The following is a 72089-nucleotide window of genomic DNA, read 5'->3' as shown; positions in this document are numbered from 1 at the left end:
ACAGGCATCACACCCCACAGGTACACCATACACTGACCGCATGTTTCCTCTGCTATATGTCCTAAATTCGGGCTTTTGGTTTTTATATATGATATGTTGAATTGTGTATATAGACAGTGAGGAAAATAAGTATTTGATACACTGACGATTTTGCAAGTTTTCCCACCTACAAAGAATGAAGAGGTCTAATTTTTATCGTAGGCGCACTTCAGCTGTGAGAGACAGAATCTAAAACTAAAAAACAGAAAACCACATTGTATGATTTTTATTTATTTGATTTTACTACATGAAATAAGTATTTCATCACCTACCAACCAGCAAGAATTTTAACTCTTATAGACCTGTTAGTTTTTCATTAAGAAGTCCTCCTACTCTGCACTCATTACCTGTATTAACCTCTTCTCGACATGCGCCGTACATGTGCTGCTCTGTGGGAGCTGCATTCCCACAAACAGTAATACTGTACATGTATGACGGCACAATCGCGCAGCCTCACACTGAGCGCCGCCGCAATCAGGTGTGGGTGTCCGCTCTGTGTGAGAGCTGACACCCGCAGCATCACCCACGCTGAGCGCCGCCGCAATCAGGTGTGGGTGTCCGCTCTGTGTGAGAGCTGACACCCGCAGCATCGCCCACGATTGGTGCTAGCACCAATTGAGGGCATTTAACCCATCTGAGTATTGCACAGGGAATAAGTACCCTGCGTGCTTCCATCAAGGCAACTCTCCTGTGCTGCAGTGGGGCTCCGGTGCTGCAGGGGTGTCTCCGTTGCTGTAAGGGTGTCTCTGGTGCTGCGGGGGTGTCTCCTAGGCTGCGGGGGGCTCGGCCAACATTTTGTGAAAGGCCAGTTTCGTGTATTTCTGAAAAGGAGGTCAATGCTGAACAGAGGCCGGACGGAGTCCAAAGTAATTCTGCTGCCTCATTATAGTGAATGGATACATCAGGGAAACCCCTGGATACATCGGGGGTTTCATCTGTTATGTCACTCAGAGATTTAGATGTAAACCCCGATGTAAGTGCTCAGCGTAGAGCGCCCGATAAATGTGATCATAAATGTTATGTAAAATGTTCCCAATAAAAGCTTCAACTCAATCCACAAACACGCAAGCCCTCACTCAGGTCTGTCATCTGTTAATGGAAATATAGGGTCTTCCACGTTACTGGTAGCACAAAGGCTCTGGAAAAGCGAAATGGCTCCTCGCCCCCCAAAAGAAATTCAGCAAATTCTGTGCTCACAAATCCAAATGCCCCTTCTCCCTTATGAGCCCCAGTGTGCCTAAACCACATTTAAAGCCCACATATTTGGCATTATAGTGTAGTGATGAGAGCCCACCTAGCTTACAGATGTGTGTCTCCAGAAGCATGAGCTGGGCATAATGTACTCGTCATTACAACGGCAGTTTGCAATTTACACTCAGTAACATCCCTGAGGCGAACGGAAAAATGGCGCCCCCCAACCCACAGTCCCTGCCTCACTGCCTGTGCACACACATCCCTCCACCGGACCCAGTAATCGCCGCTCGCAGTGGCATACCGGCAGAGGTGTATCTAGGGTTTCAGGCACCAGGGACAAGAATTCATTTTGGTGCCCCCCCTCCACCAAGGACATATGCGATTTGCACACTTAGTCATGTACCCACGAGCTCCTCTTCCTAATGCTCTCAATGTTCAGTGAAAAACTGAGAGAGGCAGAAGAGAAGCTCGTTGTCACAGGACCATAAGTATGAAAATCGCATATGAGTGAAGTGTCCATGTGACGACTACTGGAACCTGCAGAGCTGAATCCTGACATCGAAGCTTCTGAATTCTCACAACTAATGCACTGCACACTACTAGGATTCTCCCTTGCCGGTGGACGGTCATGTCAGCACAAGCATGTGATTTGTATACTTCTGACCACATTCCGCCTAGACATGCCCAGCCTCGCTTAGTTCATTTTCAATGACAGAGGCCACACATGTCTAGTCAGCACGTGACCGCGTGTATGTAAATCACCAGCACGAGAGAATCCTGACAGCGTGCAGTTCGCACTGTGAGAAGTCAGAACTCTGCAGTCACAAAGAATGACCGCAGACTCATTACAAACCTGGACAACCCCTTTAAAGCTCCTAACATAGATAAAAACATGAGAATTAGTTAGTATCACAAATAACATTTACATCCAGGTACCTTATAGATGGTGTTGACTCTGGAGCCGTTCTTCTTTTCTTCATCTTGTCCAGACCCCATGATGAGTTTTCTCAGCCACAGCCGTCTCTGCAGACTTCCATCTTTTCCGCTCTTTTGCAGAAAATCTCCACAAGACGCCCTTAAAGATACAAGTGTCATTATAATGCTCCGGAATAAAAAATTGCCCCTCACTATATTGTCTGCACAAAATATGACCCCCACACTGTCCCTCTTATGGTACATGCTCTTCACACTGACCTCTCCTTTCTATACCGGCCCCCTCTTCACACTGTCCCCTCACACTGTGTCCCACCTATAGGGCCTAGTATTTATACTCCATCCTCCCACCCTGCGTGCATGGCTCCCCCATCCTTCTCCCCTGCGTGCATGGCTCCCCCATCCTTCTCCCCTGCGTTCTTGGCTCCCCCATCTTTCTCCCCTGCGTTCATGGCTCCCCATCCTTCTCCCATGCGTTCATGGCTCCCCCATCCTTCTCCCCTGCGAAAAAAAACAAAAAAGAGGCAAAAAACAACACTTTATTATCATACCGCTGAACAAAAAGTGGAATAACACGCGATCAAAAAGACAGATATAAATAAACATGGTACCACTGAAAGCATCATCTTGTCCCGCAAAAAGGAGCCACCATACAGCATCATCAGCAAAAAAATAAAAAAAGTTATAGTCCTCAGAATAAAGTGATGCAAAAATAATTATTTTTTCTATAAAATAGTTTTTATCGTATAAAAGCGCCAAAACATAAAAAAAGATATAAATGAGGTATTGCTGTAATCATACTGACCCGAAGAATAAAACTGATTTATCAATTTTACCAAACGCGGAACAGTATAAACGCCTCCCCCAAAAGAAATTCATGAATAGCTGGTTTTTGGTCATTCTGCCTCACAAAAATCAGAATAAAAAGCGATCAAAAAATTTCATGTGCCCGAAAATGTTACCAATAAAAACGGCAACTCGTCCCGCAAAAAACAAGACCTCACATGACTCTGTGGACCAAAATATGGAAAAATTATAGCTCTCAAAATGTGGTAACGCAAAAAATATTTTTTGCAATAAAAAGCGTCTTTTAGTGTGATGGCTGCCAATCATAAAAATCCGCTAAAAACCCGCTATAAAAGTAAATCAAACCCCCCTTCATCACCCCCTTAGTTAGTGAAAAATTAAAAAATTTAAAAAATGTATTTATTTCCATTCTCCCATTAGGGTTAGGGTTAGGGTTAGGGCTAGGGTTAGGGTTAGGGCTAGGGTTAGGGCTAGGGTTAGGGCTAGGGTTAGGGCTAGGGTTAGGGCTAGGGTTAAGGCTACAGTTAGGGTTGGGGCTAAAGTTAGGGTTAGGGTGTGGATAATGGTTGGGAATAGGGTTGGGATTAGGGGTGTGTTTGGGTTAGAGGTGTGGTTAGGGTTACCGTAGGGATTAGGGTTAGGGGTGTGTTTGGATTAGGGTTTCAGTTATAATTGGGGGGTTTCCACTGTTTAGGCACATCAGGGGCTCTCCAAACGTGACATGGCGTCCGATCTCAATTCCAGCCAATTCTGCATTGAAAAAGTAAAACAGTGCTCCTTCCCTTCCGAGCTCTCCCGTGTGCCCAAACAGGGGTTTACCCCAACTTATGGGGTATCAGCGTACTCAGGACAAATTGGACAACAGCTTTTGGGGTCCAATTTCTCCTGTTACCCTTGGGAAAATACAAAACTGGAGGCTAAAAAATAATTTTTGTGGGAAAAAATTTTTGTTTTATTTTTACGGCTCTGCATTATAAACTTCTGTGAAGCCCTTGGTGGGTCAAAGTGCTCACCACACCTCTAGATAAGTTCCTTAGGGGGTCTACTTTCCAAAATGGTGTCACTTGTGGGGGGTTTCAATGTTTAGGCACATCAGTGGCTCTCCAAATGCAACATGGTGTCCTATCTCAATTCCTGTCAATTTTGCATTGAAAAGTCAAATGGCGCTCCTTCCCTTCCGAGCTCTCCCATGCGCCCAAACAGTGGTTTACTCCCACATATGGGGTATCAGCGTACTCAGGACAAATTGTACAACAACGTTTTGGGGTCCATTTTCTCCTGTTACCCTTGGTAAAATAAAACAAATTGGAGCTGAAGTAAATTTTTTGTGAAAAAAAGTTAAATGTTCATTTTTATTTAAACATTCCAAAAATTCCTGTGAAACACCTGAAGGGTTAATAAACTTCTTGAATGTGGTTTTGAGCACCTTGAGGGGTGCAGTTTTTAGAATGGTGTCACACTTTTCTATCATATAGACCCCTCAAAATGATTTCAAATGAGATGTGGTCCCTAAAAAAAATGGTGTTGTAAAAATGAGAAATTGCTGGTCAACTTTTAACCCTTATAACTCCCTAACAAAAAAAAATTTTGTTTCCAAAATTGTGCTGATGTAAAGTAGACATGTGGGAAATGTTACTTATTAAGTATTTTGTGTGACATATCTCTGTGATTTAATTGCATAAAAATTCAAAGTTGGAAAATTGCAAAATGTTCAAAATGTTCGCCAAATTTCCATTTTTTTCACAAATAAATGCAGGTAATATCAAAGAAATTTTACCACTATCATGAAGTACAATATGTCTCGAGAAAACATTGTCAGAATCACCGGGATCCGTTGAAGCGTTCCAGAGTTATAACCTCATAAAGGGATAGTGGTCAGAATTGTAAAAATTAGCCCGGTCCATAACGTGCAAACCACCCTTGGGGGTAAAGGGGTTAAGGGCATAAAAAATGAAAAATTTGAAAATTATCGAAGAAATTTTACTACTATCATGAAATACAGTATGTCACGAGAAAACATTCTCAGAATCAGTGGGATCCATTGAAGTGTTCCAGAGTTATGACCTCATAAAGTGACAGTGGTCAGGATTGTAAAAAGTGGCCTGGTCAGGAAGGTGAAAACAGGCTTCGGGTGATGGGGTTAATAGCATCTGATTGAACTCATTACCTGTATAAAAGACACCAGTCCACATACTCAATCTAACCTCTCTGCCATGGCCAAGTCCAAAGAGCTGTCTAAGGGCACAAGGGATAAAATTGCAGACCTGCGCACAGCTGGCATCGGCTAGAGAACAATAGGCAAGCAGTTTGGTGAGAATGCAACAAGTGATGGCACATTTATTAGAAAATGGAAGAAACACAATATGTCTTGCTCGGTCTAGGCTTCATGCAAAATCTCGCCTCATAGGGTAAGGAAGATTCTGAGAAAGGTCAAGAATCAGCCCAGAACTACATAGTCTCAAATATTACCGTTTGTAACTACACTGTCATGGATTAAATCCTGCAGTGTACAGGTCCCCCTGCTCATGCCAGCACTTGTCCATGCACGATTGAAGTTCATCTGGATTATCCAGAGGAGGCATGTGGTCAAATAGAGCAAAATAGAACTTTCGGGCATGAACTCCACTCACCGTGTTTGGAGGAAGAAGGATTAGTACAACCCCGAGAACACCATCCCAACTGTGAAGCATGGTGGGAGAAACATCATACTTTGGGGACGCTTTTGTGCAAAGTGGACAGGACAACCTCTGTAATTGCAAACAAAGGTTTCTGTACCAAATATCAAGAAATTATTTTCCATTGTATCAAATATTTATTTCATGCTGTAAAATACAAATTAATTATGTAAAAATCATACAATGTGATTTTCTGGATTTTTTTATTTTTAGATTCTGTCTCTTAGGGTATGTGCACACGATGCAGATTTTGCTGCGGATCCGCAGCGTTTCCGCAGCTGCGGATCCGCAGCAGTTTCCCATGAGTTTACAGTACAATGTAAACCTATGGGAAATGAAATCCGCAGTGCACATGCTGCAGAAAAAAACACGCAAAAACGCATTTTATTTTCCGCAGCATGTCAATTCTTTGCACGGAATACGCACTGTTTTTACACCTGCTCCAATAGAAAACTGCAGATGTAAAACCGCAGCAGAAACCGCAATAAATCCGCAGGAAAAAACGCAGCGGATTTGCACTGCGGATTTATCAAATCCGCTGCGGAAAAATCCGCAGAGGAGCTTTCTACGTGTGCACATACCCTAATAGTTGAAGCAAAAAAAAAAAATTACAGACCTCTCCATTCTTTATAGGTGGGAAAACTTGCAAAATCGGAAAATCGTCAGTGTGTCAAATACTTATTTTCTCCACTGCATGCATATATATATACAGTGGGTAAGAAAAGTATTCAGACCTCTTTACATTTTTCACTCTTTATTTCATTGCAGCCATTTGGTAAATTCAAAAAAGTTCATTTTTTTCTCATTAATGTACACTCTGCACCCCATCTTGACTGAAAAAAACAGAAATTTAGTAATTTTAGCAAATTTATTAACAAAGAAAAACTGAAATATCACATGGTCATAAGTATTCAGACCCTTTGCTCAGTATTGAATAGAATCACCCTTTTGAGCTAGTACAGCCATGAGTCTTCTTGGGAATAATGCAACACACCTGGTTTTTCACACCTGGATTTGGGGATCCTCTGCCATTCTTCCTTGCAGATCCTCTCCAGTTCCATCAGGTTGGATGGTGAATAGTGATGAGCGAGTGTACTCGTTGCTCGGGTGATCTCCGAGTATTTGTTAGTGTTCGGAGATTAAGTTTTCATCACCTCAGCTGAATGATTTACAGCTATTAGCCAGGCTGAGAACGTGTGGGGGTTGCCTGGTTGCTAGGGAATCCTCACATGTAATCAAGCTGTCTAGTAGCTGTAAATCATTCGGCTGCGGCGAAAAACTTAATCTCTGAACACTATCAAATACTCGGAGAACACCCGAGCTTGTGTAATAATTATATGGATACTATGGAATCTAATAGCATGGGATAAAGCCAGTCCGAGAACAAAGTTGCAGAAAAGAATATTTTTACTCAAAACAGAAATGTAAACAGTGTAAACACAGATATTTCTGCAATTGTAATGAGGTCATCAGCTCTATATAGTAAATAATAGCAAACAGAACATAATACAGATATTCGTGCTACAGTGACGAGGTCCTCAGCACAATATAGTAAATCACAGCAAACAGAGAGGCAAACAGATATTTAAATAAGGAAGTCCGATAAGGTTATTAGTGCGAATGCACACAGTACTTAAATGAGGAAGCCCAGCAAAACTTGATCACACATGTGCACAGTACTTGTTAGTAGCAGTCCAATATTTCGCAGATGAGGCGTTGTGTGAATGCAGTCCTGGGAAAGAGGATGAGGGAAACAGAGAGAGAGCGCTATCTAAGCGTAGCAAATGAGTAAATATTCCTGGATGAGACAAGCACAACTTGAATCTTGCTCACCTGGTGTGGTTGTGCAAAGAGGCACAACACTGGGAAAAGTTTTGCAAACAAGGAAGATACTTCCACAGGTACGCAGTCCGTTGCAGAAGTTCCAGAGGTAGCTGAATGCAGACCACCGAGTAGTGAACAGAAGAAGCAGGGAGTTCACCAGCAAACCAGCAGAAGCTCAGGAGCCAGCAGCACAAAATACTCAGGCACCTTAGCACACATGACCCGGACTTAAATAATCAGGACAGACAGGAAGTTCCATGACAGGGCGAGATCCAAGACTCCATCTTGGATCAGGTCGAACAGGCACCAGGAAAGTCCAGAAACCTTACAGCGTGCTCGGGATAACTTGAGCAACGAGAACACTCGCTCATCACTAATGGTGAATGTTGGTGGACAGCCATTTTCAGGTCTCTCCAGAGATGCTCAATTGGGTTTAAGTCAGGGCTCTGGCTAGGCCAGTCAAGAATGGTCACAGAGTTGTTCTGAAGCGACTCTTTTTTATTTTAGCTGTGCGCTTAGGGTCATTGTCTTGTTGGAAGATGAACCTTTGGCCAAGTCTGAGGTTCAGAGCACTCTGGAAGAGGTTCTCATCCAGGATATGTCTCTACTTGGCAGCATTCATGTTTCCTTCAATAACAACCAGTCGTCCTGTCCCTGCAGCTGAAAAACACCCCATTAGCATGATGCTGCCACCACGTTCCACTGTTGGGATTTTATTGGGCAGGTGATGAGCAGTGCCTGGTTTTCTCCACACATACCACTTAGAATTATCAACAAAAAGGTCTATCTTCATCTCATCAGACCAGAGAATCTTATTTCTCATAGTCTGGGAGTCCTTCATGTGTTTTTTAGCAAACTCTATGCGGGCTTTCATATGTCTTGCACTGAGGAAAGGTTTTCGTTGGGCCACTCTGCTATAAAGGCCCGACTGGTGGAGGGCTGTAGTGATAGTTGACTTTGTGGAACTTTCTCCCATCTCCCTACTGCATCTATGGAGCTCAGCCACAGTGATCTTGGGGTTCTTCTTTACTTCTCTCTCCAAGGCTCTTTTCCCACAATTGCTCAGTTTGGCTGGACGGCCAGGTCTAGGAAGACTGGTGGTCCCCAACTTCTTCCATTTAAAAATTATGGAGGCCACTGTGCTCTAAGGAACATTGAGTACTGCAGAAATTCTGTTGTTAACTTGGCCAGATCTGTGACTTGTCACAATTCTGTGTTTGAGCTCCTTGGCCAAGTTACTTTGACCTCATGATTCTCATTTGGTCTGACATGCTCTGTGAGCTGTGAGATCTTATATAGACAGGTGTGTGCCTTTCCAAATCAAGTCCTATCAGTTTGATTAAACATAGATGGACTCCAATGAAGGAGTAGAACCATCTCAAGGAGGTTCACAAGGAAATGGACAGCATGTGACTTAAATATGAGTGTCTGAGCAAAAGATCTGAATACTTACAGTATGACCATGTGATATTTCCATTTTTTTTATTAAATTTACAAAAATTTCTACATTTCTGTTTTTTTAGTCAAAATGGGGTGCTGAGTATACACTAATGTGAAAAAATGAACTTTTTTGAATTTACCAAATGGCTGCAATGAAACAAAGTGAAAATTTTAAAGTGGTCATAGGGTATAATGCACCCCCTCATAGGGTGTAATGCTGCCCCCTCATAAGGTATAATGCTTCCCCCCTCATAGGGTATTATGCTGCCCCTTTCATAGTATATAATGCTACCCCCTCATAGGGTATAATGCTGTCCCCACATAGGATATAATGCTGCCCCCTCTTGGGATATAATGCTGCCCAGTCATAGGGTATAATGCTGTCCCTCATAGGGTATAATGCACCCTCCTCATAGGATATAATGCTGCCCCCTCATAGGGTATAATACTGCCCCTCATAGGGTATAATGCTGACCCCTAATACAGTATAATGCACCCCCCTCATAGGGTATAATGCTGTCCCCTCACAGGGTATAATGCCAACCCCTCATAGGATATAATGCTGCCCCTCATATGGTATAATGCTGCCCCCTCATAGGATATAATGCTGCCCCCTCATAGGATATAATGCTGCCCCTCATATGGTATAATGCTGCCCCCTCATAGGATATAATGCTGCCCCCTCATAGGGTATAATGCTTCCCCTCATAGGGTATAATGCTGCCCCCTAATATGGTATAATGTACCCCTTGATAGGGTATAATGCTGCCCCCTATAGGGTATAACGCTGCCCCTTCATAGAGTATAATGCTGAACCCTCATAGGGTATAATGCCAACCCCACATAGGATATAATGCTGCCCCTCATAGGGAATAATGCACCCCCCTCATAGGATATAATGCTGCCCCCTCATAAGGTATAATGCTGCCCCTCATAGGGTATAATGCTGCCCCCTAATATGGTATAATGCACCCCCTTCATAGGGTATAATGCTGCCCCCTCATAGGGTATAATGCACCCCCTCATAGGGTATAATGCTGCCCCCTATAGGGTATAATACTGCCCCCTCATTAGGTATAATGCACCCCCTCATAGGGTATAATGCTGCCCCCCTCATAGGGTATAATGCCGCCCCCTCATACGATATAATGCAACCCCTTCATAGGTTGCAATGCTGCCCCCTCAAAGGGAAAATGCAACCCCGTCATAGGGTATAATGCACCCCCTCACAGGGTATAATGCTACCCCCTTATAGGGTATAATACTGCCCCCTGATAAGGTATAATGCACCCCCTCATAGGGTATAATGCTGCCCCCCTCATAGGGTATAATGCCGCCCCCTCATACGATATAATGCAACCCCTTCATAGGTTGCAATGCTGCCCCCTCAAAGGTAAAATGCAACCCCGCCACAATCTAGTATTCTAGAATACCCGATGCATTAGAATCGGGCCACAATCTAGTAGATTATAATGCTGCCCCCCTATAGGGTATAATACTGCCCCCTCATAAGGTATAATGCACCCCCCTCATAGGATATAATGCTGCCCCCTCATAGGGTATAATGCTGCCCCTCATAGGATATAATGCTGCCCCCTAATATGGTATAATGCATCCCCTTCATAGGGTATAATGCTGCCCCCTCATACGGTATAATGCACCCCCTCATAGGGTATAATGCAGCCCCCTGATAGGGTATAATGCTGCCCCCTCATCTATATATATAATTGTCTAAGGGTTTTTCTGTCTGTCTGTCCTGGAAATCCCGCATCTCTGATTGGTCAAGGCCGCCAGGCCTGGACCAATCAGCGACGGGCACAGCATGGTGACGATGATGTCATAAAGGTTGCCTCGACCAATCAGCGACGGGCACAGTCTGCCGCGAATTCGCCTCGACCAATCAGCGACAGGCACAGTATCGACGTAGATGTCATAATGGTCGCCATGGCAACGATGATGGAATAAAGGTTGCCTCGACCAATCAGCGACAGGCACAGTCTGCCGCGAATTCTGGAATCATCATTGTCCATATGCTATGGGGACATGCATCTATATATATAATTGTCTAAGGGTTTTTCCGTCTGTCTGTCTGTCTGTCTGTCTTGGAAATCCCGCGTCTCTGATTGGTCGAGGCCGCCAGGCCTCGACCAATCAGCGACGGGCACAGAATCGACGTAGAAATCCTGCGCCTCTGACGCCTGGCGGCCTCGACCAATCAGCAACGGGCACAGCATGGCGACGATGATGTCATAAAGGTTGCCTCGACTAATCAGCGACGGGCACAGTCTGCCGCGAATTCGCCTCGACCAATCAGCACGGGCACAGCGACGATGATGTCATAAAGGACATAGAAATCCCACGTTTCTGATTCAGCGACGGGCACAGTCTGGCGCGAATTCTGGAATCATCATTGTCCATATACTACGGGGACATGCATATTCTAGAATGCCGCCAGGCCTCGACCAATCAGCGATGGGCACAGCATCGACGTAGAAATCCTGCGTCTCTGATTGGTCGAGGCCGCCAGACCTCGACCAATCAGCAACGGGCACAGCGACGATGATGTCATAAAGGATGTAGAAATCCCACGTTTCTGATTCAGCGACGGGCACAGTATCGACGTAGAGGTCATAATGATTGCCATGGCGACGATGATGTCATAAAGGTTGCCTCGACCAATCAGCGACGGGCACAGTCTGCCGCGAATTCTGGAATCATCATTGTCCATATACTACGGGGACATGCATATTCTAGAATACCCGATGCGTTAGAATCAGGCCACAATCTAGTATTCTAGAATACCCGATGCATTAGAATCGGGCCACAATCTAGTAGATTATAATGCTGCCCCCCTATAGGGTATAATACTGCCCCCTCATAAGGTATAATGCACCCCCCTCATAGGGTATAATGCTGCCCCCCTCATACGGTATAATGCAACCCCTTCATCTATATATATAATTGTCTAAGGGTTTTTCCGTCTGTATGTCTGTCTGTCTGTCCTGGAAATCCCACGTCTCTGATTGGTCGATGCCGCCAGGCCTCGACCAATCAGCGACGGGCACAGAATCGACGTAGAAATCCTGCGCCTCTGACGCCTGGCGGCCTCGACCAATCAGCAACGGGCACAGCATGGCGACGATGATGTCATAAAGGTTGCCTCAACCAATCAGCGACGGGCACAGTCTGCCGCGAATTCGCCTCGACCAATCAGCACGGGCACAGTATCGACGTAGATGTCATAATGGTTGCCATGGCGACGATGATGTCATAAAGGTTGCCTCGACCAATCAGCGACGGGCACAGTCTGCCGCGAATTCGCCTCGACCAATCAGCGACAGGCACAGTATCGACGTAGATGTCATAATGGTTGCCATGGCGACGATGATGTCATAAAGGTTGCCTCGACCAATCAGCGACGGGCACAGTCTGCCGCGAATTCTGGAATCATCATTGTCCATATAAAACGGGGACATGCATATTCTAGAATACCCGATGCGTTAGAATCGGGCCACAATCTAGTAGGTTATAATGCTGCCCCCTCAAAGTGTATAATGCAACCCCCTCATAGGGTATAATGCTGCCCCCTCATACTGTGTAATGCACCCCCTGGCAGGGTATAATGCTGCCCCCTCGTAGGGTATAATACTGCCCCCTCATAGATTATAATGATGCCCCCTTTTGGGGTATAATACTGCTCCCTCATAGGGTATAATGCTGCCCCCTCATAGGGTATAATGCTGCCCCCTCACAAGGGTATAATGCTACCCCTCATAGGGTATAAAGCTGCCCCTCATAGGGTATAATGCTTCCCCCTCATAGGATATAATGCTGCCCCCTCATAGGGTATAATGCTGCCGCGCCATAGGTATAATGCTACCCCTTATAGGGTATAATGCTGCCACTCATAGGGTATAATGCACCCCCTCATCTATATATATAATTGCCTAAGGGTTTTTCCGTCTGTCTGTCTGTCTTTCTGTCTGTCTGTCCTGGAAATCCCGCGTCGCTGATTGGTCGAGGCCGCCTTATAGGGTATAATACTGCTCCCTCATAGGGTATAATGCTGCCCCCTCATAGGGTATAATGCTGCCCCCTCATAGGGTATAATGCTACCCCTTATAGGGTAAAATGCTGCCCCTCATAGGGTATAATGCTGCCCCCTCATAGATTATAATGCTACCCCCTTATAGAGTATAATGCTGCCCCCTCATAGGGTATAATGCTGCCCTTCATAGGGTATAATGCTGCCGCCTCATAGGGTATAATGCATCCCCCTCATAGGGTATAATGCTGCCCCCCTCATAGGGTTTAATGCTGCCCCTCTCATAGGGTATAATGCTGCCCCCTCATAGGGTATAATGCTGCCCCCCTCATAGGGTATAATGCTGCCCCCCTCATTGGGCATAATGCTGCCCCCCTCATAAGGTATAATGATGCCCCCTCATAGGGTATAATGCTGCCCCTCATAGGATATAATGCTGCCCCCTCATAGGGCATAATGCTGCCCCGTCATAGGGTATAATGCTTCCCATCATAGGGTATAATGCTGCCCCCTCATAGCGTATAATGCTGCCCTTCATAGAGTATAATGCAACCAAGACTCAGTGATATATATATAAAATAAACACAATTCTCACCTCTCCTCCTGCTCCAGTGTCAGGAGCTGCGCCTCAGTCTGCCCAGCACAGATCTATCATCTATCTGTATCCATCTATCTATCTATCTATCTATCTATCTATCTATCTATCTATCCCATATCAATCTATCTATCCTGTCTGTCTATACATCAATCAAGTCACTGGGCAGAACTCACAGTCTACATAGGTAAAGGTAATGCCAGACTTTCCAACTCTAACACCACCATCACCCCTTACCTCGTACTTTCTGCCCCTCCTGTCTATCTTGTCTGTCTATCTAATTCTATATGTTTGTCTATCTGTCCCATATCTATCTAGCTCTCTCATCTATCTCTCTTATCTATCTATCTATCTATCTATCTATCTATCTATCTATCGATCTATCTATCTTTATCTATCTTTATCTATATCTCTATTATCTATCTATCTATTTATCATCTATCTATCTCTCTATTATCTATCTCTCAATTATCTATCATCTATCTATCTCTTATCTATCTATCTATCTATCTATCCATCTATCTATCTGTCTATTGTCTATCTATTTATCTATCTAATATCTATCTAACTTTATCGATCTATCTTCATCTATTATCTATCTATCATCTATCTATTGCACCCCCCTCATAGGATATAATGCTGCCCCCTCATAGGGTATAATGCTGCCCCTCATAGGGTATAATGCTGCCCCCTAATACGGTATAATGCATCCCCTTCATAGGGTATAATGCTGCCCCCTCATAGGGTATAATGCACCTCCTCATAGGGTATAATGTAGCCCCCTCATAGGGTATAATGCTGTCCCCCTCATAGATTATAATGCTGCCCCCCTATAGGGTATAATACTGCCCCCTCATAGGGTATAATGCACCCCCCTCATAGGGTATAATGCTGCCCCCCTCATAGGGTATAATGCCGCCCCCTCATATGGTATAATGCAACCCCTTCATAGGTTATAATGCTGCCCCCTCAAAGTGTATAATGCAACCCCCTCATAGGGTATAATGCTGCCCCCTCATACGGTATAAAGCACCCCCTCGCAAGGTATAATGCTGCCCCCTCATAGGGTATAATACTGCCCCCTCATAGATTATAATGATGCCCCCTTATAGGGTATAATACTGCTCCCTCATAGGGTATAATGCTGCCCCCTCATAGGGTATAATGCTGCCCCCTCATAGGGTATAATGCTACCCCTTATAGGGTAAAATGCTGCCCCTCATAGGGTATGATGCTTCCCCCTCATAGAATATAATGCTGCCCCCTCATAGGGTATAATGCTGCCGCGCCATAGGGTATAATGCTACCCCTTATAGGGTATAATGCTGCCGCTCATAGGGTATAATGCACCCCCTCATAGGATATAATGCTGCACCCTCATAGGGTGTAATGCTGCCCCTCATAGGGTATAATGCAACCCTCTCATACAGTATAATGTACCCGCTTCATAGTTTATACTGCTTTCCCCTCAAAAGGAATAATGTACCCCTTCATAGGGTAGAATGCTGCCCCTCACATGGTATAATGCACCCCCCTCATAGGGTATAATGCACCCCCCATAGGGTATAATGCTGCCCCCTCATAGGGTATAATGCTGCCCTTCATAGGGTATAATGCTGCCGCCTCATAGGGTATAATGCATCCCCCTCATAGGGTATAATGCTGCCCCCCTCATAGGGTATAGTGCTGCCCCTCTCATAGGGTATAATGCTGCCCCCTCATAGGGTATAATGCTGCCCCCCTCATAGGATATAATGCTGCCCCCTCATTGGGCATAATGCTGCCCCCCTCATAAGGTATAATGATGCCCCCTCATAGGGTATAATGCTGCCCCCTCATAGGATATAATGCTGCCCCCTCATAGGGCATAATGCTGCCCCGTCATAGGGTATAATGCTTCCCCTCATAGGGTATAATGCTGCCCTTCATAGAGTATAATGCAACCAAGACTCACTGATATATATATAATATAACAAACACAATTCTCACCTCTCCTCCTGCTCCGGTGTCAGGAGCTGCGCCGCAGCCTGCCCAGCACAGATATATCATCTATCTGTCTCTATCTATCTATCTATCTATCTATCTATCCCATATCAATCTATCTATCCTGTCTGTCTATACATCTATCAAGTTACTGGGCAGAACTCACAGTATACATAGGTAAGGGTAATGCCAGACTTTCCAACTCTAACACCACCATCACCCCTTACCTCGTACTTTCTGCCCCTCCTGTCTACCTATCTATCTATCTATCTATCTATCTGTTTATCTATCCTGTCTGTCTATCTAATTCTATATGTTTGTCTATCTATCCCATATCTATCTCTCTCTCTCTCATCTATCTCTCTTATCTATCTGTCTATCTATCTATCTATCTTTATCTATCTTTATCTATATCTCTATTATCTATTTATCTATCTATCTATCTATCTATCTATCTATCTATCTATCTATCATCTATCTATCTCTCTATTATCTATCGCTCAATTATCTATCTATCTATCATCTATCTATCTATCTCTTATCTATCCATCTATCTATCTGTCTATCGTCTATCTATTTATCTATCTAATATCTATCTAACTTTATCGATCTATCTTCATCTATTATATCTATCTATCATCTATCTATTATCTATCTATAAATCATATATCTTTATCTATCTATTCTATCTAACTTTATCTGCCTATATATCTGTCTGTTTATCTATCCTGTCTGGCTATCTAATTCTATATGTTTGTCTGTCAATACATCTATCTAGTTACTGGGCAGAACTCACAGTCTACAGACTTTAAAACTCTACCACCACCACCACCCCTTACCTCGTACTTTCTGTCCCATCTATCTATCTATCTATCTATCTATCTATCTATCTATCTATCTATCTATCTATCTATCTATCTACCTATAATCTATCCTGTTTGTCTATTTAATTCTATATGTTTGTCTATCTATCCCATATCTATCTATCTCATCTATCTCTCTTATCTATCTATCTATCTATCTATCTATCTATCTATCTATCTATCTATCTATCTATCTATCTTTATCTATATCTCTATTATCTATCTATTTATCATCTATCTATGTCTCTATTATCTATCTCTCAATTATCTATCTATCTATCATCTGTCTCTTATCTATCTGTCTATTGTCTATCTATTTATCTATCTAACTTTATCTATTTAGCTTCATCTATCTATTATCTATCTATCTATCATCTATCTATTATCTATCTATATATCATCTATCTTTATCTATCTATTCTATCTAACTTTATCTGTCTATATATCTGTTTATCTATCCTGTCTGGCTATCTAATTCTATATGTTTGTCTGTCTATACATCTATCTAGTTACTGGGCAGAACTCACAGTCTACAGACTTTCCAACTCTAACACCATCACCACCCCTGACCTCATACTTTCTGTCCCTCCTATCTATCTATCTATCTATCTATCTATCTATCTATCTATCTATCTATCTATCTATCTATCTATCTATCTATCTATCCTGTCTGTCTATCTAATTCTATATGTTTGTCTATCTATATGTCTAACTAGTTACTGGGCAGAACTCACGGTCCACATAGGTAAGGGTAATGCCAGACTTTCCAACTCTAACACCACCACCACCCCTTACCTCGTAGTTTCTGCCCCTCCACCCTTTCTACTTATTGGAGAGCTTTAGCCCAGCTCTGACAGATGTAACACTCTGTGAATAATTTTCCAGCACACCCCCCTCCCCAGTGCCCTCTGCCCTCTCCCTCCCTATCTGTGCCCAGGCTTTTGCTATTGGAGAGTCCATAATGAGATAAGCGTGAGCTCACAGGCCCGCTATTTAACCCCTGCACCCAGGGCACAAGCAACAGATTAGGGGCAGGTAGGAGACCCGAGGGTAGATAGATTGGCACCCAGGGCAGAGCAGGCTTTGCCCAGGAATTGCATGGGGATCTGTGGAAAGGGAGAGGACAGGAGGAGCTGACCAGTGTTGCACACTCAGAGTAAGTTAGACTCCTGTGTTCTCCTGTCTTGTGCACCTTGTATGTGTGGACTTTGTCACTTTGTGTGATTCGCTTTCCGTCACACTTTGGTGTGGTACAGGTGTGTTCTGTCTGACTTGTGCTGTCCCTCAATGGCTGACTGTCACATAATAACCTAAACAATTAAAAATAGTCTTGTCTTCTTGTCTGAGATAATTGTGCTCGTAAAGTCGTTTCCCCTCATTCATTAGGGCCGCAGTAAATCTTGGTATAGTCTAGAATTGCAAGGCCACACAAAAAGCAATCAATCATCTACTCATCATCAGCGTGTGGATCTTACGGTTAGATATTGATTGCAGCTGATTGTCTAATGGATGACGGGGATTGTTAATTAGTTATCTGATTAGATGCACAGTACGTAAAGGCTATATATACTGTTTGAGATGGATGTTATCTATATACAATGTGATGAGGGATTTGAGATTAAATGGAAAAGCTCACTTGTATAAGTCACAGTCAATCAGACTTGTACTTTATAGTCTGGCAGTGTGCCCAGTATCGGTGATGGTCGACATACTGGGCAGTGCAGGTTAGAAGTAGAGTCAGGAGGACTGTCAATCATGCACAATTGCATATTCATTCTTTTGGTGGTTTTAAGGTTTGATCAGATTGAGGGAAAGTTGTTTTCTTGCTTAAGATTTATTAACTATTAGCTATGGTTAAGTTACTGATTTGTAATGAACTTCATTCTGATCATGTTGATTTGAGCTGGGGATGATGATACTTTCAGATCTATAAATGTACAAATGACACTTTTTACCAATATGTTGAATGTGATCCTTAGGATTCCCATGTCACTTCCTTATATGCCCATATCTGCCCACTCCCTTACTAATTTCTGTGTCCACCTCTTTCCTCCCCTGGGCTTTTTTTGTTCCTATTTTTTCTAGATTTGACCTCTCCTAGATTGTTCAGAGTCATCTAAGCCATGTTTTAAGACTATAGAGACTGTGAATCCATCTCATCTATCTTTCCCATAACCTCTTTCCCCTCTTGATCTATGTCTTTCTTCAAACTTTTCTTATCTCCCACCTTAATTATACACCTCTGCTACATTAAGGCCTCCACATACATTCGATTAAAGTCGTCAAAACCCACTGATATCAGCCGGATTGAATTATAGAGTAATTTGTATGGGGGCTTCCTGACTTTCCTCCTTACACACAGGCTCATAGTTTTTAAGGTTGATGGTAGGCATAAGTCCATCAAATTCAACTATAACCCAATATGTTGATCAAGAGAACAGCAAAAAAAAAAAAAAAACATTAGGCAGATGCCAATTGCCCCATTTTAGGGGGAAAATTCTACAATATATCATAACTAACATCAAAATATATTACCAGAAGTAAATTAATACAGCAGTGAAAAGTACTAAATGTAAAAAGTAATATTTTACTAATATACAGATATAAAAATGTCTAAAAAGTACAAAAAGAAAAAAGGTACTAGATACATTAAAAAGAGGGACTTAATACCACGGAAAATCACGTGACAAAAAGTAATTTATATGGCATATCCAAACATGATATGACACTAATTAGGCACTGAGTGATCAATATCAGTGGGGGTCCAACTTGGGAAATCCCCAAAAAGCAAGAGGGGTATGTAGACAAATGTCTTAGTACATCAATATGTAGTGATAAGTTAAGTGAAATATTGGATGAAACCAAGATATAAACAAAAAACCTCCAAACAAGAGTGACAAAATAAATCAAAAATAGTGCAAAGTGGATACACAAGTATGTTTAATGACTGCAAAAAATGTGCATGTACAACTAAAATAATGAGGTGACCACTAAGGCTGCTAAGAGCTCAATATGTCAGTTGCTTCTGTATTACACATGGCGCTGCTGTGACAGTAAGTGTGTCAATAATAAACATGTTGGAGCTTATAACAATGTGCACGTCGATGTCCCAGGTGTCCCTCTGTCCCGACGCACGTTTCGCTCTGCTTCAAGTAGATGAGGGTATCGCTAACATGTCCAGATATTGTGCACCATGTGCAATACAAGGCAGCCAACAGATAAGTCATAAATGTCTCTAGCTAAAAAAAACTTTAATAAATCCCATGTAATTTTCTGTTGATGCAGATGTGGCAGAGTAGATTTTCATATCTGACCCAAAAAGGTGATTCATTGCATCTCTCATGCAATTAGATAGCTGTGAACCAAACAATTTTGCTGACAGCTGTCTCTCCCCATTCACCAAACATATTGATGGCTAAGGCCCTTTCACACATCAGTTTTTGCCGTCAGTCACAATCCGTTGGCTCGACATATCCGTCGCAGATTGTGAAAAACTGATGTGACGGATTTGTTTTTTCGACGGATCTGACAAGCGGCTCTGGCTAATTGGATCCTAAATAAATCGGAGCATGCTCAGTTAAAAAAACCGAATTCGTCGCCGGATTCTGTCATTTGACGGATCCGGCGCCCATAGGCTTCTATTCGAGCAAACGACGGACGGCGACGGATCCGTCGCTGTCTGATTTTTCAACGTAAACATAAAACATTACTTTGTCCGTCGTCTCCGGCCACCAGACAAACAATTTTAAACAATTTTTACATATCTCCTAGCATAGATTACTGGAGCGAGACTGGAGTCCATAACCTCCAGTATGCGAATTGCCTCTTCAGAGAGGAAGAGGACTTGAACTGTAGTGCCACTGATTGGAAATAGCAATCCTTAAAGTCACAATTGACCCTTTAATGAGCCTTGCCACTTAACTTAGCATAAAAGCCAAACTAGAATCTTAATTTGCAGAAACATGTTGTGGGATATTGTCCCTCCACAGTGCAAAGCAGGAGATCTGACTTGTCTAATTATTGAGATTCTGGTTTGGCTTTTATCTTAAGTCATGTGGAAAGAAATGTTCAAGGGTCGATATTGACTTTTAGGATTGTTACTTCCAATATAAGGCTCTAGAGTTCAAGTCCTCTTCCTATCTGAAGAGGCAATTTGCATATTTAATTTTCCCAGTGGAAGAATGCATGGCCCATAAGTATCCTTACACTGGCATGTCAGGCATATCAATCTCCACAAGGAGAAATGTTAGCTCTTAACCTCGATTTTAACATTTTGGCCAAATGAAGCAAATATAGTTTAGATGAAAACAACAATGACCATTTATAAAAATATTTGCTATGTATATGAGCAAAATCAACAACATTAAAGAGATTGTCCACTAGTTTATCATTGATGACCTATCCTTAGGACTAGTCATCAATGTCTGAACGGTGGGGGTGCGACACTCCACACCCCCACCTATCATATGTTCTTTGTGGTGGTGGGGTCCAGAGGTATTCAGTTATGGTGCAGCTCTGTTTACTAATTGTTGCCAAATACTACACCTCTTCCGTCTATTGATTTTAATAGGGGCGGATGTGCAGTATCTTGCGGCGGCCACTATCAGTATTATGAGCAGCTCCATAACTGAGCGCTGCCGGCATCGGGAACAGCTCTTTGGTGGGGATTCTTGGTGTCCCACCCCCACTGATCAGGCATTGATGACCTATCTTAAGAATAGTTCATGTTAAAGTTAAACCTCGTTAAGGATATTGTGTATTGTACATGAAATATGATAAATGATCATGTGCTCATTTCTACATAAATATTTCAGGCTTGGAATTTCATTGCTTTGTTTAGTTAGTGAATTTCTGCCAATCAATTCTTGTAAATGGCTACTTATATACCGTAATCCTGAAGTTAGCGTTTTCTTTAATTGCTGCCAGAGCAGTATTCCTGACCACCAGATTTTTAATCCCCCAATATCAGGTGATTCTCTACAATCCCTGTAGATGTTAGCTGGTCAACATTATCCTACATGAGAAAAGTAAATGATTAGATCAATGCTAGGACAATCATCATTGTCCTTTCCGTCTCCTTACCTATAGACCTTTGTTTCCCCAACTCTAGCTCAGGGATGAGGAATATTCTGTGTCACATAAGATGAGCGTAAGAACTGTCAGACAGTATCACTCAAATCTGAACAGTAAATCCGGGATAAGACGCAGCTCAGAGATGGAATTATCCGCACGTTATGGGACAAGTGAGGTCTTGAGATATATATCCTACAGTGATCAGTGGATAACCTCAGGCTCTTGGGAGAATATAAAGGCTATAAACAGACATTGGTATACTGCAATTGTTCATGAATTGGGATGAATGTATCATATTATTGTGTGAAGAGCACACTTATTCTACAAACTTAAATGGAACGTTAAAACAGATTGACTAATGAATTCCTGCAGTCTTTATGAATTTTCTCAATATATACAGCTAAGACATTCAGATGATATTCTCCAGCTATATTAATGGTCATGGACATGGTACGTTGCAGTTATGATACTACAATTCATCTGAACTTGTTTCTTTTTTTAGTGGTTGTCCCAATTGGACAAGAGATGAGTTCCCCAAATAGGAACCCCACTCTGTGAGACACTCCAATGAGCTCCAGAAAAGAGTATCTTCTGCTATTGTGGACTTGGCATGACCATGTATTATACTGTATGGTTGACTATTTGTTTCATTACCGTAGATACCATGTAACCCAACAGTTGTGGTTGCTGCAGGGAACATATAAGCCCAAATGAAGTCTCCCCACAACTGATTGCTGGTGGTTTAAAGGAGTTGTCTGACCTTAGGCTACAAGTCTGCAATCACTCTATATGGCTGGAAACTTGTGAATCTTCACAGCGCATGGGCGCATGACCGCAAGTATGCAATTGGTATCCATGGGACAATGTGCTGACTAGACTCGGGTGGGTTGCATTGAGTGAGGCAGGACATTTCTAGTCAGAATGTGGCCTGAAGTATGCAAATTGCATACTTGTGGTCACATAATCGCCCACTATAGAATCCTCACTGTACAGATTCACAAGTCTGCAGTCAGATAGACTGACTCTTCAAGGATATCGTCTCCTCTAAGATGGCGCCGCCGGCACCTGCACAGTAACAGCTATCGGTGATCCGATAGATGCTACTGCACCGGGGCCGGCAGCACCATCTTGGAGAAGGCAATTTCTTTTCTCTAGCAAGATGGCGCCGCCGGCACCTGCACAGTAGCAGCTATTGGAGATCCGATAGATGACACTGCGCAGGTGCCGGCGGCACCATCTTGGAGGAGGCAATTCTTTTTCTCTAGCAAGATGCCACTGCCTGCGCAGTAACAGTAGCAGCTATCAGATTGTAGAAGACGGATTTCATCAACCAAGGTCTCATTTTAATCAGTATAACCGCACCGACCTGTCAGTATCTGTAGGTTACTGTGCACAATCCTGCTGACAGGTAGGGTCCCTTTAAGCAAATGATTCAGAGCCCCTTAGATTAAAAAAAAAGGTTTACTAACAACCACGCTATGATATAAGGAGAAGAGATTTTATATATTATATACTGTACATATATATACACATATGGAGAGGAGTCATTATAACATAAACAGCAATAAAATATTCAGCAATTTGTTCTAGAACTTCACAGCCCGTCTAGCCTTTCCTCCAGTCACATACACATACACACACATACATGTCAATGAGACTTGCGTGTCCATGACCCTGTCACTGGTTCATTGATCCTATTGCTAACTGCTCCACTCCAACCTCAAAGACAGCAGGCACAAATAGACTGCAAGCAAACCAACTGATTCTTTCTGCAGTTGTCTGTCAGAATGGTGGGCATGGATATAAAGGCTTACATTTCACAATGTAGGCTTTTCACTGGTCAATAACTTGCTGAACTTGCTGGGTTTTATGTGCTTGTGAAAATAATTGTCCATTGTGGTTGCAGGAAAAAATTACTAAAGTCATCCAATGATAATGTAACTATAAAAAATAATATCAGAAAATGCTATGTACCTGAAGATAGAGGTTAATCTGCAGATAAATACCATGACAGTGCTGCTGGGCTGCCTTCTGAAATTATTGATACGAAGAGAAAATAAAGTTATTTCCTCCTGGGAGCCACCAGCTTTAAGTCGTAAGGCCATGCACAGTCGCCGAACACAGCACCCCTCTCTATATTGTTAGCAGCGGTTTTAAGCAAATGTAGAAACCCCAGAGTCCAGTTGCCACAGTGACATTGCCTCCCTCTAAGGGGTGATGTCATGCCTGGAGGCAAGGGGGGGTCCCCATGCCAGGTAATCCAGTATGCATGTCAACTCCTGCTCCAGGCCAGGAATGGGAGTTTCCTTATAAATTCTGGCCAGCAGGTGGGGTTAGTGAGTCAGAAAGAATTCAGCTGAGATAGTAAAGAGGGGAGTTGTCATGGAAACGGGAGCCAGCTGGTGACAGGACAGTGAGGGAAGAGAGTTGGCAGTTGGTCTGTGGAGAGGGAAGGAACACGAGCACAGACAAGAGCTCAGGGGAATAAAAACTGCTTATAGCTGACCCCAGAGCGGAGAGCTGACAAAAAGGGACGCCAGAGTCCTTGGCTGGGCGGGGGCTGTACGCCCTGACAGCCGAATCTGGAGGGCAGGGGACTGCAAGTTCCCTGGCCACAACGAACACCTGAAGGCACTGTAGCAGACCAAGAGCCTGGGGCTGACAGTGAAAAGGACAGTGCCCGTGAAATAGGCTCACGCTGTCTGCCATACAGGTTAGAAATCATCACGCAGGAGAGGGCCGCAGCTTAGCTACAAGCAGCAGGGACCCTAAAAGAGAGCGCAGAAGGAAGGTCCCCCACCCCACCTGGCAGCGTGGATCCCCTGAAAGCCTCCAGGCAAGCCAGACTCAATCCATCATCTGTAATTGGCACCCCAGATTGCATCTACTTTCAAGTAAAACGTAAAGAAAACTGCACCTCTCTGTGTCCTTCACTTATTCTCTGCACCCCAACATTCACTACCATCTGAACAATCAAATATATTTGCCCTGGGGCCCCGCTCTACCTGTGGGGAGCTGAACAATCTTCGCTGCGTCACCATCAGCCCCAGTGGACCTAAACTGCAGCGTCGGCCACTCATTGCCGAACACCACGGGTGGCGTCACGACCAAACACCACATAATTATCCTCCATTTTATCACACAGCCAGGGCCACAGAAACGGATCACGGCCCCGTCACCTCCCCCATAGAACTGTCCGGTCAGATTCTGTGTACCCCACGGCCCTGGCGGGCATGTCACATGCTCTAGCACTTTGATTGATAGCTGGCTCTGCATCACACCAGGATATCATAGCGGTATAATTGCCTCTCACAGATTGAGAAACCTGCTCTAAAGCTCAGTACACATTAGAATTTCTGTGCGCAGCATATCGTCAGCATGCGCAAATGCATGCCAAAACCCATGCAAACGCATGCTTGCGCTGCGGTTTTACTCCACATCATCTTACGCATGACGGAAAATAAACCCCGCTGCATGTGCATGCATTTAAATGTGTTTTGGCATGCGTTTGTGTTGCTTATGCTCATGGTGGAGGTGGTGAAATAATTTCCTGGACATGCGCAGTCTGAAGTACGCTTGCGTATCAATGCATTCCCATAGACAGTAATGCGTTGTTTTGACGCACTCATCCACATGCGCATGCCTGCGCATAATTGACGCCTCAAAAAGTGCAATATGTTGCGTTCGCAGGACACCGTGAAACGACCGTGAAAAGATGCAAGCGTATGCATCTGCATGCGAACTGATGCAAGTGCATGTCCCTGCGTACACAATGTTAAATATATGTACGCAAGATGCATGCGGATTGGTGCGCAGGTATACGCTGCGCACACATACGCTAATGTGAACCTGGCCTAAGCTATGGAGGGGGGCATGTTCTTCCATCCCCTAAATGTTGCTGCCTGCTTATGATTGGTCAGCAACATTATCATACAGGGAGAAGAAGTGGATGCCCCCAGTGAAAACTCTGATAACACCCACTTTTAGTTTAGAAAAGTTAACTAATTAGGTGCCAAATACTTTGATTGCTAATACCTCCATAACGGAGATGTGAAATTAAAATAAAAACTTTTACTCCACTCTGCAGCCACTATTACATTCTGGATCCAGTTTAACATGAAAAATTTGGTGAAAGGTCCTCTTTAATGAATTTGGTGCATCTTTCAACTGCCATGTGCCAACATCAGAAATGTTACTAGTGTAGTAGGATTCTAGCGTAATATATGTCACTCTTAGTGTTGTAAATTATCATGAATTAGTAGGGCAAGCTTGGTTACACCCCTTCTGATCCAAACTCCGGCCATTCTTCTAAACAATGGCAGAACATGTGTAAAAATGTCAAAACTTTTTTGTACAAATCTGAATTGTGCAAAAATGTTGAGATATTTCAAGGTGTTTTACACCAAAGTTCTAGAGTTGATACCTTGATGAACTGGGCTCACAGTCTTTTCTCGGGTTTATATATTACTACACACAAACAAGTCCACACTGCCAACGTTGAACTCAACAGTACAAAATCATAAAAGTATAATTTTAGCGGTACTATACACATGGAAAGCTGTAACTCAACCACATAGAGACGAAGTGCAGCAGACAATGTGTCAAGCACACAGAGACAGACCAAACCTTACATGGTGGGTTATATAATTCAGCTGCACTGTTATACTCAGCACATATAACGTTATCCATAGACAATAGATGATGTAGGAGTGCTCCACCAGTTAAAAAAATAGTTTAGGTATTTTATCTCACATCTTGGTGGTGTAAGGCCAAGTTCACAGAATGTATTTGCAATGTAATTTTCCATTATTGACATGGCCTCTAAACCAGGATCCTCTGAATTGATTTGGTTATCTGTAATTAATCTCAGGCCGGCGTCACACTACCGTGTTTTACGGACGTAAGAGGGGTGCTGAAAATACGGATTGCATACGGTACAATGCTTCTCTATGTCCCTGCTCCTATCAGCCGTATTTTACTGATCCGTATTATACGGTCTTCTACGGCCGTAGAAAATCGCAGCATGCTGCGTTTGTCACCGTATTGCGCAAAAAATCTGCCAATGAAAGTCTATGGGGCGAGAAAAATACGGATTACACACGGACCAGCAGTGTGACTTGCGAGAAATACGCAGCGGTGTTAGAGAGAAAAGCCGGCAATTCAGTGTACAGTAAAATCACACTGACAGCTTACAATAGAATAGGTAGAATAAATGTGTACACATAGAATAGGTATATATATATATATATATATGTCATTGAGACACATATATGTATATATATTAACTAGCTATTGAACCCGTTCTACGCCCGGGTGGCGAGCATTTATATTGGCATATGGTCTCCATCCTGATATGTGCTGCTCCATCCTGCATCCCCATCCTGTCATGTGCTGCTCCATCCTGCGTTCCCATCCTGTCATGTGCTGCACCCATCCTGCGTCCCCATCCTGTCATGTGCTGCTCCCATCCTGCGCCCCCATTCTGACATGTGCTGCTCCCATCCTGCGCCCCCATTCTGACATGTGCTGCACCCATCCTGCGCCTCCATTCTGACATGTGCTGCACCCATCCTGCGCCTCCATTCTGACATGTGCTGCACCCATCCTGCGCCTCCATTCTGACCTGTGCTGCACCCATCCTGCGCCTCCATTCTGTCATTTGCTGCTCTCATCCTGCGCCCCCATCCTGTCATGTGCTGCTCCCATCCTGCGCCCCCGTTCTGTCATGTGCTGCTGCCATCCTGCGCCCCCGTTCTGTCATGTGCTGCTGCCATCCTGCGCCCCCGTTCTGTCATGTGCTGCTCCCATCCTGCGCCCCCGTTCTGTCATGTGCTGCTCCCATCCTGCGCCCCCGTTCTGTCATGTGCTGCTCCCATCCTGCGCCACCGTTCTGTCATGTGCTGCTCCCATCCTGCGCCCCCATCCTGTCATGTGCTGCTCCCATCCTTCGCCCCCATCCTGTCATGTGCTGCTCCCATCCTGCGCCCCCATCCTGTCATGTGCTGCTCCCATCCTTCGCCCCCATCCTGTCATGTGCTGCTCCCATCCTGCGCCCCCATCCTGTCATGTGCTGCTCCCATCCTGCGCCCCCGTTCTGTCATGTGCTGCTCCCATCCTGCGCCACCATTCTTTAATTTGCTGCTCCCATCCATATGCCCCATACGCTGCTCCATAAAGGTTTATGGCCCCCATAAGATGCTCCATAGTATATTCCCCGTACGCTGTTCCATAAAGGTTTATGGCCCCCATAAGATGCTCCATGGTATATGCCCCCGTTCACTGCTCCATTATGGTTTATGGCCCCATAAGATGCTCCATGGTATATGCCCCCCGTACACTGCTCCATAAAGGTTTATGGCCCCCATAAGATGCTCCATGGTATATGCCCCCGTACACTGCTCCATAAAGGTTTATGGGCCCCATAAGATGCTCCATGGTATATGCCCCCGTACACTGCTCCACTATGGTTTATGGCCCCATAAGATGCTCCATTGTATATGCCCCCGTACACTGCTCCATTATGGTTTCCAGGAAAGTTCCCACGCTCGAGTTCATATGAGGACAACCAGCAGAGGGTGCATCACCGCGAATGACTACAGGTCATTGACCTACATTACCTTCATTCCCCGGGGTTTTACAGGCACGAGCACAGCTGGATTATAGCAGAGCTCCTGCCTGTAAAATATTTTAACCCCTTCAGATGGATTTACATCGTGGGACGTTACAGATCATCGGAAGGTATGTATATTGTTGGTTTATTATTTTTCCTTTGTTACAGAGCGAGGGTCTTCAGGTGGATTGAGAGAACAATAAAATATTCAAACAAACTGTGTGTTCATTTCCTTAAAATAATTTTTAATAATGTGTGTGTGTTTTTTTTAACCATTTCATGCTATTGGATTAATAATGGATAGGTGTCAGAATTGACGCTTCTCCATTATTAATCTGGCTTAATGTCACCTTACAATAGCAAGGTGACATTAACCCTTCATTACCCCATATGCCACCGCTACACGGGAATGGGAAGAGAGTGGCCAAGTGCCAGAATAGGCGCATCTTCCAGATGTGCCTTTTCTGGGGTGGCTGGGGGCAGATGTTTTTAGCCAGGGGGGGGGGGGGGGCAAAAACTGTGGACCCTCTCCAGGCTATTAATATCTGCCCTCAGTCACTGGCTTTACTACTCTGGCGGAGAGAATTGCGCGGGAGCCCACGCCAATGTTTTCCGCCATTTAACCCTTAAATTTAATAGCTAGAGCGCCCAAATTTTGCACATACACACTACTAACATTAGTAGTGTGGAATATGCAAAAAAATGGGGATTTGAGATGGTTTACTGTATGTAAACCATGTCTCATATCATGTCGGGTTTGGGAAGGAGATAGCAAAAGCCAGCAATTGAATTACCGGCTTTCTGCTATATCGCGCTGAAGTAAATATTAATATATATATATATATGTGTCTCAATGACATTATATATATATATATATATATATATATATATATATATATATGTTTTTATGATTTTTTGAGAACATGGATCCATTGTATGTCCGTATGTCGGTTTTGCAAGCCTGCGAGAAAATCTGGCAGTACGGATGCCATACGGATTACATGCGGAGGATGCCATGCGCAACATACGCTGACACACCCTGCCTATGGAGGAGATACGGACCACTATTTTGTGGACTTTTCTGCGTATTACGGCTGTAAATTACGGACCGTATTTTTATACGCTGAGTGTGACGCCGGCCTCAAGATAATGAAGGTTATCAATTTATGAAATATCTGGAACAAAATGTAGGAACTGGTATGAAACATGGTATTAGTCGATGTAAGGTGAACCGTAATTTGGCCACTCAACACCAGAACCAATACTTAGCTCGAAGGGAAAACTTGAGTAACATCCAGCCATACAAACAAACTGTATTTTCATCTCAGGTGACAATGTCCAAGGCCCCATACACATTAGAATCCTTTTGCATTTGAGCAATCAGACAAAAAAAAGACAAATTTCTCCAGACAGTTCAAGGGATAGCTAATGAGGTTAAATTGGCCATATGCTATGAGACAACGCGCTACCCATGAACAAGTAAACATTTTAAAGTGGATATTCGGGACTTAGAAAAAAAATGTACCTACCTGCCTGTTGTGCCAGGCACTGTTTTCCTCTGGCACAGAGCGGTCACAGACACCCACTGATGTCATGTCAATAAAAAGGCTGTTTCTTTTCCTGTTGACAAGGCGGGACTACTGGGGTCATTCAGGGAATCAGCTGTCAATCAGCGTGACACCAGTTGTCCCAACCTGTCAACAAGAAGAGAAACCACTGCTCTGATGACAAGGAACAGCTGAATCTCCGGCAGGAACGATCAATGACCAGTGACGGGTACAACAGGCAGGTAGTTGCTTCTGTTAGCAACTGCATGCTTGTTAGTGTTTAGGCATGTAACAGGCATGATATCGCCTTTAACAAATTAACCTGCCCATTTGAACATACCTGTGTGGCATTTGTGACAAATTTGGTCCTCAAAGGCACTGATATACCCACATTTTGTTACTAGTTTGAAACATTTGATTTTGGATAATGTTTGCGCATATGGAACATCTACCGAAAAATTGCTGCTGCTTCCATCAAATGTTTCTTGTCTTATTTTTTTTTACAGATGGCGCTCTCAGATCTTCCCAGCACCCCATTGGCTCTTGAATACCTCAATGACTTTGATCTAATGAAGTTTGAGGTAAAGAGAGAGCCTCCTGAACCACGAACCAACCGTCTGGCCCCACCTCCATCTCTGGGCTCTACTCCATGCAGCAGTGTACCACCATCACCAACATTCAGTGACCCCCCTGAATCAGCTGGACCACCTCGTCCTAGTCTAGAAGAACTTTATTGGATGGCAGCACTACAGCAGCAGATGGGTGGGGAAGGATTACCACTAACTCCAGAGGATGCTGTAGAGGTGTTGATGGGTGGTGGAACTCCATCTTTACAAGGGATGGAGGGGGGATACAGGACTGGGGGGCAGCACCCTCACAACACTCACCCTTCCAGTTACTTGCTGAGTCCAGAAGATATGAATGCACAACAACACCAGGTGAGCTGGCCTTTTTTGTATAATTGTGATACTTTTTGACATATAATCCTTTTTTTTGCATATTTTATGACTTTGCCAAGTAGTTCCAGTTAGAACGAGTATTTTTCTGACCATAAGACACACCTTTTTCCTCCAAATTTGAGAGGAAAGTGTGGGTGCATCTTATGGTAGGGATGTAACGTGGGTAAGTGGGCAGCAGCGAGTGGGATTGCACTGGGAGGCAGAAAAATGTCCCTGCCGGGCTTCAGGAATCAGCACTGGGGAAACCACATGGTCCCAATCATTAAAGTGCAGTGAATATTCATTAGCTGCTTCCCTGCCCACCTGTCAGTGCAGAAGTATGTCGGGAGCAGCAAATGAATACTCCTTCACAAGGACACACATGGTTTGGGGAGCCAGGGGAGACAAGATCGCTGCATAACTGCCTGCTGGGGCTGTGCTGGATGCTGAGTGCTCCAGCACAAGGACCTGTGTGATGTCATGAAGAGGGCGGGCTGGAGCATAACATGGCAACACAGAGTCCTCTGTCTTCTGATGTCATCACAGGTCCTGCAGACACCACTCTACAATCTGCAAGCTTACTCCTGTGCTGTGAAGAGGCAACAAGAGGGAGCGCTCTGTGGTGTCATGGGATGCTCCAGCATTTTACCTCATCACAGTGTGGCTGGCTGCCACAATTTAAAGGTTAGTCACTACAACACACAATAAAGCACTCTGCCACTTCTGTGGTGAACTATAACTCCCAGGTTCTGCAGGACATGCTGGGAGTTATAGTTCTCCCAATGGGATCTCAAAGCAGCACTCCAGTGTTATTTTTTAGTGCTGGAGTGGCGCTTTAAATATAAGCCCTGTGCCCCCATTCTTATACTCACCCTCCAGCATCTTCATACAGTACTTTACAGACACCACACTGGTCCTGCAGCTCCATCTTCTACCCGCAGCTTCCAACGTAATAGGATACTATTATATATAATAACAACACATATAATAGTATGTTTATGTTATTAAATATTTTACCACCTTTTTTGCTTCAAATATTTTTTTCCCTATTTTCCACCTCTAAAACCTGGGTGCGTCTTATAGTCTGGTGCGTCTTATAGTCTGAAAAATATGGTAAATATGCAAAGTGTAATATTACCTAATTTCCAGAGAGACTTCAGCGTTATGCCAGACTGTCACATCTGAGTGATTATGTAGCATCTGAGGACATATGTGTGACACCTTGCATGGTTACTGTGTGACAGGATTTGTCAGTACAGTTATAGTTATAAAGCCGGACATGTCACTGATCACTTAATCAGCTAATATCAGAAGATTGACAGGAGCTAAACATAAGGACATTCAGTAAACAGAAGGAAACAATGAGGACAATTTATCAGTTTTATTTATGGTGGCTTTGCTTTTTTTTGCATCAAAAGTGACGCCTAATTTGATAATTTCCTGCACACTTTATCGTGCAGGAAAACGGCTGCTTCACCTGCAAAACTGCGCACCCATTATTAACAGCCACACAGTCTGTGCAAGATTAATTGATTTTACAGAATACTACAGAATACAGTGGAAAAACCGCAGCGTGAGCACTGCATGTGAACGCACACCAATACATTCCCAAATATATAGTTCAGATAAATACATATTATTGATTTGTTTGGCATAGCATAATGTTTAACTTCCCCCGCGTTTTCAATATTCCAAACATGTATGTCATTTTTTAATCAGTTCAGATAAAGTGCATTTCTGTACCCGGTAAAATATTCAGATCTTTTTGGTATACGTTCCATGTAACAAAAATAAATAATAAACTATTTTTTAAAATTCATAATATAAAATAAAATTGATTTCACAAATACACTGTATATATTTTTATTTTAACATTTTTATTGTCAATTAAGGATTTATTCCAAAGCAATACAAGCAGTAAAATTACAAAGTCATTGAGGCACAGAATAACAAATGAACATGATAGTTCAGAATTACTTGTAAAAGTAGATATTGAATAGTTACCACCTATACATGACACTAAATTTGTATAAAGTGTTAGCTTTAGTTTCTGAATGGAATTTTATATGTTGCCCAGAGGCGTAGCTAGAGTTTTAGTTCAGGCAGACAAAGCTTCTGAGTGGGCCCCTAACTAGACAACCCTGATTACAACTATGGTCGCGCACCCTAATAGTGGATGTAAGATATCCTCAGCAGATGACACCGCTGTTACTAAAAAAAAACACTACACAAAAACCAACACTGATATTACAGTCATATGGTGATGTTTTTTCTGGTGGAGTCATTCAATTTTCCCATCTTTTCCATCAGGCCCGATATGTCAACTTCTTCCAGGCAGGACTCGTCTGCAGACAACAACTAAGACATATATGTTTTTTCACATTTCCAGCACTGTCCCAATCTATTCCCAACCTGCAGAAACTCCTTATCCTACTGATACGCTAATGCTGAGCTGCTGCTGTCATACGTGTCCCTATTGGTACTAAGTGCCCTCTAAATGGTAAAACAGAATATAATGATGCCCTGTGCAAGTGCACTAGAAAACAGTGCCCATATTTTGCCCATCAGAAAGTAATAATGCCCCGTTTGCCTCTTTGACAGTCACAGTAACCTGGGTTCCCCTATAACAATAAGTGTCCACTTAACATTTAATGATGTCCTGGGCCTCCGTCCTATGCAGCTCCACTTTACACAGTATGATGCTCTCCTATATTTCCAGTATAATGACCCCCACCCAGTACCCCCTACACAGTACACTGACCCCTTAGTAGCCCCCTAACTGTTTGATTCCCCCAACACTGCATGATGGCCCCTGCACTGTACAAAGACCCCACATTAACTCCCACTCTGTATGTTGACCCCCTAACTGTAATCCCCATACTTTATCATGACCCCTAAAAAGCCTCCATATAGTATAATGCACCCCATAGTCCTCCATACAGTATAATACACTCCCCATTGGAATCTATATAGTATAATGCACTCGCCATAGGCTGCCATGTGTAATGCACAAAGATCACGAGGTGGAAACAGTCAGGGGTTGTTACGTTGGTATTTTTATACAACAATAACTTCTAAACAATTAGGGTTAATAGATATACATTTTAGCAATATAGGGGATCACAACAGGTTATGAACAAGTTAGAAAGTTTCTCAGTACGTAACGTTTGTGGTGCGCCCAGTCTTGGGAGTCATCACATGAGTTCTCACTTGAAGCTCTGGCCCTAGCAGGGGTCATCGGGTTTTCCCGCTAGGCCCCAAGTATCTTCCTAACATAGTCTATTAAAGCCGATTGAGCCTCCCATGCACCAACTGGCCCCTTCCCAACCTGTAATCCTAGTCTCAACTGACCCTGGTACACTAGGTGATAGCTGGAAGTGAAGGCCCTGCTCACTCGCACTGCTTCTCCTCTCTCGCTGCCGTGCCTCTCCTGTCGCAATCGCCGCACTGCTCTTCTCGGCTTGAAGTCTCTCAGGTTCAAGGCAGATAGGACCGGGCCTCAGATCTTGGGAGGCATAGTTGGGTCTTGGAAGCTTGACCAGCGCAGGCCGCAGATTATGACTCTGACCAGCATAAGCCGGACTCGGGGACTCGGGGATATCTTCCGGGGGATCCGGACCTTGCCAGGTGGTGACTGACACCCAGGTAGCACAGACTCCCTGCTGACGCCTGTCACGGTGGCCTCAGCAGTGACTCTGGAGCAAGTCTGCCCTGCTCTCTTCCCTGGTGCCAAATCTCCTCGTGGTTTGGTGCCCAGGGCTTTAAAATCAGGGTCAGTCCTTACAGAGAGTCACCTGATGTGGTCCACCACTCAAGGTCCTTCCCCCTGCAAATCTTCCAGCATATTTTGGTTCCACTTGATATAGGCTGCAGGTGGCAGTCTCTCCTCATCATTGGCACATCCTGCACTTCCTGCACTTATTTTCCAGAGGGCCCATGGTTTTTGTTACATTCCTCCCCACTTTTTGCTCGCCAGTCCTCGGCGACTGGAATTCTTTTGAGTTCAAAGTTTCCCCATAGGTAGGCCAAGTTCAGCCAACAGTTGCGCGTACTCCTGAGTCTTCTGCTGTATCTGGGACCATGTAGTATAATTCACTCCCCTTAGGCCTCTATATAGTATAACACACTCCCCATAGGCCTCTATATATAGTATAATGCACTTCCCATAGGCTTCCATACATTGTAATGCCCTCCCCACAAAAATATACAATACTCACCTCTTCTCCTCATTCCCCCGCTGCTCCGGTCTCTGCAGCTAGCACTCTGAGCACATGCACATCTCAGCAAGACGAGCACCATGTAGTGACGTCATCACGCTGCTGTGCTAACCCTCCCTCTCTCATCATTGGTTACAACCCCCGGCTCAAAGGTCCCATAGCAGCTGGGTTGCAGTGCAGGGAGATCATGTCTCCCCGATCTGCTTTAGAGTTTAACTGTATCGGAGTGATGCGTACGCCGATACAGTAAAAAGTACTGTGGCTCCGAGTTGGCCCTTCAGGCCACACTATCTGCCCCCCCAGTAGCTATGCTACTGGTTGCCTAGGATTTTCAAATGATAGTCTGTAATTTAAAGAGGTTTTTACAAGAGGAAACAAGGCTCCTTGAATCTAGAAACTGAACCACACTTCATCATAGGCTGTCAACAATTTTGCATCACAGTCCCATTCCCTTCAGTGGAGTTGAGCTGCAGTAATAGATACACACAACTCTGGATGAAAACAGATGTTTTTCTAATTCAGTACAATTTCACTATAACTAAGTCCTCTTAAAAAAGAACAGGTCATCAGGATTTACCCCTAGAAGAAATTAGTAGTGCTTTATTTTTTTTTTTAACCCCTAGAAGGTTTTAGGTATAGGCAAATCTAGTTTTTACTGCACCAGTTCAGTTTGATGTCCACCTCCTATACACATCTTAAGCGATTTCAGTAGTCATCATGTGACCCCTCATATGCAATTTGCATACAGTCACATGCCAGCTGGCTGTATATTAGTACATCACCAGAACTTTTATAAATTTTGAATGCATCACCAGAACGACCATCAGTACATGAATACATTATCAAGCTCAGTATAGCAATCAATTACAAACTGTCAAGTCTGCTCCATATACAATTGTATCGCACCCATGGAGCGCCCCCAGACGCAGGGCCGCGGGTTACTCGGTACCGGTCCTCTGCTGGCTCAGTTCTGGGGATGTCACGGTGGCTGGACCCGGTCCGTGACCCTGCTAAGGGGCGTCCAATGAAAGGTGATGGTGCGTAGTGCAAGGTGTAAGGAATAACGAGGACACAGAATTACAGTCTCTTTACCTTTTACTGAAGGTTTCAGGGTCCGCAATCCAGAGCACAGTTAACAGGGCTGTCTGAGACCGCCCGGCCGAAGGCACATCCAGAGTTCTCTTTGCAGGTGGAAATCAGTGCCTACCACTAGCACCTGTGTGTTGTAGTGCTTCCCTGCTGAGCATTCGGGATAGTCCTCACAACTTCTATTCTCGTTCTTTCTAGATCTTTCTCTCTCCGTCCCCCAGGTTTGTTATGGCTAGGTCGCACCTTTATGACGGGTAGGCCTGGAGTTATTCTGGGACCCTAGTGTCGCCCCTCTCCCACGATTGCCTCCTATGTCCTTCTTAGGTGATGTATGGTAGACAGCCAACCTGTAATTAACTGTCCTGCCGCTGTTTGAAGTAATGCGTGGTGACTGTTACTTCCTCGGTTCTCCGGCCACCGGCTATGCGCCTCAGTAGGATGTTGACGTTCTCGGGGCACGACTCCTACTGGTTTTCCTTTGTATGTTATCTCTTTTCTCACTGTCCACAATATCCTTCGCTTCGTGTCCTTTCTTTAGATACCGCCGCAAGGTAGTGCAGGCGCGGTTCCGTAACAATCTGTCCTTTCAGCTAGGTACCTGCCAGATTTCCCAGTTCTGACAGGTCCTCCCTGGAGCTCTCCCAGGCTGCGTTCTCCTAACTTCCTGTCCAACCCCTAGTTTTACCAGTGTGAGGAGTGACCTAATAAATAGGCCTTTTGCTCCCCCTAGTGGCCGGAGTGTGAAGTGTAATGTGTGCTGTGATACCTGGTCAGAAGAACTCCTTTAGTGCCATCAGACGTACCATCACTCCCCTTAGTGGCAGAGCGATGTTACTGCAACGACCAGATCTCTGGGGCGCTGCACTCCCCCCCGGTTAAATCCAGTACTCCCGGACTGGGAAAAGAAGAATAACAATACATGTTAGTAGAAAACACACAAAAATTCTTATATACTATGAAAAAAATAAATATAACAGTGCTTTCCGTTATGGAAGGTAAGGACGCTTGAACGTTGCAAAAGATTGGTCATGCACAGTCCCTGACTCCCAGTTCAGTAGGTGCAACCATAGAACAGCAGGGACCCCGGGTAAACAAAGGGGCCCCTGTGCAAGTTTTGGGGTGATTCACTGTCCATCACACCATTGTCCATTCTTAAACTTACAACACAGATATTTACACAAGCATTTTCAACCAAATAGTAACTATCGTTAATATCTCCAAGGTCTATAGCGAAGTGGAGTCTGATTCTTGGTGCTACGCGTAGACCTCCGCAGCGCAGGGGTTGCTACTGGCCTGACAGGACCCGCTACGCTTGCTATCGCTAGTGTAGTGCACTGTCTTCTAGCTACACTTCTATTGAGTCTGGGCAGTACTGGCATACTGGAGTCCTCAGTGCTGCCACTATTAGTGGTGGGTTGTTGTGAATTCTGCTCTTAGGCTCCCTCCGATGGTTGTTGATGGTAATGCAGTTATTCCTGAGCAGCAGTCTTGGACAGGTGTTTTTGCTAATTGCAATTTGGACTGGGGTATTTAGCTGTGCATGACTCATTAGTCCTTGCCAGTAGTCAATGTTCCTTTGGAAGTGTTGGTCCTCTGCCTGGCCCCTCCTGCTTGCTGCCAATTCAGCTAAGATAAGTGTTTGCTTCATTTTTTAGACACACTGCTGTGTGTTTATTTTCTGTGCTGATCTTGTTTCTATTTTTTTCCTGCTAGACTGTGCCTGATGTTTTTCTCAGTCTAGTTGGACTCGCTGGAGTCGCAGATATACTCTCCACATCTTTAGTAGGTGGTGGAGTTTTTGTATTTTTCTGCTGTGGATATTTTGTAGTGTTTTATGCTGACCGAATAGTATCCTGTACTATCCTTTCCTATCTAGGTAGAAGTGCCTCCTTTGCTTATCCCTGTTTTCTGTCTGCGTGTGTCTTTTCCTCTCCTACTCACAGTCATTATTTGTGGGGGGCTACCTATCCTTTGGGGGTCTTCTCTGAGGCAAGAGAGTTTTTCCTATTTCCATCTTTAGGGATATTTAGTCCTTAGGCTGTGTCAAGGTGTCTAGGTCTGGTTAGGCACACCCCACGGCTACTTCTAGTAGCGGTGATAGGATCAGGGTTTGCGGTCAGTAAAGTTACCACTGCTCCAGCGAAGGTCATTTCATGCTGCTCCAAGGCCACCTGATCATAACAGTGGGCATGGCAGATTCACCGATGACAGAGCGAGGGCCCGCTGGTTCGACCGTTGGCATCGCATCTTCTGGTGGGGTCGGCTGCGCTTGCGGGTCCAGATGCCCCGGCACCACATTTAGTTCTGGCGATCTTGGTTGACGAAACGATAAGACAGGTACCACAATGGCCTGATTTATTTGAGTCCAGGACTGAGGAAAATCACCAACAACAGTGTGTATCATCTTCTCCTCTTCCACGGGCGGAGAAGTCCTGGAATCTGTTTCCCCTTCTTTCAGCTTATCAGGGCATATTTTCAGGTGGTCTCTGGATATGGCCGTTGAGGTCTCCCCTCCGTCTTTACTGATGAGACAGACCTTCGTATTGTCGAAATCGGAGGAGAGAATGGTATACGGTTTTGCTTCCCATTGGTCATCAAGCTTGTGTAGTCTCCTCTTTCGTTTGAGTACCTGCTCACCAGGTGCCAATGGAGCCACGGGAGCATACTGGTTGTAGTCCCTCTCATGCTTCTGTCTGGCTTGAGCGAGACTCCTTTCTACACATTCTTGTACTTTGCGGTACCTCTGCTGCCTCTCGGTATCCCAATCCGCATCTGGCAATATATCTTCGGGGGTCAGGACCCCCATGTCCAGATCGACAGGCAACTTGCTAGACCTTCCTCGCATCAGGTACGCTGGGGTGAAGTTGGTGGAATTCACCGGAATGTGGTTGTACATATCTACGAAGTCTGGTAACTTTGTAGGCCACAAGTTCCGCTCCTCTACAGGTAAGGTCTTCAGTAAGTCGATCACCACTTGGTTCATCTTCTCACACATCCCATTGGTCTGTGGATGGTATGGCGTGGTTCTGATCTTCTTACACTCGTACAAATTGCAGAACTCCTGGAATACCTCCGCTTCAAATGCTGGCCCCTGATCGGTCAACACCTTCTCTGGGTACCCATGGGGTCGACAAAAGTACTGCTGGAAGGTTTTGGCAGCCGTACTAGCCATCAGATCTTTGACTGGTACGACTACCAGGAATCTGGAATAGTGGTCCACAATAGTGAGAGCGTAAATATACCCTGACCGGCTAGGTGTTAGCTTTACGTGATCCAGCGCGACCAACTCGAGCGGCCGTTTGGTGATGATGGGCTGCAAGGGAGCCCGTTGGCTGTCACGATCCTTCCGGTGTAGGCTACAGGGGCCACACTCTCAACACCACTTCTCGATGGCCTTCCTCATGCCGATCCAGTAGAACCTCCCACGGAGTAGCCTCTCCAGCTTCCTCCATCCAAATTGTCCTGCCCCATCGTGGTACGCTCCCAGGACCATTGGCACATCTTTCCTCCATCCCACAAATCTTCCTTACTTGACCTATCTATCGCAGTCAATGACATCATGCTTTCCCCTGTACCCGAAGTCCGCTGCCTCGGAGTAACCTTCGACTCTGCCCTGTCCTTCAAACCACACATCCAAGCTCTTTCCACCTCCTGTCGCCTCCAGCTCAAAAATATCTCCAGGATCCGTCCTTTCCTCAACCCCCAATCTACTAAAATGCTTGTGCACGCCCTCATCATTTCCCGCCTTGACTACTGCAATATCCTTTTCTGTGGCCTCCCTGCTAACACCCTTGCACCTCTCCAGTCCATCCTTAACTCTGCTGCCCGACTAATCCATCTCTCTCCTCGCTACTCCTCCGCTTCCCCCCTCTGCAAATCTCTTCACTGGCTCCCATTCCCTCAGCGTATCCAGTTCAAATTGCTAATACTGACCTACAAAGCCATCCACAACCTGTCTCCTCCATATATCTCTGAACTAATCTCTCGATATCTTCCCTCACGTGACCTCCGGTCCTCCCAAGACCTCCTTCTCTCCTCCACACTTATTCGCTCCTCATCCAATCGCCTCCAAGACTTCTCCCGAATATCCCCCATCCTCTGGAACTCTCTGCCCCAACACGTCCGACTATCAACCACAGTCGGATCCTTCAGACGGAATCTGAAAACTTATCTCTTCAGGAAAGCCTACAGCCTGCACTGACACCGCTGCTGCCTCATCACTATCGAAGCTACCACCTCACCAACACCGGAGCTACCGCCTCACCAACACCGGAGCTACCGCCTCACCAACACCGGAGCTACCGCCTCACCAACACCGGAGCTACCGCCTCACCAACACCGGAGCTCCTGCAACCCTCAACCTACTGTCTCCTTCCCCATAATCCTGTAGAATGTAAGCCCGCAAGGGAAGGGTCCTCGCCCCTCTGTATCAGTCCGTCATTGTTAGTTTGTTTACTGTATGTGATATTTGTAACTTGTATGTAACCCCTTCTCATGTACAGCACCATGGAATCAATGGTGCTATATAAATAAATAATAATAATAATAATCTTGTCTGGGGACCACAATCTGCCACACCAATTCGTGAGAGCGGGGGTCGATGCTCCTTCGGCACAGCTTGCCATCGTGAATAAACAGTTTGCCCCTCTCCTTCCACAACTGTAATGCCTCCGGTGGATCATCCGGGCCGGGATGCAAACCTGCCTGCATCAGGAGCTCTTTCACCCGACGGACCGCAGGGTCACCATCCTGGTTCTCTGTCCACCCGTGGTGGGGCAGGGGATTCAACGGGGCGCCCTGTTTGTTTCTGCGCCTGTTCTCCACCTGATGGGAACACTGAGTTGCCTTGGGACGATGGAAAGCGGGCAGCTCCACTTCTTCAAATGCTTCTGGATCATCCTCCGTTTCAGGGAGGTGAGGCATTCGGGATAATGCATCGGCATTCGCATTCTTGTGCCCCGCCCGGTACTTGATGGTGAAGTCGTAATTGGACAACCGGGCCATCCACCGCTGCTCCAAGGCGCTGAGTTTCGCTGTGTCCAAGTGCGTAAGTGGATTATTATCCGTGAAGACATTGAATTTCGCTGAGGCCAGATAGTGCTTGAACCTCTCTGTCACGGCCCAAACGACGGCGAGGAACTCCAGCTTAAAGGAACTGTAGTTGTCCGGGTTCCTTTCAGTGGGGCGAAGCTTCCTGCTGGCTTAAGCGATTACTTGTTCCTTGCCCTTTTGGACCTGGGACAGCACAGCTCCCAGCCCCACGTTGCTGGCGTCCATATACAATACAAACGGTTGGTCGTATTCAGGGTAGGCTAGTACTTCTTCTCCCATCAGTGCCGATTTTAAGCAAGTGAACGATCCTTCCAGTCCGTCATTCCAATCCAGCGGGGTATTCTTACCCTTGGGTTTCTTGGGCTGGTCCACCAACAGGTCTTGCAATGGCGCGGCCTTCTTGGTGAAGTCCTTGATAAACCTCCGGTAGTAGCCCACCAACCCGAGGAACTGCTGGACTTCATGAAGGTTACTGGGCTGCAGCCAGTCCTTGATCACCGTGACCTTATCGGGGTCTGGGGCCACTCCTTCGGCACTCACCACATGGCCCAGGTACTGTACTTTGGGTTTGAGCAGATGGCATTTGGACGGTTTCACCTTTAAGTCAAAGTTGGACAGCGCTTCAAATACCTCGGCCAGGTGCTTCAAATGGTCTTCATAGGTCTTAGAGAAGACAATGACATCGTCCAGATACAGCAGCACGGTCTCAAAGTTCTTGTGTCCCAAACAGCACTCCATCATCCTCTGGAACGTCCCCGGGGCGTTACACAATCCGAACAGCATGTAGTTGAACTCGCAGAGACCCATCGGCATCGTGAACGCTGTCTTTTCCTTGTCCGCCTCTTCCACGGGAACCTGCCAGTACCCACTGGTGAGATCTAAGGTAGAAAAGTAATTAGCAGACTTTAACGCAGCCAAGGACTCCTCTTTCCTAGGCAGGGGGTATGCATCCTTATGTGTAATGCGGTTTAATTGCCTATAATCCACACACATCCTCATGGTGCCATCTTTCTTTCTAACGAGGACTAACGGAGCTGCCCAGGGGCTACAGCTGTCTCTCACTACCCCAGCCTCCTTCATCTCTCGCAACATGTCCTTGGCACACTGATAATGAGCTGGGGGTACAGGACGGTATCTTTCTTTTACGGGTGGGTGATCTCCTGTGGGGATGTGATGTTGAATCCCTATTACCCGCCCGAAATCAAGGGAATGTTTGCTGAATACCCGCTCATACTCGTGAACCACCCTGTAGGCCCCCTGTATCTGGTGAGATGGAGTAGCATCAGTGCCCACATGTAATTCTTGGCACCAATCTTTTGATTGCTCTGCAGAGCCGTTGTCCTCCGCTGACTTGGACGGAGCCAAGGGCCCGGGTGCCTGTATCACCCTATTATTAACAGTAAACAGCTTGGCAAGTGTGACATATTTAGTTAGGTGGTCCTCCTCCCCCCAGTTAAGAACACTTACCGGCACCCTCCCCTTGCGGACGTCAACCACCCCTCTGGCTGTCAGGAGGGTAGGCCTATTCTCTGAATACACAGGTTCTACCAGGGCCTGATAGTCTTTACCCCCGAGACCTATGGCTGCCCGACACCATATTAACATTTCACTCCTGGGGGGTATTGCAATGGGGTTCGAATCACTCACTGTGACCCGGCCAATTTCACCACCAGTCAGCTCCATTTCCTGTCTCCGCATTAGGGCCCTGATTTCTTTCTGTAAGGCACGTTGTTCACTGTAACCAGCTGTCTCTGCTACTTGCTGCAACAAAACAATAACTTCTGCAAGACAATTTTCTATGACATTCGTACCGATGGTCATCATGGGGTTACGTTCACGCCGGTCAATATCAACAATGACAATTCCTTGGGCCTCCAATTCTACCCGCCCCACCTTAATAGTGACCTCTTTGTACCCCACTTGCGGCAGTGGCTGACCATTGCTAGCTATTATAGTGAAATCATCATCGGGGGCACGGGTAATGTCGGTGTCCTCCCAATAACGTATATAAAGAATGTAGGGCATACTTGTCACCTGGGAATCGGTGTCCAGCAAAGCATTCATGGGGATACCGTCGATCACGATGGGGAGGACCGGACGCCCCCCAACATATTTGGCTCTCCAATTTTGCGGGCCTGGGTGTTCTACTCCTGGGGGTTGGCCCTTGGCCCCAGGGGTTGCACGTTTAACTGACAGTACCTTGCAAGATGGCCCACCTGGTGGCAGCGGCGGCAGATAGGTTGTCCATCCCGATGAAAACGATCGTCGTCTCTGCCTCTGGTCGATGGAACTCTCCTTGGTCGCTGCCAGGGGACATCTTCCGGTCGGGAAGCCAGCTGGATCTTCTCCTTGGGGGCCTCCTGTAGGGACTGGATGGTCCGGGCTAGGGCGGCAACGCTCCTGGTCAGTTCCTGTACCTGGAGGCGCAGTCCTGCAGGGGAGTCGTCTTCCAGGATCTGGGCATCGGCCTCGGCGGAGACAGGTGCGTCCGGCGCCACCTCCAGGTGGTATGTGAGGGCTTGACGCCTGGGAAGTGTGGCACGGCTGGGCTGTCGCTCTGGTAGTGCCTGGATAGCTTTATCTTTGAATTGCGCAAAAGTTAGGTCTGGATTCTGCATGACCAGGAAGTGTAGCTGGGCCCTATGGTTACTGCACAGGAGCCCTTCGATGAACCGCTCCTTCAGGAGTTTATCTTCATCTTGCATGCTGTCTGGGTCACTTTGCTTGATGGCCCGCAGCGCCTCCTGAAGATTAAGAGCATAGTCCCGTAAGCTATCCTGCGGCCTCTGCTTGCACCCATAGAATGTCAATTTAATTTCCGTAGTGGTGCGGGTGTCAAAGGTGGTTTTAAGCTTGGCAAACCCCTGTTGCGCAGTTTTCTTGTCTGCAGCGGGCCAGGACTTCACTTCCCTCAATGCTGCTCCAAAGAGTTGGCCGGTTATCATATGAACTTTCTGAGGCTCCGTCAAGGGATAAAACTCGAGCAGGCTACAAATCCCCTCTTTAAAGTCAGTTAACGTATGAGCTTCTCCGAAGTATCACGGGAGCCAGGCGGCTCCTGGTAGGTATGGCATAGAGAAGGGCATAATGGCTGCTGTAGCGGCGGCAGTACCCGGCTGGTTGATGGAAGCGGCAATCCCCGCGGCATCCGGCGGTGGGATCAGACCCGTGGCTGCATCTACCATGGAATCTGGAAGTGCTCCCGGGTCTGCAGCTGTGGCCGCCGCCTCCGCTCCTCCGGGATCCGACATGGCTGTCCTTCCCCCTTGCTAACCTGTCGGGGTCGGGGTTCTCCTTCCGGGATCGGCGCCTCACCGCGTCTTCCGCTCCGCGCTCTTTTCCAGCCGGCTCCACCCATGAAGCTATGGCTCCTCCCCTCGCGCTCCACCCGTCACGGCAATGGCGGATTTTTGGCGGCAAATAGCAATACACAGTCTTTGCAATAAGTCACAGTTCAATCACAATTCCAAGGCACACATGACCTGATTTTTCAGGCTTAAGTAGATCCTGTTCGTGACGCCAAGTTGGAGCGCCCCCAGACGCAGGGCCACGGGTTACTCGGTACCGGTCCTCTGCTGGCTCAGTTCTGGGGATGTCACGGTGGCTGGACCTGGTCCGTGACCCTGCTAAGGGGCGTCCAATGAAAGGTGATGGTGCGTAGTGCAAGATGCAAGGAATAACGAGGACACAGAATTACAGTCTCTTTACCTTTTTACTGAAGGTTTCAGGGTCCGCAATCCAGAGCACAGTTAACAGGGCTGTCTGAGACCGGCCGGTCCGAAGGCACATCCAGAGTTCTCTTTGCAGGTGGAAATCAGTGCCTACCACTAGCGCCTGTGTGTTGTAGTGCTTCTCTGCTGAGCATTCGGGATAGTCCTCACAACTTCTATTCTCGTTCTTTCTAGATCTTTCTCTCTCAGTCCCCCAGGTTTGTTATGGCTAGGACGCACCTTTATGATGGGTAGGCCTGGAGTTATTCTGGGACCCTAGTGTCGCCCCTCTCCCACGATTGCCTCCTATGTTTTTCTTAGGTGATGTATGGTAGACAGCCAACCTGTAATTAACTGTCCTGCCGCTGTTTGAAGTAATGCGGAGACTGTTACTTCCTCGGTGCTCCGGCCACCGGCTATGCGCCTCAGTAGGATGTTGACGTTCTCGGGGCATGACTGCTACTGGTTCTCCTTTGTATGTGATCTCTTTTCTCACTGTCCACAATATCCTTCGCTTCGTGTCCTTTCTTTAGATACCGCCGCAAGGTAGTGCAGGTGCGGTTCCGTAACAATCTGTCCTTTCAGCTAGGTACCTGCCAGATTTCCCAGTTCTGACAGGTCCTCCCTGGAGCTCTCCCAGGCTGCGTTCTCCTAACTTCCTGTCCAACCCCTAGTTTTACCAGTGTGAGGAGTGACCTAATAAATAGGCCTTTTGCTCCCCCTAGTGGCCGGAGTGTGAAGTGTAATGTGTGCTGTGATACCTGGACAGAAGAACTCCTTTAGTGCCATCAGATGTACCATCACTCCCCTTAGTGGCAGAGCGACGTTACTGCAACGACCAGATCTCTGGGGTGCTGCACCCACAAATAAACATTTACATGTAACTGTGGCATCCCAGGAGTTTGGGTACCACAGTAGTGCTGCCTTCCTCTCGGGCAGGGTAGTGCTATGCCTGGAGACAAGTGAGATTCCATTTGGCAGGTTATCACACACACAACACGTTCCAAATCCAGGCCAGGAGGGGGAGCTCAGAACCCTGTTTTAGGGCAACTTCCCTGAATAAAGATCCTGGTTTGGAAGATGAGTCAGACAGTTAGTCCCAGGAGACCAGTGAGTGCAGTTGAGTTGAGTTTGGACAGACAGTCTGTGAGTGAAGACAGACAGGAAGGGAGCAGATAGGAGACACAGGAATCAAGGAGGCTACGAGTCGGCCTCCAAAGAGTCAGTGTGCAGAAACCGGGTACCGGGAGCCCGAGGCTTTTGTTGAAATTCTAAGACACAGAGCAGAACCGGAGGGCATAGGATTACACGAACATTGCCCATTCACACCTGTGCTATAGCAGCACCCTGGAGCCTGGAGTCACCATGCGGAGACCCCCAGTAGGTACGGCTCAAGCTGCCTACCATACAGTTACCTGTCCCAGGACAGGGGAAACAACTAGGACCTTGTTTGGAGCACTTAGTGGCAGCAGGGACCTCAGACACAGCAAGCGCAGAGTGGAAGCCCCCCATCCTGACCTGCCAAGGGGATTCCACTTGTCTCTGGACTGATTGGACTCCTAATGTACCTGCTGCCAGTGCCCTGGACTGTGGCTTACCATCTGCACTAAACCAGGTAAAGACTTACAGCTTGTCTCCTCCATTTATTCATCGGCACATATCATCATCTTGGCCACACACCATAGCACCCCTGGGGACCCTGCTTCACTTGTGGGACCCCTGAATAAGCAATTGCCCCTCACTGTGCTTGCTGTACAAATTATGACCCCCTCATTCTCCCTCTTATGGAACATGGTCTCCACACTGTCATCTTCTATAAAATATTGCCTCCATGATGTCTGCCCTTATAGCTAATAAGGAATGACAGTGGTGGTTATAGTTCATCTCTGTCTTTCTTACCTAAAGTTGTCAAATTGACCATATCTAAAGAGAACCTGTCATGTCCTCAAATGCTATTACTTTGCAGATATAGGGATGAAATGCAAGTTAATAGCTTTCTAATGCTGCCCGACTGCCGCATTGAAAGCACACCTACCAGGAGAAAATGAAATGTATTCTTCCCTGCAGCCTCCGGCTTTCAGTCATGCAGGCATTCCACCGCATTTTCATTCACCATTCAGTACATAGTGAGTGGCAGCTGTAAATCACCTGAGAACTGACTGATACTTGTCTCTACTTGCATCACAACAATACGGAAGTCGCTCAGTGTCTACTGAATTGTAACTGAGGACCTGCTGGCACGACTGAAAGCTGGACGCTGATTGGAGGAATAAAGATAATTTTCCCCTGGGAGCTGTGTTTTCAGTTCAGTGGCTGGGCAGCTTTAGAACGCTATTAATCTGCAGTTTAATAGTATTTGGGGATCTGTGACTGGTTCCATTTAAGTGTCCCCCACCATGCTGCCCCCTCCCCAAACGGGATCCCCTTTTCATATTGTGCCCATATATATTCCCCTAATACTGTCCCCTCACCCCATCACATTGTCCCTCACATTCCACCCCATAGGCTCCTTCACAAGTCCTTCTACCTTCTCCCATCCCTCCACACCTATTAGCTGTTTACGAGAGTTGAAGTGAGCGAGTTCTGGGGTGAAGAGCCAACTGTCCTGGTGTTTGCATTTAAGAAGAGATTATTTCTGGAAAGACTATCTCTATATTGTATAAGAGGGCTGGAAAAATGTAATCCTAGACAAAACCTTTAAATAAAATTGCCAACTGACTGACAACATTATTATTACAAGTAGATGGCAATTGACATTCTTATCATATATGGAACAGTTATCATTAACATGAGTTATCATTACAAACATGAGTCACTCGTTTGCAAATTTAATCTCTTTTAGAGTAAAAGAGACTATCTAGCAAAGTATCATGTAGGAGAGGTAGCTGCCATATAACTCTATGCCCATCTCTTGCAACATGACCAGGGATAAATGTTAAAACACTACTCCAGCAGATTTTCTTTATTTCCTCTCTTTATATGCTTCACCACAAATTGTGCTGCAGTCCCTGCTGGAGCAAGATTTGTGGCGTAGCAACTGCCGCCACCCACTTTGTAGGATCCACCAGTCAACAGTTGTGCTCAAATTATGTGACTTTTCAAAGGTTTTTACACCAGCAGTTGACATAAAAGTTTTTATGACTTAGGCCCTAAAAATGTGGCGGCAATAACTGCATTATTAAAGGGAACCTGTCACCCCCAAAATCAAAGATGAGCTAAGTCCACCAGCATCAGGGGCTTATCTACAGCATTCTGTAATGCTGTAGATAAGCCCCCGATGTATCCTGAAAGATGAGAAAAAGAGGTTAGATTATACTCACCTGGGCGTGCGGTCCAATCCGATGGGTGTCGCAGTCCGGGGCCTCCCATCTTCATAGGATGACGTCCTCTTCTTGTCTTCACGCTGTGGCTCTGGCGCACTTTATCTGCCATGTTGAGGGAAGAGCAAAGTACTGCAGTGTGCAGGCGCCGAGCCTCTCTTAACTTTCCCAGCGCCTGCGCACTGCAGTGCTTTGCTCTGCCCTCAACAGAGCAGACAAAGTACGCCTGCGCCAGAGCCACAGCGTGAAGACAAGAAGAGGACGTCATCGTAAGAAGATGTGAGGTGCTGGACCGGACCGTGACACCCATCAGACCGGACCGCACCGGGACCGCCCCTGGGTGAGTATAATCTAACCTCTTTTTCTCATCTTTCAGAATGCTGTAGATAAGCCCCTGATGCCGGTGGGCTTAGCTCACCTTCGATTTAGGGGGTGACAGGTTCCCTTTATGATGATTCAATTAGATCTCTATAAGACTGCATTCACAAGTTCTAGCTGAGGGGCGTTTTTTGCTGTCAAATGTGGTAAAATTGCAATATTTATGTTTTTGCTACAATTTTTCGCAATTTTGGAAAATTGTATATTAGACAAGAGCTGTATCACACATACCTCATTCAGACGGGAGCACAGCTGCAATATGTGAAGTAATACATGTTTTAACACAAATGCTCAGCAAGGAGATCTCCAACCTCCTCCTCTGTCAGTCTGATAGCTTTATAGCAGAGCACAGAAACTGACTGTGTCCAACTGTAAAATAATAAATTAAAGAGGATGAAGCAGGAGAAATCCGAGCGAGGAAGAGAAATACTGTATTTCTTCACATATTACAGCCATGCTCCTGGCTGTTGACCGAAGTATTTGTGATACTGCTCTTGACAGGTGTGATGCAGGTCTTGGGAGCTGTGTGTCATTAGTCTGCAGTCCCTACCATTTAATCTCATTCTCAGAGAACCCCTTTAATAAGGAAAAGATGTGGAATTATGGAAATCACTGGGTTGATAGATACATGAATGATGTGCAAATTGAAACAACATTTTCAAAACATTTCAATTTACTCAGTATTGAGTATGAGCGTGAAATACATACTCTAATATGCCTTGACATGCTATCAATGAAGTTATCATTGGTTGTCTGAGGAATGTTCTGCCACTGTGAATGCACTTGGGCACAGAAATTAACAAGATCCACTGCTGGCAACTCCTTTTGCAATTACCGACCAATGATGTCCTAGATGTGTGCGATAGGATACGAGTCCAGTGATGCTGCAGGGCATGGTAACATGTTTAGATCACACAGGCTGCTCATAAAAGTACAAGCAACATGAAGCCTGGCATTACCATTTTCGGCTCCTGTGACACTTTGGAGAAATGGCCGTGCCACTGGGTCCACAACAAAATCAATGTATTGCTGAGCTGTTAGTGTACTGTATCTGGAATGAAGACTTGAGGGGTCCAGCATTTCATGGCTGAGAGGATAATAACAGTATCCAATCACTGGTAACATAAAGTGAGGCTAAGGATAAAGCTGTGCACAGCGGACAGCGAGCTACATGGTGCCATAACCCCAGAATTACAGAAAAGGCATAGCTCGCTGTGTTGCGCAATTTACACAACTCCAATTCATTCCTATGGGAGTTACGGAAACAGTGTAGCTCAGCCATGCCCTTCTGACTTCATAGCCTCACCTTATGTGTCCTGTGATGGGACTGAGCTTGGTGGAATTGATGTGAAATTCCCCATTTTTGATTTGCGGCACAAAGGCAATATTTATGAGTCGGTGAGCCAACATTATCCTATAACCAATCTCTAATCTCGGCTTTATGACCAGCTTGAGGTGCTCAAGCAGACTTGTTCTGTCTGTTGTCTTCTGTCTGATAAGTGATAATAACTTTTCATTTTACTACACACTGTACTATAGATTATTTCGTCATTAGATGTCAACCCAGATGACTGCCATATCTCCTAATGTGAACAGACGTGTCAAAATAAATGCCACATAACAAATTAATTTGTTCTACGAACATCTGCAAGATTTGTTGAAAAAGGCTTCCATGTTTTTCCAGGTTTATTAGGTACTCATAGATCTTAGCTGTTGGCACAAACGACTCCCTCATACATCTAAATACTTGGCTTGCGTACACGTTTATGGGTTTTCTGTTGAAACAACTGTGATGCATTTATGTGGCATCCGTATGGCATCTACTTTTACGCACCAGCAGTCAATTTTTAAGACAAAATAGAGTTTTCTATCTTATGAAAATTCCAAAATATTTTACTATATGGTTGATCCATAATGGATCCTATAATTTTTGTGCACCAATAAATTTGAATAGGTGAGTCTTATTCAAAATACAAAAGAAACTACTGTAGTGCATGCTGTGAATTTTTTCATATGGACATTCGGTCCAAGAAAAAAAAAACTTTCCGAATAGTCTTATTGAATAACATGGATACGAGAGCTGTCTGTTTTTTTTCATGGACAGCACGTGAATGAAAAACATGGTAATGTCAACATAACATGACAGTGGCTTATCTCCCCTGAGAATTTAAGGACTTATGTATGAATTCAGAATGTCTGATCCTTAACTCCCTCAATATCATCTGCTGGGGGAAAGCTAGAAGGTCCCCATACTTATTAGATGGTCGGTTGGTGTAACTGAAATTGGCGGATTTAACTGATGTTAAAGGAATTGTTAATGAAATATAAAGTATTATTACAATGGCAAAGGCTGCGTAACAAAAATAGTGGAAGCCATACTCACCCTCTTGATACTCTGTGTCACGATTCCAGCACTAATGGTGACCTAAGGAAATTCTGAGTGACAGCTCAGGCGCCTTATGGGATCAAGTGCGTGCTGGATTTTCAAGTATGGTGAGTGACAGCCCAATCATCCAGTCTGAGGCAGGGGAATGCTTGGCTGTCAGTATTGAGAGCTTTCATATCTGGCTAGGATTGTGGGGTTTCCTCCATGTGTCACCCGTTCAGATTGATTAGCTGGCTGGCAATGGTTAGACCATTGTCAGTTGTAGCCTTGCTCAAAGAACTTGTTCTTTTGTGTCATGATACTCTGAATTTTGTTGCCGAATCTTGGAATGGCCTTTTGACTACTTGTATGCATTACCCCTTTTGCCTTTGACGCTCTCTGACCTTAGTTACCTGACCCCGAACTTTGCCTCTGACTATTCGTCTGTTTTATCCCTGTGTCTTTGACATACCCTCCTGGCATTTAACTTCAGACTCCTTGACTTCCCCACCTCACGGCTTGTCTGTGAGAAGTGACTAAGTGCCACACTCTGCAAGTCTTATTCCAAAGCTGCATGGTTCCTATGCTATGTGCTTCCTGATCCCATGATCGACACACTGGATATGTCCTGAAATGCTTGCTCAGCAAGTTACAGGCTATAGTGGGAAACCAACATGAGTTATTTGGCTTTATGGGCATTTCTGTACATTTCTGGATTGGATGAGATGAGGAAGCGCAGACCTGGGGAATGGGTAAAGTTGGAATAGAACCTGTGGGCCATCAGGGAATGTGAGTATGACTGTTTTATTTTTTCAGTATTGTATGCTATTTTAACAATAGTTTATCCTTCCTGGACAATCTCTTTAATCTACTGTGTATTGGGGGCCTTTACACTCCTAGTTTTGGCTTACTGATACACATTAAAACTACTGGCCAAATACTGCTGTGTGAACAAGGGCGAGCGTGGAGGATTTTGGTGGGATCGGTGGTGATATTTGGTAGCCACATAATAGTCTTTTTCTAGAGCATCTTTTTCCCATATGGCAAAAACATGGTGTGAACTTGCACTATATCAGACATCATAGATTTTTTGCATAAACAAAAATGTTTTTATTAATGTGCTAACATTGCTGTATTTTTCCACAGCTATCTCCCCTGTCTGAACGTTTTTCTGATGAGCAATTGGTAGGAATGTCTGTGCGGGAGTTGAATCGCCAACTGCGGGGTTTCAGTAAAGAAGAAGCTTTGCGACTAAAGCAACGCAGGCGCACATTGAAGAACCGAGGTTATGCCCAGTCCTGCCGGTACAAACGGGTGCAGCAACGTCATGTCCTGGAGACAGAGAAGTGTCAGCTCTCTCGTCAACTTCAACAATTGCAGCAGGAGGTGGCTCGAGTGACAAGAGAAAGGGATGGATGGAGAGCAAGATATGAGAAATTGCTGACTGCCACAGGAGGGGGGACCGGGCCAGATGTGCTGGGTGCAGGGAGTGACACGGGGCCTGGAGCTGAGCTCTTCCTGTGAAACACAAATCAAAAGACTGAACCCAACTTGAAAAGGCGTTATGTCATACAGAGGACTGACCTAACTCTTTACATAAGAAGCCTATTCTAAAATGCCCCTAGTGTGCAACTCAAAATCTATAGAACCTTTCACTGCCTCTTCATTTTTCTGAGTAGAAAAATAAAATTTTTCTGATCTCAGTCACAACATATTGGTTCATTCCCACTGTTCATACATGAGATGCCCTTTGAAGGGAATCTGTCAGCAGGCTTTTCCTACCTCATATGAGAGAAGCGAAATGTATGCAAAGAAACCCTGAATCCAACGATGTATCACTTAGATTACTGGGTGCAGCCATTTTGGCACAATCAGAGTTTTTAGACTTAGCAATGAAGCAGAGCTTTGAAAGCTAACACTGCACCACACCAGGCTCTCCATGTAAAAATTCCATAGACAGTGAGCTCCCTATCACAGGAGGGGGTGGAGTCAGAGTACCAGGCAGGTGCTTCTGTGTCCCAGTAATGATAAGCTTCTAGTGCTAAAACATTCATTGTAAGTAAACAACAGCATGGAGCTTGATAAGAGAGGCATCGCTGAAATCTGTGTTTGAACCCTTAAGGCCCCTTCACATTAAGCGACGCTGCAGCGATACCGACAACGATCCGGATCGCTGCAGCGTCGCTGTTTGGTCGCTGGAGAGCTGTCACACAGACAGCTCTCCAGCGACCAACGATGCCGGTAACCAGGGTAAACATCGGGTAACTAAGCCCAGGGCCGCGCTTAGTAACGCGATGTTTACCCTGGATACCATGCTAAAAGTAAAAAAAACAAACACTAGATACTTACCTACCGCTGTCTGTCCTCCAGCGCTGTGCTCTGCTTCTCTGCTCTCCTCCTGTACTGTCTGTGAGCCGGAAAGCAGAGCGGTGACGTCACCGCTCTGCTTTCCGGCTCACAGACAGTACAGGAGGAGTGCAGAGCACAGCGCTGGAGGACAGACAGCGGTAGGTAAGTATCTAGTGTTTGTTTTTTTTTACTTTTAGCATGGTAACCAGGGTAAACATCGGGTTACTAAGCGCGGCCCTGCGCTTAGTTACCCGATGTTTACCCTGGTTACCAGTGAAGACATCGCTGGATCGGTGTCACACACGCCGATCCAGCGATGTCAGCAGGAGTCCAGCGACGAAATAAAGTTCTGGACTTTATTCAGCGACCAACGATCTCCCAGCAGGGGCCTGATCGTTGGTCGCTGTCACACAGAACGATTTCATTAACGATATCGTTGCTACGTCACAAATAGCAACGATATCGTTAACAATATCGTTATGTGTGAAGGTACCTTTAGGGTATGTGGACACGTCAGGATTTCTTGCAGAAATTTTCCTGACAAAAAACGGACATTTCTGCCAGAAATCTGCATGCGTTTTTACCGCGATTTTACCGCGTTTTTCACATGTTTTGACGTGTTTTTGATGCGTTTTTTTCCCAAATGCATAAAATAGCAGGAAAAACGCAGAAAATCCGCAAAATTAATGAACATGCTGCTTTTTTTTACCGGGATGCATTTTTTTCGCGGAAAAAACGCATCATGTGCACAAAACATGCATTCTTAATAACTTAATAATAGGATGCATAATGTATGCATTTTTAATGAGTTTTTATAGCGTTTTTACCGCAAAAAAACACGAAAAAACCTGAACGTATGCACATAACCTTACAGCATGCTGTCTTCAGATTACATGCAAGAAACCTGCTGACAGATTCCCTTAAATACTCCTTGAAATCACCAATGTCACTGGTTGGTATTGTCCACTCCCTCTAATGTTTCCCACTTATAGCCAAGCTTGTCCTTGACTCTGCTGGGAGGAATGCGACAGATTCGAATGAAACCGCTGTATCTCAGCCACCTAGTATAGTCTGCACTCTTTAAAGGCAGTCTCACAGGTCCAGATAATTCCGGTACCGGAAAAATCGGTACCGGAATTATCCGTGTCCGTGTGCCGCTGCGTATCTGTGGCACATCAGTATGGCACACTTGCGGCACATGTGTGTCGCCCGTGTGCCCACTGGGTACCACACGCACCGTGCAGGAGGCAGCGCTAAAGTTTAGCGCTGTCCCCTGCATCTGGTGCTGAAGCCGCGATTCATATCTTCCCTGCAGCAGCGTTTGCTGTAGAGAAGATATGAATAATCGTGTTTAAAATAAAGCTCCATGTGCCCACCCTCCCTCCCACTGTTATTAAAATACTCACCCGGCTCCCTCGCTGACTGGCGCTGCTTCCTGTCCTGGCCGCACCTTCTACTGTATGAGCGGTCACGTGGGACCGCTCATTTACAGTAATGAATATGCGGCTCCACTCCTATGGGAGGTGGAGCTGCATATTCATGATTGTAATGGGCGGCCCCACGTGGCCGCTCATACAGTAGAAGGTGCGGCTAGGACAGGAAGCAGCGCCAGCCAGCGAGGGAGCCGGGTGAGTATTTAAATAACAGCGAGGGGCGCACAGGGGGTGGGAGGGGGTTGGGCACATGGATATTTATTTTAAACACGATTATTCATATCTTCTCTGCAACAAACGCTGCTGCAGGGAAAATATGAATCGCGGCTTCAGCACCAGTGTGGGGGACAGCGCTTACAGTAGCGCTGTCTCCTGCACGGCACACGGACTGCACACGGACAACGTCCGTGTGCGGTACGTGTTTTACACGGACCCATTGACTTTAATGGGTCCGTGTAATCCGTGCGCTCCCACGAACACTGACATGTCTCCGTGTTTGGCACACGGAGACACGGTCCGCAAAAAATCAATGACATCTGCACAGATGCATTGATTTAACTGTGTCTACATGTGTCAGTGGCTCCGGTACGTGAGGAAACTGTCACCTCACGTACCGGAGCCACTGACGTGTGAAACCGGACTTATAACAGGTCAATTTTGTCTCATCCCCTGGAGAATACAATTACAACAGATTCTCATTCCACAACTAATAAGAACGTATGTGAATTTGAGAGATGGTGGACCGGCTGAGCCTGTCCTATTCAGGGGCTCTCGTCTTAACATTTTCTATACCATTCATCCCCATGCAAGGGAGAGGAAGATAATTCTGGTTTTATTTGAGGGAAACAATAAATTATTGCATTTTTTTTTTAAGTGTGTGATTGTGAGTTTCCACAAAATGCAACACTTTGCGTCTCCTCTCCCTGCACATAAGGAGCAAAGCTAGCGTGTTACTAGGCAGATATGGCCGTGTGTTGTGAACAGTTTTAAGAATTGTTTTTTTCTTCAAATATTATTATTTTGTATTCGAAAAAAAAATATAAGGAAAAAATATATATTTAAACATAGAGAAATAAAAGATACAGAGTTTTTACAGCAGAATCTCTTGTTACCTTCCATCTGTGTTGGTGAGTAGTCTGTCCATCTATGACCATCTTATGGGACGTTCTCCTGGTTTTTGTACAATTAATGCACAGTAATTCTAAGGTGACAATTTATTAACATTGATGCATATTTATCAGAGTCAGTCAGTTTTACCATAAGTACCATATTTATCAAATCCCATGGTGCTTTTTCAGCCATTTCCTAAAGTTCCATAAGGTTTAGATAAACCTGCTGTGACTTGTACACTGACAGAAGATTGCTACCACTTTTCCTTATGACTTTAAGGCCCCCTTCATATGTCTCCAGTATGGGTGGCGTCCATTTTAACACCTATTAGAGACAAGTATCCACACATATCCATTATAACCTTTTCTTATGGGGGACTATGTCACATGCTACAAGAAAATTCCAATTTCAGTGAATAATCCTTAAGCTAGGACTGCATGGCGAATTTGACTGTAACGCATGTTGTAAGTCTAAAGCTTGCTAGGTGTCACTGCTTCATCGCAGCACAATGCAAGTGAATGTGACTCCAATGGTACTGCGACTGCCACAAAGAAATAGCTAAAAATCGGATGTGGCTTGCCTTCTAGCGACTTGCTTGTTGCATTTAAAGTACCCTAAAGGTCATAATCCGTCACCATCCAATTGTATTGCAGTGTGATGTAGCATCAACACCTAGCAAACTTTGGCCGTGAGACAGGTGTCACAACCAAGTCACCGTGTAGCCCAGGATTGCTAACCATCCAGAAATTCCAGGACAGTCCTTAAAATTACTGCACTTTTTTCCCCTGTCCATAAAAACAAGAAGGCGTCCATGATTTTTTTGAAGCTGATTATTATGACTGTAATTGTCGTCATTTTACAGTTTGCATTGACTGCTTCTGATGTCTTCATATCAGAACTATGGCCTATAGACATGGATCACTTATAATCATAATGATTTCTTATGGTTTCCTAATGTGTCCATAAAAAATATTGTCTGTCCATAGTTTTTTGATGAGCTGTCCAGAAAAATTAAAAACCCAATATGTCAACCTTGATGGAACCCCAGCCTTTTTCTGTTCCGGATCTGCCCTGCTTTATAAGAAACAATATTATTTTCTGTTTATACATGCAAGACAGCCATCTCATCTCAAATCTGGGAACTCAACGAGTCCATCCAATTGTCACACTGTGGTCACATCCATATCCAATTGCGTTGCAGTGTTAAGGTACCATTAAATAATTTTCCTACAGTTTTAGTCTTCCTGACCGAGCTCCATTATTCAAATATGACTTGAGTCAGTTTAAATAGTAATGAGGCTGTGTTCATCTTTTAGACGCCACCACAGTTGCTGAGTTTTCCAAGACGAAGCAACTTTAGGAAAACGCCAGCAGTTCCTTTCCTGAAGTGGCTTCACCTGTGGTTTTGCCTTCGTTCTTTTGGCCACTGGTGTATTTTACTGGAGAATGTATGCCACTTTTTTCCGAATCTGAAGAAGTTAAAAGAAGTGACATAAGACAGAATATGTGTCTTTTTGTCCCTTATCTCAGTTTTTCCATCACACGTTGTACTTTATATTAGTGCTAAATTCAGATATCTTCTGGGTTTATCTATTAAAATCTCTAAACAATTGCTGATAATTTTGAAAAGATGGCAATTCTCAAACTTGTAATACTTGTGCTTTTAAAGCAGATAGGCATAGCAGACTAAATAGCTAATTAGTAACATCTATTGAATGTCGCCTTTAGGCTGGTTTCGTTTTTTTAAACATCTCTTTTTAGCATAATAGAAGTATAGTAGAATTTTTTTACATTTTCAGGGAAATGTCCCCCAATTTTTTTTCTTAGGGGCCATTTCAGTTTTGAAGCAGCATTGAGGTGCCTATGTATTAGAAATCCCCCAAAAGTGACAACTTTTTTTAAAAAATGCACTCTTCAAAGTTTTGTTAACCCTTCGGATTGTTCACAGAAAATAATACAAACTTGAATGAACAATATTAATTTTCCCAAGATTTATATTTTCAAAGGTAATAGAAGAAAATGCACCCTACAATTCTGCAATTGCTATGAGGGCAGCAATAAACTCATATGCAGTGGTAAACTACCTTTTAGGTTCGCAGCAGGGAAGAAATACAATATGACTTTTGTAGCGCAGATTTTGCTGGACTAAATTGAGGACATCATATCGGTACAATTACGGAACCCTTGAGGAGAAGGAACAGTAGAACTCCTCCTACTCTTAAAAAATTATCTCATTACGGAAACTACATCCATCAAGAAATTTATCTAGCGGTATAGTGAGCATTTTAACCCCTGACGCCATCATGAGAAATTTCATTTTTTCCTCTAAAGTGATGTTGCAGTCACAGGCAAATGATGCTTCCCATGGAGGAAAGGACATGTCAACACCTATTTCAGCTGGATGTGCTTTCTTTTCCTTTATTGTGGCATAGAGAGTCACCAACTTCCAACAGCTCAATAGCTAGGCAAGAAAAACCTACAAAGAACCTAGAAGTACTCAGCCCGAGTAAAATTTATAATGTTTATTTATAACAATTTCTAAAAAGACATTTAAAAAAATAATTATAGAATATGGAGATGAGAGCAGAGATAGGTGCCTGTATTATGACAATCCAGGTGTTAGCATATAGGTAATCCTGACAACGATACGGGTATACTGGTAGTAATGTTGAAGTATATAAGGGTTAAATAACAACATATAGATAAAATATGTTCATCATGTCCAAAAAAAAGGAGAATAATATAAATAATAGAATCAAGTGATAGACAATTATTAAATTGACATATACATGATTTAAGTACTGTGAAATAAATATTAAATAGGATAGGAAGCATGATTAAGATACAGGAAATTATGGAATACAAGTGCACACAAACCTGGATAGGTGATCACCATGTGGCAGTAAGGACCCCGACGCGCGTTTCGCATATAGCTTCTTCAAATGAAGGACTAATGTCAATAGCTATGCAAGCTGGTGGCCTATTAGAGTCTGACAGCTGATGTCAGGTTGCTCGTTGCGATTGCAACATGATATCACCACCATGTATCACCCCAGCTCCCTTGTGTCAGCTATGGAGGAAGAAGAAGTGGGAGCAGAGACAGGTAAGAAGAATATATATATTTGTTTAAATATGCGAGAGAAGAGCATCAGGATGGGGGATAAAAACTAAAGGAAGGGGCCAGTATGAGGGACATTATCACATGATAGTAGCCAGGGACTTTATTGCAATGGGGATACATATGATTAAAGAATGGGGCCTTGGTGGTAGTGTGTTGTTGCCTCCCCTCTGATTCCTCAGGAGGTACAAAAAAAAATCTTCAAAGGCCTTCTAGGGAGTTAGTGGTCATAAACTTGGCACTCGCTTATGATTCAGAAGGATGATTTTTATTTGTGATCGCAATCCAAATAACATGAGACGTTTCGGTCTATAAAGTTAACCTTCATCATTATACCGATTGCTCAGGAACACTGCATAACCAGATATTAGAGGACAGTGCGGTAGCCATCAGTATGTGGAGAGAGTGCTCCACATGATAATGTTTTTTGTTATTACTATAAGGTTTCCACTGGGGAGGGGGCATTACTGTTGTATTTGAACACAATGACAGACATTACTACTCTATTGTGGCATTAAGAGAAATTTTACAATTGCAAGGGGGCAACACAAAAGGGACACATACATTAATATTGTATGGAGGCCACAGAAGGGGACATTTCTACTGTGAGGGTGTCATAAAAGTAGACATCACTACTGTATTATATTTTACTGTAATATATTCTACTGTTACTGTGGGAGGAACTAAAGGAGGTACTGCTACTGAACAGGGCACCAGAGAAATACTATTGCAATTTACTTCTTAATTTGGCACAGTGTAGAAGTGGGAAAAGAAGGGAAAGGGTGCTGTAGAAGTGATCAGTCATAGATATATGTGTAAACTAGAAGTAACGGCACCAGCAAATACACGGCTCCTATAGCGGCCTGTATCCAAAGAGTGCGGCGAATGGTATCAGGTGCTCAGCATCATAGAAATTATATATAGCAGCTGAAGATCTAAAGAATATGAGGCACTCACCAATTCGGTATAACGTGAAAGTCTTTTATTCCGTGATGCTGGACATCGACAGAAACGAGTTGTGCAGGTTACAGAGGAATGGGTGGGAGAGACAGACAGGAAGACCGTACCGGGCATCTTGCACTCGGTACGGTTTCATCCATACCCTTACCTGGGGCTCGGTTACAATGTCATGCTGGATCACCGAGGTCCGCCCTGGCAGCTCTGAAAATACATCCGTGTTCTGTTGCACCAGAACACAATCCTCCCGTCGCTGCTGTTTGGTGAGAGCATCATTTAATTTAAGCTGACCCCCGACCGTGTCCTTGGCCGGTGCCAGAGGTTCCCAGTCGGTACAACTGGAGTCGCCTCCATGACCAAAGATCCCTGGCGCTTCCAGGCTTTTAGCAGGTTTACATGGTACAGTTGTTTTTGTTTGCTCTTTCCGAGCTGGTATACTCTATAATTTACTTCTCCCACGTTCCCCCTTATCTCATTATGGCCCTTGCCACTTGGCCATGAGTTTACTCTCTGTGGTAGGCACAAGTACAAACACCCGGTCCCCTTATTTAAAAGGACCTGACCGTGGCTCTTTTATTATACACTACAGACCAAAATTTTGGACACACCTTCTCATTTAAAGATTTTTCTGTATTTTCATGACTATGAAAATTATACATCCACACTGAAGGCATCAAAACTATGAAATAACACATGTGAAATTATATACTTAACAAAAAAGTGTGAAACAACTGAAATTGTGTCTTATATTCTAGGTTCTTCGAAGTAGCCACCTTTTGCTTTGATGATTGCTTTGTACACTCTTGGCATTCTCTTGAGTCTCTTTTCAAAAGGAAAAGAGACTTGCTTTGATCGCAAAAGGTTTTTCTTCTCCAGTTTAGCAAAGGACTACCTCATATGAGTGGTTGCCTCCCTGCGTGAGGTATTGCTTTGTAAATAATAAAGTTTTGGGGTGTTATAAGGTCGGGACAACCATTCTTAAAGGAAGGGGGAATGTAAAGGGTTGCAAAGACTGTAAAGATCCCCAGCCTCCTCGGTCCAATGTTAATAATTGTGTATGTTTACTGTCTAATGCTGCTATGAACATAATGTTATTTACTTATTGTTGCTGTGTGTATATTATGAATAAGGTAAAGCATAGTAAACTGTTGGGGCCAATAGAGGGGGCGCTTTAGCAGCACATAGTATAGGAATAGTAACAGTTAACATAGGAGGGGCTACTGTGGGATAAGATAGTGAACATTTCCTGTTTTTGGACAGTGTAGCCTGGGAGCTGAGACAAGGCAGGAGAGCCAGAGTGCCCAGGCAGTCCTGTAGGGCCTTAGAGCCTGGGACAACATAGTGGGGGCCCGTGTAGGGCGGATAGCTCCACAACGTTAAGACAAAGTCCCCAGCCATCCAGAGTCCGGATGGACATGCCATGTGACATCAGTGTGGGAGCAGAAGTGAGAGGAGTGGTCCTATACAGTACAGGGATGCAGGTCACTAATCATGTGACAGATCATCGCATGGGCTGATGCCATCAGATCCAGTGCGAAACAGACGAGGGAATGCCCAAGTGCAGTGAGTCTGGACACGGAGGATGCTACATTATTGCAAGAGGCGGGCACGTATTGAGGACCATAGAAAGAAGGGCAGGGAAAGTAGAGAATGTGGACTGTATGAAACTCTATGCTGATGCTGTATCTGAAAAGGATGTGCTGACAACAAAGGAAAGAAAAGTTTTGCGTTATAAGTTTGAAATGGACTCTGTCCTCTGTCTCTTTATATGCAACCACACCAGCAGCAGAACTGCAGTCAGCCCGATGAGAACATGACGGTGCAGAAGGTGAAGTGGAAGGTATGCCGCAGAGGGGTCATTATATTCATGTAACGGAAGACCAGGTCGCTTTAAAGCAGATGCTCTCAGCCATGACTACGGCCCTGACTCTCCCTCACACACCAGCGTGCACATAGACTTGGTCACCTTGGACATAAAATTAGTCCCCTGATCTGTAAGGATCTCCTTTGGTAGCCCAATGCTACAAAATATTGCAAACAGCTTGCGGGCTTTTAGTTTTGCCGAGGTGTGGCGAAGTGGTATCGCCTCTGGGTACCGCGTGGTGTATTCCACTATGACCAAAATATGTTACTGGCCACGGGCGGATTTCACTTTAGGCCCCACCAGATCCATTGCTATCCTCTCAAATGGTACCTCTATAATGGGTAGAGGCACCAATGGACTCCGGAAATGCGTAATGGGTGTGGCACGTTGGCACTCGGAACAGGACTTACAATACCTCTGGACCTCGGCATAAATCCTAGGCCAAAAAAATGCTGCAGTATGCACTTCTGCATCTTTTTGGCCTCCAAGTGCCCTCCCAGCATGTGGGTGTTAGCCATTTCGAGCACTGCCTAACGCTAGTATTGGGACACTACCAGTTGTTCCACCACTTAATCCCAGATTTTATCCACCCTCTGCCACCTCTTCGGGGGCCACCAGCACGTTTTCCGGCTGCCGACCCCTTTAGTTTTTCAGGCAGCTGGTGGTACAGCATGACGCGGGGCGGGATGCGCAGTGTGCACTTGTGACTGGAGCCAGAGCGGCTTCAGTAATGTGCATGCAATGGTGAGAGGGGGCAGCGCTGCTACCTGGCACACAACTTAGAAGAGGAGGGTGCGTTACTTACTTAGTGATCACACGGAGCATCCTCCTCTTCTATGTGCAGATCTGTCTCTGGTGTCTGATCAGCCAGGACCTGGAGGGGGAGGAGCATCAGCATGCAAAGCAGCAACACAGGACAGCAGGACAAGATGAGAGGTAGCTACCCTGTTTGCCCATTGCCCAGCACATCCCAGGTAACCTCTCCAGCTGCCCATCTCAACTTTTGCTGTGCTAAGTAGCAAGGAAGGGGGTATTTGACAAATTAAACATGGCAGGATAGAGTATGTGTTTTCCTGTGTGTGTTTTCCTGTGTGTGTGGGTGTGTGTTTTCCTGGGTGGGTATGTGTTTTCCTGGATGTGTGTGTGTTTTCCTGTGTGTGTGTGGGTGTTTTCCTGGGTGTGTGTTTTCTCCTGTGTGTGCGTGGGTGGGTGTTTTCCTGGGTGGGTGTGTGTTTTCCTGTGTGTGTGTTTGTGTGTGTTTTCCTAGGTGTTTGTGTTCTACTGGGTGTTTGTGTTTTCCTGCGTGTGTGTGTTTTCCTATGTGTCTGTGTGTTTTCCTGGGTGGGTGTGTGTTTTCCTGGGTATGTGTGTGTTTTCCTATGTGTCTGTATGTTTTCCTGGGTGTGTTTTCCTGTTCCTGTGTGTGTGTTTTCGTGTGTGTGTGTGTTTTCCTGGGTGGGTGGGTGTTTTCCTGGGTGTGTGAGTGTTTTCCTGGATGTTTATGTGTGTGTGTGTGTGTGTGTATTTTCCTTTGTGTGTGTATGTTTTCTTGGGTGTGTGTGTATTTTCCTGGGTGTGTGTGTGTTTTCCTGGGTGTGTGAGTGTTTTCCTGGATGTTTATGTGTTCTCCTGGGTGTGTGTGTTTGTGTGTGCGTGTTTATGTATTTTCTGGTGCATGTGTTTTCCTGGGTGTGAGTGTTTTCCTGTGTGTGTGGGTGTTTTCCTGCGTGTGTATGGGTGTGTTTTCCTGGGTGTGTTTTCTTGGGTGTGTGTTTTCCTGTGTGTTTTTTGCTTTCTTGTGTGTGTGTGTGTGTGTGTGTGTTTTCCTGGGTGTGTATGTGTGTGTGTGTGTGTGCATGTTTTCCTGATGTGTGTGTTTTTCCTGTGTGTGTATTTTCCTGGGTGGTGTGTGTGTGTGTATTTTCCTTTGCGTGTGTATGTTTTCTTGGGTGTGTGTGTATTTTCCTGGGTGTGTGTGTGTTTTCCTGGGTGTGTGTGTGTTTTCCTAGGTGTGAGTGTGTGTTTTCCTGGGTGTGTGTGTTTTCCTGTGAGTGTGTGGGTGTGTGTGTTCCTGTGTGAGTGTGTTTTGCTGGGTATGTGTGTGTTTTCCTATGTGCATTTAGCACAAAATTGGATCATTCAGAGATCCACAATGAACTTCTGGAGTGAGTTTGCTGCACTGAAAGTAAAGGGGCTGAATCATATTGCACGCCCCACTTTTCAGTTTTTGAATTTCCGCACAAATTTAAAATAACCAATAAATTTCTTCAACGTCATAATTGTGTTCCACTTGTTGTTGATTCTTCACCAAAAATTTACATTTGGTATCTTTATGTTTGAAGCATGATATGTGGGAAAAGGTTGAAAAGTCCCAGGGGGCTGAATACTTTCGCGAGGCACTATAACACTTGTTGCTGCCTCACAATGGTCATTGTGTGGCAGTATTTATGTGTATCATTATTGGCATATTAGTTTTGGTATTGTAACGCTAGTCTCTACTTAAGAACACACCACGAGGTGGGGAAGTCAGGGAGTCCGACATCAAAAAGCCAGGATGGTACATCATAAACATAGGGGTGAGGCAAAGGCGTAGCCTAGACCCACTCACAGTATAGAGTAAGAATTCAAAGAAGATAGCGGATCAAGGCAAAGGGGTTAGGTAAAGGTATGGTCAAAGGCAAATATAAGGTCGGTCAGCAAAAGTTCAAAATACAGAACTCACAGTACAGAGCAAACTCACACCACTTGAGAAGAGCTACAACTGGCAATAATCAGAGGTAAACAACCAGCTAAATAGCCTGGGATTCATTCTGAACAGGAGACCCCTGTAGGAAACCCAGCACACCTCAGGCCTGATTGGGCGACTGGACTGTCACTTACCACAATGAAAGGAGAATGACCACACAGGTTTGGTATGGTGATATTTGTTGTCTGGTAACTATAACTATTGGCACTTTCCGCATTAGTGAGTCCGTGTCTATCCTTCCCCTGCAGTCCCGCCGCAGGCATGATGTGCCCAAAGGCCCTGATGCCAGTATTAAGGTCCCGAGCCCAACAGACGGATCAGAACGAAATAGTCATATGGCAATTCACTGCCCCAAGTGATAGGTCTATGTTGACCCTAGCAGCAGTTGTGACCTCAGCAGTGAACTAGCTTATCTTTACATCTACTCCTATCTAACTCCAATCAGGAAGTGCTTCCTCTTTTATTAACACTATTGCTCTCCCATCTATGGGCCTTTATTTAACATTAACTATTCCTTATCTATATCCTATCCTTACAGAACATTACTAATAACCTTTCCCTTTTATCTATAAAACACTTATTCATATATACTATCAAAAGATTCCGGCATTAACACTGCTATTCTATATATTGTTATATCATAGTACATAGGGATTATACAGTTGAAACCAGAAGTTTACATACACTGTCACGACACAGTTGTCAGGTGACCTGGGACCAGGGGCTCCTTCCCTGTCCCTGACACTAGGGGGTGCCCTAGCTCGCCCTATTCCCCGGGATACTTCTGAAGGTAAAAATGCCAGGGCCTTCATCCTTACCGTACCTCCTGAGTCAGCTCTCCATCTGTTCTCTTCCCCCACCCAGGGAAGAGGGGCGCTACTGTGCACCGTAGTACACCAACCCAACAAACAAGGCAACAAACAAGGGTTAATAGAAAATTCCAGGCATACAAAATATTGACTCACATATAACAGAGGAATGCATTGGGGCATAAGGGAATAAATCAAAATAGAGAAGGATAGGGAATTACCACACATTCAAACCAAGCAACAGTTACAGTTACAGATAACTCCTCCAACTCTCCTTCTCATATGAACACCTCTCCCTCCATTAGCCATACAGCAAATGCTAGCTCTGACAAGGATTTGTAACAAAGCCCTGATTATAAAGGGGAAAAGAGTGGCTAATTGAGCTCAGCTGTGAGCACAGAGATTTCCAACATTGCCGATTAACCCCTGTTCTGCCAGAAGAAATCAACACCATTTAAAATGAAGGAGAAGTGCTTCTTCTCAGCACCGGAGGAGGAGCAATCAGATACTGCGGTCTTCTGTCGTGGTTACCCTGTGACACATGCATGTTTTTCTCAATATCTGACATGAAATCAGAATAAACCTTTCCCATTTTAGGTCAATTAGGATTACCATAATTATTAATATTTGCCAAATGCCAGAATAATGAGAGAGAATGTTTTAAGGCATTTTTATTACTTACTGCAAAGTCTACATGACAAGTTAAAAGAGATTTGGTCCTCCTCTTTATACCTTCCACCCATAAACAAGCTCCCCCTAGCCAGGGCCATATTTAGAGTTTCTGCTGTCCTAGGCACTTTTAGTGCTGCCTCCCCCTTTGGTAACTATGACACTATCGGCAGTGACTTTGGCAAAAATTGCTGATGTGAAAGTAGCCTTTTGCAGCAGATCGGGCAGTTTTTCCGCATCTGCCGCGTAACGGATCACTTACAGCAACACTGCGTTCGGCCTCATTAATCTCCTATGGGATTTGTGGACATTTGCGGCACTTGCCGCAATCCGGCAAATGCGGCATCATACCTCCTTTTGAAGAAGGGAAAGAGGGATAAAGTTTGCGGCATGCTACGTGCACTGCGGCAAATTTTAGGCCACGCCTCTGACCACACCCATTTCACAACTAGTCACACCCATATCCACGCCTCAAACCACACCCATTTGGAACTGATCACACTGTTTCATAAACAATAAATATAAATAAAAAAAAATATGGCCACACAGTGCTCCATACTGTATAACGACCCCACATGATGCTCAATACTGTATAATGGCCACACATGATGCTCCATACTGTATAATGGCCACACAGTGCTCTATACTGTATAATGTACACACATGATGCTCCACAATGTATAATGACCACACAGTGCTCCATTCTGTATAATGGCCCCACATGATGGTCAGTACTGTATAATGGTCACACATGATGCTCCATACTGTATAATGACCCCACATGATGCTCAATACTGTATAATGGCCACACAGTGCTCCATACTGTATAATGACCCCACATGATGCTGCATACTATATAATGGCTACACATAATGCTCCATACTGTATAATGACCCCACATGATGCTCCATACTATATAATGGCTACACATAATGCTCCATACTGTATAATGGCCACATATGATGCTCCATACTGTATAATGGTCACACATGATGCTCCATACTGCATAATGGCCCCCTCCCATCTTGTATGCATGGCTCATTTCCCCCCTCCCATCTTGTATGCATGGCTCATCCCCCCCTCCCATCGTGTATGCATGGCTCAGCTCCCCCTCCCATCCTGTATGCATGGCTCATCTCCCCCCTCCCATCCTGTATGCATGGCTCATCTTCCCCCCTCCCATCCTGTATGCATGGCTCATCTCCCCCCTCCCATCCTGTATGCATGGCTCATCTTCCCACCTCCCATCCTGTATGCATGGATCATCTCCCCCCCTCCCATCTTGTATGCATGGCTCATCTCCCCCTCCCCCTCCCTTCCTATATGCATGGCTCATCTCCCCCCTCTCATCCAGTATGCATGGCTCGGCTCCCCCGCCCATCCTGTATGCATGGCTCACCTCACCCTCCTCCCATACTGCATGCATGGCTCATCTCCCCCCTCCCATCCTGTATGCATGACTCATTTCCCCCTCCCACCCTGTATGCATGGCTCATCTCCCCCCTCCCATCTTGCATGCATGGCTCATCTCCCCCTCCCCCTCCCATCCTGTATTCATGACTCTTCTCCCCCTCCCCCTCCCATCCTGTATGCATGGCTCATCTCCCCCCTCCCATCTTGTATGCATGGCTCATCTCCCCCTCTGTATGCATGGCTCATCTCCCCCTCCCATCCTGTATGCATGGCTCATCTCCCATCTTGTATGCATGGCTCATCTCCCCCTCCCCCTCCCATCCTGTATGGATGGCTCATCTCACCCCCCCCTCCCATCCTGTATGCATGGTTCATCTCCCCCCCTCCCATCCTGTATGCATGGCTCATCTCACCCCCCCTCCTGTATCCATGGCTCATCTGACCCCCCCTCCAATCCTTTATGCATGGCTCATCTCGCCCCCTCCCATCCTGTATGCATGGCTCATCTGTCCCCCTCCCATCCTGTATGCATGGCTCATCTCACCCACCTCCCATCCTGTATGCATGGCTCATCTCACCCCCCTCCCATCCTGTGTGCATGGCTCATGTCCCCCTCCCATCCTGTATGCATGGCTCATCTCACCCCTCTCTCCCATCCTGTATGAATGGCTCATCTCACCCCCCTTCTGTATGCATGGCTCATCTCACCCCCCTCCCATTCTGTATGCATGGCTCATATCGCCCCCCCCTCCCATCCTGCATGAATGGCTCATGTCACCCCCCTTCTGTATGCATCGCTCATTTTCCCCTCCCCCTCATGTATGCATGGCTCATCTCACCACCCTCCCATCCTGTATGCATGGCTCATCTCCCCCTCCCATCCTGTATGCATGGCTCATCTCACCCCCCCATCCTGTATGCACGGCTCGGCTCCCCGCTCCCATCTTGCATGGCTCGACTCCCTGTCCTCCTTCATCCTCCCCCAGTCCTCCCTGGCTGTCATACTCACCTTTCCCACACTGCACCGAACATCCCTCCATCTCTGTCCTGGCACAGTACCTTCTTCCTGCGTGAACGGTCATGTGGTACCGCTCATTATGGTCATGAATATGCATCCATATTCATCACCTTAATGAGCGGTACCACGTGACCGCTTACACAGGACGAGCTGCCGGCGCTGAGACCAGGCATCGCTGGAGTAGGGTGAGTATGACGTCTTCATGGAGGCAGGTATGCAGGCGGGTGGCCGGGGGGGGCGGTTGGTCGGTAGGTGACCCCGGACTTTAATTTAAAAAAAAAAAAAACAGAAATAAAACTTGCTCTAGTGCCGTCCCCCCCGCATCGTCCCGTCCTAGGCACGTGCCCTCAAGTGTCTAGTGGCAAATACGGCCCTGCCCGTAGCCAAATACATGCAGCAATAAGACACTTGACTGCTAGTGACTTGTATTAAATGGTCACAGCAGCCTTTTATTAAATATGTGCACAACCAAACAGGGATGCGGGCAGCAAGTTGTGGCCCCACAACAAATAAATACAGTAAACATTTATTTACATATACATACAGGCTAATAGATCTAGGCCAGAGGCAAACCCCACTACCAATAACCTTTTTTCCTGACTGCACCACACCAGCCAGGGAGTAAGAGTATTGACACCACCCAGTCAATACCCTTGACAGTGCAGGACCTATGCCTGCCACTAAATTGGGATGTATCCACTATTACTATCCCCCAAAGTGTCCTTTATGCAAAGGACTTACACTTAAAGCCTCTGACCCAGACCTATTCCCCGCTGCTGTGACAAACAGATATAAACACAATACCAATTTACTCATCTATATAATCCTTTATTATTTCTTTTTATCTTTATACCATCCTAAAAAACACATACATTAGGGGAGAGTGGACGGGTGTGTCTTGCTGACTGGAACAAAGAGGAGGTAAATTGCTCCCCTCACACCTTATAAAGGTCTTATGACCCATCCCCACATTCCCCAACCCTTAACCAAACACATCCCTTGACCCTACCCCACTGGCCACATTACACTTCTGCGCCCTTGTTGACCTTTATGTTAACCCTCTCACTCCCACCCTCTATCTTGTCATGGTGCCCGTCATTCCTATATTAGAGCTCCCTGACTGTTCTTACATTTCATTAGTAATTGGTACCATTTCCTTTAAATTGAATGACTTGGTTCAAGCGTTTGGGATCTCCATCCACAAGCTTCTCACAATAGTTGGTCAGAATTTGGGCCCATTCCTCCTGACAAAACAGGTGGAACTGATCCAGGTTGGTTGGATGCCATGCTCGCACCTGCCTTCTCAATAGTATTGAGATCAGGGCTTTGTGATGGCCACTCCAAAACTTTGACTTTGTTATCCTTAAGCCACTTTGTTACCATTTTGGTAGTATGCTTTGGGTCATTGTCCATTTCAAAGACCCATTTTCGCCCAAGCTGTAACTTCATGGCTGATGTCTTGAGACGTTGCTTCAGTATTGCCACATAATTTTCTTTTCTCATGATGCCATCTATTTTGTGAAGAGCATCAGTGCCTCCTGCAGCAAAAGAACACCACAACGTGATGCTGCCACCCCTGAGTTTCACAGTTGGGATGGTGTTCTTAGGCTTACAAGGTTCTCCCTTTTTCCTCCAAACGTAACGATGGTCATTATGCTCAAAATGTTCAATTTTAGTTTCATCAGGCCACAGGACATGTCTCCAAAAATTAAGGTCTTTGTTCCTGTGTGCATTTGCAAGCATTAATCTGGCATTTTTTATGTTTCTTTTGGCGTAATGGCTTCTTCCAGGCAGATTGGCCTTCAGCCAATGTGTCATGCAGCTGCAATGCAGGTCTATGCGAGCTCCCCAGATGGCAAAAGAGTGGAGCAAGGACTGCACACTCTCAGGGTAGGCCTGCAATACAGCAGCAGGGCTACCACCAGGTGGCAGCAGAATCGTCAAAGTCGCCAATTCAGCAACAAGCAGTCAAATGAAGTACCAGAGGTCCCAGAAAACACATGGTCAGAAGCAAGCAAACAGGTCAGAACCAGATGGGAGAGTGGTACCAGGGGGAGAAGTGAAAGGGATAGTCAGAAACAAGCCAGGAGGTCAGAAAACCGATGCAAGCTAAACAATACCAAAATGGAGGACGGAAACGCAGGTCAGTGACAAAGCCGGGTAATACACACAACAGCGGGCACACAAACAGAGATACACGATTACTAGCAGAGTAACCTAGGTCAGCTGCTCAGGCCAATGTACCGGAAATTATCACCGACACCAGACCTCAGTCATATGGCAACTAAATAGCCGCCTTCACCCCAGACAGAAGCAGATACAATTAACCCCTGTCTGAACAGGAAGGAATAAAGACCAAACCCTGTCCTGGATCATTACACCATGTTGATACAGTACTTGTTTTACTGTGAATATTGACACAATCTTAGCAGCTTCTGCCAACCTCTTCACAAGGTCTTTTGCTTTTGTCCTTGGGTTGATAAGCACATGACGGACCAAAGCACATTCATCTCTGGGACACAGAACCAGTCTTCTTCCTGAGTGGCGTGTTGTCTGGGCATTTCCATCTTCTTTGTACTTGCGTACAACTGTTTGTACAGATGAACGAGGCACCGTCAGGTATCTTGAAATTGTACCCAAGGATGAGCTAGACTTGTGCAATTCCACGATTCTCTTCCTGATATCTTGATTGATTTTTTTAGACTTTCCCATGATGCTACACAAAGAAGCAGTGTGTTTCAGGTGTGCATTAAAATACATCCATAGTTGTGTCTCTAATTAACTCAGACGTTGCCAAAAAACCTGAAGCTTCCAACCACATGACATCATCATATGGGCAGTCCAGAATTGTTTAAAGGCATAGTAATTTTAGTGTATGAGTGCAGCGCCCCAGAGTCCTGGTCGTTGCTGTAATGTCGCTCTGCCACTAAGGGGAGTGATGTTATGTCTGATTGCACTAAAGGAGTTCACTTGACCAGGTATCACAGTCACACATTACACTTCACACTCCGGCCACCAGGGGGAGCAAAAGGCACTATGTATTAGGTCACTCCTCACACTATGGTAAAACTGGGGGTTGGACAGGAAGTTAGGGAGAAAGCAGCCCGGGAGAGCTCGAGAGAGGGCCTGTCAGGAGTGGGAACCTGGCAGGTACTTAGCAGAAAGAACAGATTGTACGGAGCCGCACCTGCACTACCTTGCGGTGGCATCTCAAGGAAGGACACGAAGCGAAGTATATTGTGGAGAAGTGAGAAGCGGGATCATAGTATGAAGGAGATAGAACCAGAAGGAGTTGTGTCCCTAAGACTGTGGCAACATTCTTCTGAGGCGCGTAGCCGGTGGCCGGAGCACCGAGGAAGTAACAGACTCCACGCATTACTTCAAACAGCGGCAGGACAGTTAATTACAGGTTGGCTGTCTACCTTAAATCACCTACACGGACATAGGAGGCAATCGTGGGAGAGGGGCGTCTCTAGGGTCCCAGAATAGCTCCGAGCCTACCCGTCATACGGGTGCGTCCTAGCCAGATAAACTTGGGGGACGGAGAAGAGAAAGAACGAATATGAAAGTTGTGAGGACTATCCCGAATGCTCAGCAGGGAAGGACTACAACACACAGGCGCTAGTTGGTAGGCACTGATTTCCACCTGCAAAGGGAACTCTGGATGTGCCTTCGGACTGGCCGGACTCAGCCAGCCCTGTTAGCAGTGCTCTGGATTGCGGATCCCGAAGTCTTCAGTAAAAAGGTAAAGAGACTGCAACCCTGTGTCCTCGTTATTAACTGCGCCTCACATCATCGCCACCTACACTACTGGGAAGCCCTGGGGATATACTTCACCTGTGGGAAGGTATACCATCTAGCTGCCATTCCATCACCCCAGCGGACCCCCAAGAAGCGTCAGTCACC

At 45.3% G+C, this 72089-nt stretch overlaps 1 protein-coding gene across 2 annotated transcripts; it reads left to right on the top strand.

Moving 5' to 3' along the window:
- The first annotated feature begins 17370 nt into the window (after window positions 1–17370).
- NRL (neural retina leucine zipper) lies at window positions 17371–52850 on the top strand. 2 transcript variants are annotated; one of them, XM_069761570.1, is made up of 3 exons: window positions 17371–17433; window positions 30135–30566; window positions 51844–52850. In XM_069761570.1, exons 2-3 carry the CDS (start codon window positions 30135–30137, stop codon window positions 52219–52221), a joined length of 810 nt encoding a protein of 269 aa, XP_069617671.1. In that variant the 5' UTR covers window positions 17371–17433; the 3' UTR covers window positions 52222–52850. The 2 variants fall into 2 exon arrangements, with proteins under 2 accessions (XP_069617671.1, XP_069617664.1); XM_069761563.1 differs by having other exon boundaries at window positions 17382–17554.
- Window positions 52851–72089: the final 19239 nt, after the last annotated feature.

Source organism: Ranitomeya imitator, chromosome 1, assembly GCF_032444005.1.
Source record: "Ranitomeya imitator isolate aRanImi1 chromosome 1, aRanImi1.pri, whole genome shotgun sequence".
NCBI lineage: Eukaryota > Metazoa > Chordata > Amphibia > Anura > Dendrobatidae > Ranitomeya > Ranitomeya imitator.
The sequence above is the reverse complement of the archived record's forward strand: the minus strand, read 5'-3'. Positions and strand labels throughout refer to the sequence as shown.

Excerpts from the sequence above, each read along its gene's own strand:
- NRL (XM_069761570.1), top strand. The coding sequence starts at position 30,135 with ATGGCGCTCTCAGATCTTCCCAGCACCCCATTGGCTCTTGAATACCTC. Across the intron at positions 30,567-51,843 it reads TGAATGCACAACAACACCAG|CTATCTCCCCTGTCTGAACG; the intron begins GTGAGCTGGCCT and ends ATTTTTCCACAG.